This window comes from Rosa chinensis, chromosome 2 (assembly GCF_002994745.2).
Source record: "Rosa chinensis cultivar Old Blush chromosome 2, RchiOBHm-V2, whole genome shotgun sequence".
Classification (NCBI taxonomy): Eukaryota; Viridiplantae; Streptophyta; class Magnoliopsida; order Rosales; family Rosaceae; genus Rosa; species Rosa chinensis.
In genome coordinates, this window is record NC_037089.1 from 44,926,802 (window position 1) to 44,996,725 (window position 69,924).

Here is a 69,924-nt window from a genome sequence, read left to right on the forward strand (position 1 = left end):
AATTACCTGCAAAGTCTGAATCTGTAAAACTAGTTAATTCTAAATGTTTTACTTTTATGTGGACCAACTTGTGATTTTTAGTTCTTTGAAGATATCTAAGCACCTTCTTACCAGCAATCAGGTGTTCATGGCTAGGATTAGACTGAAATCTGGATAAAATACCTACTGCAAATGATAAATCAGGTCTAGTGCAGACCTGTGCATACATGAGACTGCCTACTAGCTTAGCATAAGGCTTGCTCTCTATTTCAGAATCACTCTTCCCCCCTATTTTAGAACCTTTGGTAAGTTTATCTCCTTTGGACATGGGAACTTCACCAGAAGCACAAGTTTCCATTCCAAATATCTTTTCAACACTTTGGAAATGTAATTGTGTTGAGACAAGCCTAGCACACCTTGTGTTCTGTCCCAAGGATAATTTCCCAAGGAACATAAACACAACCAAATGATCAATGCAATATGAAATATGACACATTAAGTAAAGATGCATCACTTGCTTCATTGACCACATCCATCTCTTCAAAAGCAGTAGTAACAACACAGCTATTCAACACAATTAATCTGAGCTCTAAAACCTCAAATAGCCACACGCCAAAAAGTCTTCTACTCAACTGTGTGTTTTACTCCACACTATGGGGCGGGACTGAATGTATTTTTCACACAGTGAATAGGGATTTCAACCACCTATATATACAAGCTATATAGGTCTTCCCATAAAATAATCCTATTCAAGCCTATGCGTTATCTATAAAGATGCTATGGTTATCATATCATAAACAATAGACGTTTATCTTTATCAAAAATGGATTCCTAACCAAAGAGTGACATACCTAAACTCATTTGGTAACTAGATAGAAAATTCATATATTTCCTATTTATTGTAATAAGTTTAATCAATTTGTTATTCACCTAATGTAGACAATATTGGTCCAAGGGGGAGATTGTAAAATATTATTTGGACCAATATTGTCTACATAACAACTGAACCAAAACTCATTTCAGAAAATAGCCAAAGTGTGCACTGAAATATATGGTTTCTCAAAATCCATTTAGTTCTGTCAAGTATACAGTAGCTAAAACAGAACTTGGAAATGAACATACTTGTTCCAAATCACTTATAGTAACCTCCGCATCTCACATGAACTACAAAACCGATATGATGAAATCAAGTGATAATGTATGTCATTCTACAGTAAACACTTGATCATAGTCCAACTAAAATTTTGAATATCAAAATCACAATGCAAACATTATTTACTTAAGCACCAGTGGATTACATGTTTGCTTCTTACTGAATATATGCATATTTGATCCACCTGATAATCAACAAACTAAAGTAACAGCAATCAATATATCTGAAAATACCTCAAGTTTTATTCATTCATCAAAACATGAATACATATTGTTTCTAACAAGAACTGCAAACTGAAATAAAATTGAAACTTTCAAACTAAGAAACTGAAAAACATGATCTTTACAACTTTTGCTCTTACTGAACTCAAGAATCTAAACTGGACAAAATTCCCATATCCTCAACATGTTTCTTGAAAGCTGAAACTGTTAATGCCTTGGTAAAAGGGTCTGCAAACTTTGCATTTGTACTAATGGCAGCTATATCAATCTCTCCATGTTTTACCCTCTTTCTCACACTGTAGAACTTCAAGTCTATATGTTTTGAATTATTAGACCTTTTGCTATTCTTGCTGAAGATCACAATAGCTTCATTGTCACAATAAACTTTCAACTTTCCTTCAACAAGATTACTTAAAATCTTTGTTTCCAAAAGAAAGTTTCTGATCCAGATGCCTTCACATACACCTTCATATATGGTAATTATTTCTGCTTGCATGGTGGATGTGGCTATCAATGACTATTTCATTGTTTTCCAAGCCACTGCACCACCTGCCAACATATATACATAGCCACAAGTAGACTTCATTGATGCAGGATAATTGCCTGCAAAATCTGAGTCTGTGAAGCCTACAAGTTTAAACTTCTTTACACGCTTATACACAAGCATGTGACTCTTAGTCCTCTGTAGGTATCACAATACCTTTTGCCAGCAATCCAATGCTTATGTCCAAGATCAGATTGAAACCTGGATAACATACCAACTGTAAAGGATAAATCTGGCCTAATGCACACTTGTGCATACAAGAGACTACCAACTAATCTAGCATATGGTACAGACTCCATTTCCCTTTTCTCAACACATGTTTTAGGGCATTGATCCCTATTTAATTTATCTCCCTTAAATATTGGAACCTCCCCATGAGTACAAGTAGCCATATCAAACCTCTGAAGTATTTTTGATATGTAGGCTTGTTGAGATAATCCCAATAGCCCTTGTGTTCTGTCTCTCTTTATCTCAATTCCTAATACATAAAAAGCTTCTCCTAGATCCTTCATATCAAAAAATTTCGATAGAAATATTTTGGTATCTTTCAGCAATTTAATGTTACTGCTAACAAGGAAAATGTCATCTAAATATAGGATAAGAAAAACAAACTAGTTTCCAACAACTTTAAGATAAACACATTCATCTACCAAATTTTATGTAAAATAAAAATATGCAACCACAGAATCAAATTTTCTATACCATTGCCTAGATGCCTATTTAAGTCCATAAATAGATTTCTTAAGTTTACCGACTAGTTTTCTTTTCCAGTTTCAATATAGCCTTCTGGTTGTGACATGTATATCACTTCTTTCAGTTCACCATTTAAGAATGCTGTTTTTACATCCATTTGATGTAACTCCATATCATAGTGAGCTACAAGAGCCATTATGATTCTAAAAGAGTCCTTAGTTGAAACTGGTGAAAATGTTTCTGTAAAATCCATACCTTCCTTTTGTGTGAACCCTTCAGCTACAATGTGAGCCCCGGTAATTTTGTTTAATTACTTTGAATTTTCTCAGGCTTTGGTTTTGAATTTTTTTTTCTCCTAGAGTTGGAGAGTGAGTTAGTTCCGGTTAGGTAGAACAATTTTCAGTTATGTACGGAATTAAAGGTTCTTGTAGGCCTTTAGTATGGTCTGGTACAAGTTGAGTTTATAAAGATTTTGAGTTAGGCCACGTTATTAAACATAGTGAAGGGATTTAGTTAGAACAGTTGCTCACTTAAGAGTGCATGAGCTGCTAGAGGTGTGTATCTGGGAATGAAACACGTTAGTCTGGGTAAGTCACGTGTCTATACCTCTTGCCTACACCACTCACCACCTCACTGACAGCCTTCTCCACCTATATCTCTAGATTTTTCCGTCACTTGCATGCCAACCATACTCCTTTAGTTCTCAGAACCAGAGATTACATCCACTAATCTCATCTGCATCCACCTAAAACCCAAATCACCTTTCTTACCCAACCTTCCCAAGAACGAAGAAACCAGCCATGGCAACGGGTTAGAAGCCACTGAAGTCCCTATCTTCTTCCGTTGCCGAGTGTAGAAGCTTGGGCTTTGGAAATTAGACTGAGATCAGTTCACTCCTAAGGTAATCCCAATCCAACTCATCCCTGGTGTTCACTTAGTATTTCGATTTGATTATAAGACTGGGAAATTTATAGTTCTTCTTAAATCAAGGTTTGGAATTGGGGAAGAGTAGAGAATTGGAGCTGGAGGTCGATCGAGGGCTCTTGCCAGTTAAAAGGTGGGATTGTGCAGTACATAAATCGAAGAAGAAGGATTTTGGGGTGAAGGCTACTTGACTGGGTATTGATCAAATTGAGGTAAGAAGCATTCTTGGGTATAAATCTGGTCAGCTTTTGGTAGTGGTGTAGGTTACTATAATTGTTTAATAAAGGATCTTTGGAATATGTTTTATGAATGGTGACGTCCAGCATGACTAGTCAATGGTTTGGTCTTGGTATATGTATATTTATATACATAATTGTGTGTTGTGGGAGCCAAAAGTGTTGGACGTGATTGTTGGGTACAACTGTCTCATTGTAGAGTAAGTTGCAGATTTGGTTGAGTTTGGCAGAAACTAGATTACAGTTAAAGGTTTGGTTTGGCCTTGTGGAAATTAGTTGTTCGCTTGAACTATTTACGTGACTTAGAATTGGTCGAAAATGATATATAGGTGAAGGATAAATTATTTGTTCTAAGGAAGTTACTAACTTAGAATTGTTGGGTTTAGGATTCCAGTGACCAAGGCTTACCCAACGACGGTGATAGCTCGGAGATTGTCTAAGCACGGATTCCAGGTAGGGGGGACTCACCTACGCCTCGCTAGAGTTTTCTTTACATATTCGTTTTAAGTGTTGCATGACGTATGCAAGGTTTCGGTATGTTTTATTTATATTTATATTTCTACTTTATTTTATTTCGTTTTATTGACACGTAAATAACTATTAACGTGTCAGGCCGTGCTATACGGTCAAGTGAGATGACTTGAGAGCGAAGGGTGGCTCTGACTTCCTTGGGTTCGATCCCCTTAACCTCCGGAGGGTTAGTTACGCCGTCGTTCGGGTATTTCCGATCGTAATGACGGGCCCGGTACGTGTGTGTAGCAAGGTAGTGGACGCTCTCGCTACGCTTACCTGGTAAAATTCTATTTGAGGTAAGGCCGTGTAGTTGGTCTATGGGACCGGTCATCTGGTTTGTGAGCTATTGGGATCCCGTCTACGAGTCGTGTACTTAATGATTTTCTTTATGTTATTTTTATGTCTTACGCATTTCTAAGTTCGTGATAATCCTTTACTGCATGCTATTTATAAAACCTAGTGGGGTTGAGCTCCTCTACTGGGCGATGAACGTATGTGATGCTCACCCCTACTTTCCCTCCAGGAACTGAGCAGGAGCTAGCTGAGGACAAGACTTAGACACTTGGGTGTTGGCATCGTCAAGTTGTGAATAGCTTCTTTTGGACTTGACTGTTGGTTTGGCAGGTGTTGATCAGTCTCCCTCCTTTTGAAATTGTGAATGTGACTTTGTCTTTTTGTGGGAACCTTTGTAAATTTGTTAGTATCCGCCTGCCTATCTTTTGGTGTGTGTTACTTAGCGTGAATCTGAAACCCGAATCTTGGACTCATGGCTTTTGTGGAATGTAAATAAAGTACTCTTTTGTTGTAAAATCTTTACGCTTCCGAATCGTACTCTCAACCTCAATCGTAAACGTTTTTCTCACCACAATTTTAAAAGGCCTTGCAAGCTTTGGTGGCATGGGTTTGTGGCACAAGCTGCAGACTCATGTTCAGAGGCTTGCGGCGCTATAACATAATCCTTTCGGGGCGTTACATACAAGCCTTACTTTATGCTCTCAAGTACAGATAGATATGAGTTCATATATGGTCCAGGTACCCTTTAGTGCATTGTAGCTAGTTCTAAGTCCACTGAAGGAAATGGCAGGGAATGCAGTACAACATGCACCACTTGTCTATCATTCACTCCCGTCAATAACTCCCTGAGACTAGCATTAATGTTGATCAGCTTCATTATGTGCTCTCTAACTCCCCCAGATCCATCATACTTCAGGTCATAAAAAGCCTTAGACAATCTTGCAGCCTCTACCTTCTCACTCTCTTTAAATTTTCTCTCAATGGCCTCCATGTAGTCAGTAGCCAAATCAAGTTCTTCTACACTACCTCTTACAGTGTCAGACATAGTGTTCCTAATGCTGTTCTTACCCATTCTATTTGACATGTGCCAGGCTTTAAAAGCCTTAACCTCCTCAGCTGAACTCTCATCAGTTAGTGCCTCAGGTTCATCCTCATGAAAAACTAAGTCTATGTTCTCATGCATCATCATGTAACGTTCTCCTGAGTTTCTCCAGGCTCTAAAGTTTGTTCCAGTACTGAGCATCAAAACATTGTTGAGGTTCATGTAAATACTCCCTAATGAGCAAAAGTAAAAGAAAAATTCTATAAGTTCTAGTTTCAAAAACCTTAAAAAGCATGAAGTTTCAACATGGTGACATTTCTGTAGATATATGTGTTAGCTTTCAAAACAGTTCATAAACACACATAAATCACCAAAACGAATATCACACAAAATAGCAATAAGCATATTAAGATACTATGCCAATAGAATTACCCCAAGACTGAATTTTACATCGGGCAACACTTTTGTAGCAGCAGACATAATGTACTTAATTTTCTGAATCTTCACTCCATAAGTAGAGAATTTAAGCTATCCAAAAAGACAATCAACATCTTATGACAGTAGAAGAGTCTTCAAGTATCGAAATATGAATTCAAAATTATGTGTGGAAAGTGTGGTAGGAAGAGCGTGGAAGCATCGGGAGAGACTTATGGAGAAGCACTATAGTTGTTTAATAAATGGATCCGTAGCTAGTTTCTCACTAGTATTATTACAAACAAGTTTATCATAATATATACACCTACGTCCAGTTGTGGTAGGCATTTATTCCAAAGGTAAAATCATCTACACAGTAGCGTAAGAGGCTGACGTAGCAATGCCACACATTCCTTCCACAGCCTCTATATTTCTTTGTATCCTAACGTAGCCTTCTTCACCCCATTCTGTGCCCCATGAGTTTTTCAGCAACCAATAATCGATCCCCTCATCAGTTGTTCCGTAACCAATAGCAGTAACACAATGGTCGAGGTCCGTTCCACAATATCCTGTCAACACACCAGATGAATAGTATTCGAATGCTCCCTCAGCTTGAATGCAAACGGATACAGGTTGATTAGCAACAGCCTTGAGAAGGTCCTGTTCACTGTTTACAGGCACATCTTCGTAGCCGGTTATGCTACCTGAAGGGCTGTCTGCCTCTGTAGTATTGCACACATTATCAGTAGCAGTATAGGGATAATTAGCCTCGTTTGTAAGCCCGTGCTTTTCTATGATGTACAGAAAGGCAACGTCGGGGTAGCCACCCATACAGCCTTCATTCTCACCTCCGACGTCACAGTCAACCAACTCTTGCTCAGACATAGAGACTAGTTCACCAGTAGCAAGCTGAAGAGCTCCTTCCAAGGCTCCCACTGTTGCGAAAGCCCAACAGCTTCCTGCATAGTAATTCCAATTACAGATATAGTAGTTAGAACATTATTGAAATCAAATGAAACAGAATTCCATTAGTACAATAGTGCATGCATTATCCCTAAATAACAATCAGAAGCAATTGACTACGTACCACATTGGCCTTGGTCTTTGACAGGCATTACAGCTCCTTTCGTTCTCCAGTCTAGTGAAGATGGCACTACGCTAACATTTTCGTACTTGAAAGAAGTAGTCGGCCGAGGGGTATCCCGAAGACCCTTGAATCCAGTCCTTTGGGATTTGAATTCTTCAGTTGTAAGGTCTGCAAATTGATTGACGCTCAATTTGTATGGTTTGTTTACATCGCTATTCGAAGAATCAATCATTGCCACATTTTTCTTGAATACATTGAAGCGAGTCTCCTTCTCATTCATGCTGCTGTATTGGCGTCCATAACGAGTCATCCATTGCTCGTATCTCTCATACATGGCTGCATCTTCAAGATTCCGAGAGGTGGCTTCAGAAGACCAAGCCCCGAATATGAGGATCAAGCACAGGCAAATACATTTAGAGTACATCTGGTTTATGAACTCCATGCTTGCTAGCTAGGATATGATTTGATGGAGTAAATGAACTAAAGAGAAGCTGGTTTTATACAGAAAATGACCTTGATATCTCCGGGTACGCGTCCCCGAAAAATCAAAGTTTTGATATGATCGAATTGAACCAGCTGTGTAACATCAATATAATATAATGACACGTACAAGAACAAAGCACTTTTTTTTTGGAAATTGTTATTGTTTCTTCTTCTGTGCTTTCACAAATTCCTCCGTCACTCTTTGGCAACTAATTTGTCCAGACTTTGCAGGTCAAACTTGATTGGAATATGCAGCATTGGTACCAAGTCATCTTCAAAGTACTCCATCCAATGAAGCTTTCTGTCCACCCGAAAGCATTAATTCGCCATTCCTTCTCTATATAAGTACCAGAAAATCAGGCTTAACTAGATCTCATTGGCTTTTTACAGGAACAAAGACAGTTAAGATTCAAAATCTATTGGACGAGGAGAGAAGAACAAGACTCATCCTAAAGAAAGACAACTACCAGCTGAACGGCAAGCAGAACACAACAAGAAGCAAAAGATACATAAAGAACGGCAGGCATATTGACATTTTTTGTCAAAACCATTTAGAACAAGTTATCACATTTTCCTTACATATGCATGAATATTTTAACCTGCATATACCCATTAGTGTCCTTATGTTTCCTAGACAGGATCATACATGATTAGAAAGTTGGTTTTAGGATTAGTAATGGTGCATGGTCCTAATATTCAACTGCATGATCTAGAAAGTGGTTCTCCATCTAAAATTTTCAATTGTAGGCCAATAAGCAGAGGCGGAACTAAATTTGAGTTAACATAAACCCACTTACGCCAATAATAAATTGGTGTGCTCACTTATCCGATTTAAATCTCATACTTAATTAATAAATTACAAATCTACCATTCTGCCACTAAAACCACATCTCTCTATCCCTGATCCAAATCACAGATCCCCCTCTCTTCCCTCTCTCTTTCTCCTCCCCTCTCCGATCTCTTCTTCTCCCCTCTTGATTTGGCGGTAGTCGTCGTCCGGTGAAATTCCAACCGGCGTCAGAGAATCAGACATCACCGTTTTTAACTAAGGAGCTCGACGACTTCCCACGCGCCTCCCACGGCGCGGCGACGCTGTCGAAGCCAGTCGGAGGGGAGAGCCTGTTCACGAGGACGTCCAAGACGCTGCTGAACGACATCTCTGCGGGGCTCGCGAGGAAGAAGTGCTGGCGGTGCTCGGCGCTAGCCGTTCCGGCAAGTCGATGCTTATCGACGCCTTGGCCGGAACGCCAATGCCACCGCCTCCTTTGAACAGCAACTATGCCCGGCATGATAATTCAATGCCTCTGTAAATACTCTATTGAATCAGATCTTACCTTTCGGCTTTGATTTCTGTGATAAAGTATGTGATTGTAGGTGAAATAGTTTCATCTCAAGAGGATGACAAGTTGATTTGAGCCACCGGTGAGAAACTATGTTTCAACTCTGGAAAGGGGACCAGGTGTCTGAGCTTTGCTCGAGCTGATGACGAATGGCAACCAAATTATGCAAAACCATTTTTGGAAATTTGATATTTCACGTGGTACGTACTGTGGATTTCCCCATTTCCACCTGCACCTCAACATGGTGTGCATATTGAGTTGATTGACTTGAACTTGTAATTTCTTATTCCAAGCTCTCATGCTTATTAAACCATCATGTGCAAGCTGATTGATGTTTTAGCTTTACAATGGGCCCCATTGAAAGGGGTGTAGTGTGGTGCTCTTCTTCTTATTCTTTAATGTATCAAACTGTACAGCTTTTTCTTCCTCTGATTTCTTGTAATTAATATAGAGAAATTTATTATTGGGAGGGGGAAGGGAGAATAAAAGGTTTATTAGGGGGTAATAAGTTTATTATTTAGGGGGGGCAATAAACTTTTTATTGGGGGTAATAAATATTTTATTGGGGGGCATTAAATTTTCTATTGGGTTTTTTTTAGAGGCTATAATATTCTCCGGTGACCTATGCGATCTCCGATAACATCTTTAGGGACATCCGGCGAGGTTCCCAGTGACTGATGACTAAATTTCGGCGATCTTGACCAAAGTCCGGCGGCCTTTGATAGAAGTCTCCAATGACTTCTCTCTTTAGACAAAATAAAAATAAATAAAAAATATTTAATTAGGTATTATGGCAAAAAATATGTAATTTGTTAGGTAAATAGGTAATTTTATAATATATTTAGGTAAGTGAGGCTAATGTAGGTCAAATTTAGGTAAATGGACAAATTTTTTTTTTTAAATTATAAACTTCCTTATGTATATGTTACGAATGGTACACATATATTTCGGGCATGGACCACGCAGTTACACTTAATAGTAGATTGTTAATTATTGTATTTATATAAAGATCCGGTTGGTCTATACTGGAATCACCGGCGGTGGTCCGTACCCGAAATTTACGTACTTACTTTCGTGCCTGATAAATGTCCTGAGAAACTTTATTATTGATAGAGTTCCATACATCTGTCGCTCCATGGCCGTCATTTCAACTTTTGTCTCCAATGCCAGAAGAGAGTTCATCTCATGCTTCACTGTTACATCTGGACATTAGTCACATTACCCAGCACTGTTACATATGAATAATACTGTTCCTCCTTTCCCCCCTTACAGATAAACGGTATTTTTCTTTATTACCTCAAAAAGAATATTCTCTACTTTGGCGGAGTACGTACGTCCCTTGTAGATAAAACTGTCACATATGCAAGATCACTACTCAGTAGTTAGCAAGATTAAATGAACAAAATCTTTGATAAATAATAGCGTGAGGAGGTATCAATCTTTATCAAAGAAGATAATACAGTGGCAGTGATGTGTAACAATTCAAACAATTAAAATAGAGATTGGATTAGGACTATCAACATTTCGAGCTCTTCAGGGAATGAACAAAAACGGTTTGTTAGGATAGTGATGATTGATCATTTAATAGCAAGACGGTGTTATCCCACGAACAATTCATCCATTGGTAGAGAGGATGCCTCCTCTAGAATGCTCTCATTCTACTTGGAATAGGGATGATGTGTGCAGGGTTTTTTTATTCTTTTTTTTTTAAATTTCCTAGCCTAATGGATATTTTTGGAAAGTAGTGATCGGATACTTCAACCCTAGATTTAATAGGAATCGGAAGCTCGGGATGATAGGCAAATAGCCATTGACTACTTAAATCAGAGGATTGCTTATTACTACTAAGCAATCCCTTTTATCACATGCGGCTAATGTTAAGGCTAGGTTTGTGATACAAGGGTTATACACGGATGAGGCTCTTCCGATCATGAGGCCAATGTGTCTCCTTTGCTCAATCGGTTTTCCTTTCCTTTCAGAAGCGCTAATCGAATAAGATAACCACTAAAATTAACATAAAGAATTTCAGCTGGAAAAAATCTCGTTACCAATTACTCTCCCAGCTAGTAAAAAATTGTTGAAACTTCAAAAATTGAAGGTTCCAACTAAGCTGGCAATGAAAAACTAATAGTCAAAATATGAAATAGAAAGGAATAAATTTTTGTGAGTGATGAATTTTTGAATAGAATGATGTAAATGGTGGTATATATACAAGCCCTACACTACTACATTACACATCTTGTTCTCTAAGTGTACTTGTCCTCCAAGTTTCCTTCTTCTACAAGATCCTTCTCCTACAAGTTTACTTTATATGCAAGCAAACTTATTCTACACAAAATGACTCACAAGTCAACACTAATTAGATATTTACTTAGATCTTATAACGTAATTAGGACAACTTTCTAATTTAATGTCATAGAATTATCAAACTCTTTGGATAATATTTAGAATTTGAGCGTATCCATAGCTGTTGTTAAAACAGAACCTGCTTGATCAGACGTTGATCATTATTTTGACAATCTGTGAAACATAATTTTAATCCTAGTTAGCTTTTTTTTTTCTTTTTTCTTTTTTGTGAGAATGAATCCTAATTAGTTTTTATTTGAAAGAAAAGGAAATTTCCCGATTTGCATGGTCCAAAATTTTAGACCGAAAGAAACGGGGCAAGTAGCGCAAATAAAAGTGAACGCCCCTAATTAGGAAAGTATCTTCCTGCATGCCATCGTGACGTCGTTGACTTGTATGTATGGTCTTTCCTAATTGAGTATACATCGTCTATATATATGCACTGCACGACTTGACAAAGTTGTCAACTCAATAGCTCTAGATCGACACGACTGATTAAGGTGATCAATTGAAGAAGAAATCATGGGACGCAGGAAGATAGAAATCGAGAAAATCAGTAACAAGAACTACCTAATGGCCACATTCTCTAAGCGGCGAAAGGGTCTGTTTCACAAAGCCAGTGAGTTTTGCAGGTTATCCGGTGCCGAAATCGCCATCGTTGTCTTTTCGCCAGGTGACCGTGTTTACCGGTTTGGTCACCCTTCAGCAGACTCCATCATTGACCGGTATGATGATCCGCGAACCAAAAATAACAATAATAAGGGCACACGAGAGTTTCCGTATACACTTGACGACGAAGGCAATGAAGCTCATGATGATGATTTGGCCGGCAGCAAGCTTGGAAAAGAGGCAGCTGATGGTAAGGATGAGCTTGGAAAGGCCAGGTTTTGGTGGGATAATCTGCCTATTGAAGATATGGGACTAAAACAACTTGAGCAATATAAAAGTTGCTTAGAAGTTATAAGAAACGAGCTGGCATATGAATTACATGAGACGAAGAGAAGAGAATCACACACCAAAGATTTTTTGAGTTTGATTGGCTTCAGTACTAGTACTTCTACTTCTGATCCAGTAAGAGAACGCAACTGTGATATTGTAGAAGAACACCAAGCACAGCTTTCATGGAGCAGCATGACGAGCGCAATTAACCCAAATTTTACTATTTAAAGAGTTGAACAAGTTAATAGTAGTATTTGGACATATATATGCCCTATATTTTCGACTATGTATATGTGCCAACAAATTATGTATTCGATAGCTTGAGACTTAATGTTCTCAGTTTGCGTGTTTTGATCTAATGCTTCACATGAACCTTTGACACGTTAAATTAATCTGTGAATTTGTGATTTATGTAAAAGTGAGAGTTCATATTTCCAAAAACTTAAGCTCTAGGCTGTGTCTGGATAAATAAATTGTAATTCTTATAGAAATTTAAAATAATGAGATTACATCAATTTTTGATGTGTTCACGTACATTCCACACAAGAATTGACAATTTTATATTTATAACATGGGAAAAACATATATATCAGTTAATTAGATAAAGAAAAAAAACAACGCGCATGTAGTCACCTCCTTTCAGTAGTTCAGTATCAAATCACTCTTTTTATTCTAATGAAATTTTAATCTCATGTAAACATCAAATATATTGATTGATCAATTCTTGATTCTAAGCTCTCAAGCAATAATGGAGTTTTATTCGTATATTGGCGGTGGAGATGGCTTCAAAGACAATCTCTGACATCTCTTTTGCACATAAACCTTCTTCAAAGAGAACCTTATGCCTCATCCTTTGCGGTGGACAAAAGAGAGATGATGAAGGTGGCTTGTTCTCTGGTGTTGGTGCACGATTAGAAAAGAACAAAGAAAATTTCCAACTTAGAATTTTGGTAAGAACTTTATAATTTCTTTATTAAAAATCCCAAATGAGGCAATTCAAGTATTGGATTTATAAAATCAAATCCTGATTTTTAGTAAAATCTCACATTTTTCCCTCCATTCAAACAATTCCTTGGCGAAAGTTGAATACTCATACGCTTAGTGGCAGTAACATAAAAGAGTTTTGGTTTGCGTGAGAGAGTTATTTTTCTTCTGTGCACCGACAGTACAAGTGACTCAGCACCTATTAGGTGATCTCAATTCTTGATATTTGTAGTCAACATTTTTTTTAATAACCAAAAAGTGCACTTGATGTTATTCAGACGTACATTTCTGTTGGTACAAGTGCACGCCAGTTCTCTAAATCTCTTCCTAGATAAGGTAGCTTTTTGTACCGAGAGCTTTTCTATCAACGTCCTCCATCGTTGTGATGGACATATATGAATGTCATGGCTAGATCTCGAACTTTGTCATATTTTTGATCCACCAACAAGTCTCATGATACATTATCGAGTTTATGGTTCATTAATTGGTCCGCTATCTAAATAACTTGCTTGCAATCTACAATCACTTATGGTTGATGGCGGTTAGTTGTGATATTGGTGGGAACGACTAAGGTAACAGTGATCGGGTTGCTGCTTTGGCTCGTCATTGCTCCCGGGTTTGGTGCCGTTGTGGTGTTTACCTCATGTGGCATACAGTCAAGGGAAACTTTTTAACACTGATCATTCTATAGTTGTGTCGGCGCGCCGGAGTATTCAACCTAGTTGGTTAATTATTTGCTCAGACCCTCATCATTTAGGTGTATGTTTAATCATTACTAAACATTTCAAGATTCTATCAATTTCATTTTTCTTTTCTTTTTCAGAAAGCTATTATGCGTCTTGAATTGACATTACACTATTTTTCGTTTTAATTTTATTTTAATCAATTATTAAAAAAAACTATTACTTTAATTAATTACTATTTTTTTATGAACAAAGAAATTACTAAAAGAATCTCCGTGAGATCTTGATACATATGATCAAATAACAATTTGAGAAATACATGATAGACAATTTTAACATACATTATTATATACAAAAGAAAATGCAAGGGAAACTGATTTGGGAAAAGTGACAAATATATATCTTAAGATTAGTAGGAAATAATTTTCAAGTATTTAACCGAAACAATTTGTTTGAATTTTATGAGGCAGACATTGTGCACTGCACTTCACAACAAAAGAAATTATGGTTGCCACTGCATTGCGGGTTGTAATGCTCAAGTCAAAGGGCATATCGGTAATCTGCTCCGCCGAAGGGTTGATATCAGGCTCTTCCCTAAAGTAGAGAAATCCCGGGGGTACGACATTGCATTGAAAAAAAGGTCAGTTTGGGTAAATCCACGTCGGACCCATAATGAAAGAAGGTCCAACGGATTTCTGGGCTTTACTAACATTAGAAAAGCTTTCATTTTTTTTTTGGGATAACAAGTTAGCAATTTTTATGAATGAAGAACGAGTTCATGGGAACAACGAAGGTTTAGCTCATTTTTTTAGTATACCCCTTCTGATTTTGGATGTCTACAAGCGGAGTATATGATGTCATGTAGCTATTTTTATTTTTTAATAATATATATATATATATATAGAAAATAACAAATTTGGACACAAGTTTAATTTGTTGCAGAAAAATAATGGGCTTTTTAGGAATATTTCTTAAATTTAAATTTGGGACAACTTGGAAAGAAACTCACCTTACCACATTTGGAATTGTAAGAATTCAAAACCAAGTTTATCCACATTCAGAGAATCATTCTCAAAATAGTAACAATAATAGTAATTATTATTATTTAGTTTCATTAATGGTTATGTCCCCATGTATTCTTTGGTTTCATTAATGGTTAAGGCTTAAGGACAGCCGTAATGACCCTATTTTCAAAAAAAAATTATTATAATTATAATTATAATAACTCAAATGACCATTTTAAAGGGGAAAACACAATTTATTAATTCCAATTTGATGTAATTTTTATTTTCTTAGGCCTATGGGTTAAAAACTTAAAATAGAAATACTAGCAAATTAAATCAAATAACAACGTATAAATGATACTAAGAAGTCAAAGTGACCTATATGCTAACTTGTGTTGACGGAATACATCAAAATAGGGGTATTTCTAAGTTCAAGTCAACTGCTAATAGGGGTATTTGTCTCATTGAGTTTCATCGCATCCGTCATCTTCTTAGCAATGTCTCTTGGAATTGGATCTCCCGTGAAGCTAACCGTATTGCCAATGCAGCAGCAAAGTTAGCCAAATCGAGGTTGTGCACATAATTGTGGGTTAATAACCCCCAACCTCTCTTGTCTTTGTTTTAACTAGTGATGGGCTTCCTTGTCCTCACTAAGTTTTTATTATTTCTTGGGTTATTATCACAAATGGTATATGAACTTATCATTTATCTTATCAATGGTACCTGAACTTTAATTTTGATCACAACCAGTACCTGAACTTTTCAACTTCATTTCAAGTGGTACCTATCACTAACTTACGTTAATGTTCCGTTAAAAACTAACATGTGCAAAACACATGACCTATATTCAATAGTAGTTTGACTAAAATACGTACCCATTAAAATAATTTTGTTTACTAGATATTTTGATCAATTAATATGTTCATAAAAATATAAGTTCAATTAAAAATAAAATTTAAAAACAAGATCTCAACAAATTGTTTTATAGATATTGACAAAACATTTCAAATAAAACTATAAAAAAATTTTTTTGACAAACTATAAAATATTTAAAATCAAAAGCTTATCAAAACTTTCGTAATTTTTTTTCCTGTCATTCATATATATTTTTAATTGAAGTTGAAAGTTTTTCCTTTTCATAGTCTCATTTTTTATAGCCATATTACCACAATATAAGTGAAAATAAGTGATATTACAAAAAGAAAAGGGGTAATTTTACAAATTTATCCTTGAAAAATGAGTTTGGCACATGTCAGTTTTTAACAGAACATTAACGGAAGTTATTGATAGGTACCATTTGAAATAAAATCGAAAAGTTCAGGTACTGGTTGTGATCAAAATTAAAGTTCAGGTACTATCGACAAGATAGATGATAAGTTCAGATACCATTTGTGATAATTACCCTTTTATTTATTTGCTGTAGTTTTGCTTGGTATTCCTACCAGATGTTTCAGTTGTATTTAGTTTATGTACTTGTTTGTGCCTTCTTTTCAATTGAAGTATTTTCAGATATACAAAAAAAAAAAAAAAATCAATGCTAACTAGTAATTAGGTCAAGTCAAATAATAAGAGAAATCTATGCAGGAACCATAAAGATAAAATATGGTCGTAAAATTTGATATCGTCCAACTCTTATCCTAGGAAATCTCATGATGGAGAAAAGCCTCAAATAAAAGGACAGAGTATCACACATCATTGCAATGACTAGTCCTTAATGGTTACATCCATATCACTCAAGATAACAGAAGAAGCCAAGTGTCAATACCGGTAAAATGAATAAGTTGTGCTACCTTATGAGCTGATATATTTCACGCTCTTGGAATGTACTTACATTTCACAACACTAAAACAATTTAGTTTCCTCCATACTTACAACCATATGGAGCTGGGCTTTGCTTTTACCCAATAGACCCTACACAACTCATTGAGCATAAGACTCAATTTTAATAGAGAAAAAACATGCATAGTTCAAAACTAAGCGTAAACTGAATGAAATCTTAAAGATCTTTGTATTTCTTGGGGATAAAACACTAGCAAGAATGACTAAAACCTTGAGCAAGAGACACAAGCGAGAACTAAGTCCGATCACTATGCTAATAAAATAAATAAATTAGGAGTTGTAATGTGGATCAGAAGTTGCAACTAATCATTTGTTGATCAATTGATCCTACAAAAAAAAAAAAACCAAAGCATCCACTAAAGTTTTATTGAAAAATTAGGTAAGTGGCACGATTTTTCCTTTTGTCTATTTAGGAGAAGTCCACTTAACGACATCCAAAATTGAAACATTAACTTCGGTTTCCTTAGTTCTATAAGAAAATATTATTTTGCTTGCTAGGAGGCACCACTTAACTAAAATATATTTAAAAAATGAATTGTTAATCAAAATCAAATTAAGATATTTTTGTTCCTTTAATTATAAACACACATTTAAAATATGCATAAAATGATTGCTGGTTTGTACTCTTTCAGGTGGAGTATGTTCAAGATCGCAGAGAAGTAGGCTTTTGGTGGGTGCTTGGCCTATCAATTTTTGATTGATGGAGGACTCACGCCTGTTTTCAATCAATCTGATGTTGGTGTTATGGTTTAGGCTGTGAAATCTACATACTATGTGCTTTATTCGCTTGGACCTATCTTGAGGATGTGCATGCATCGGCTTCTTGGCTTGTTATATGCGGAGTTGCGGACTTTGTTCTAATTATAGTCTCTCTGACTTAAGACCTCTTAGGTTCTGTAACCCCCCATGTCGGCTATCATTAAGGTTTTGTTTGATTTATGGAAATGAAAGTAATTTTTTTATCTTTCTCATGGGAAGGGAAATAAAATTTCTCAAGAACTTTATATTCCGATGTTTGGTAGTGTAAGAAAACCTATCCGGAAAGTTGTTAAAAAATTTGTAAATAGTGTAATAAAATAATATATTGTGAATAATAAATGCAAGAAAAGAATGAGGGAAAATGATTTCTCTGAAGTTTGGAATGAACCATTTCTCTTCTTAAAAACATTTCATTTCATTTCATTTCATATTTTAAACATAAAAAATGAACAAGTTTTCTTTGCTAATGCTTACTATCCACGAATCAAACATGACATCTAAACAAGAACCCGGCTTACTTACTTGAGTAATAATTCGACAATCTTAAAAAGAGATTTTGATAATATCGTGATATCAGAGAACTTTACATATTTCTTTTAGATGACAATTCAAAATTTATTTTTTATCTGTTATATTTAAAGGAGGGAATACAGATTTAAATAATGGTAGAGGTTACGCATAAAAAATTAGGCGGTGATTGAGTCAAGTGGATAATCAGAATTAAAAACGCAATGATGGTTAATCATAATTTTTGTTAATCACAATAAAAATTAGAGAGAAAAAACGCAGGTAGGTACCGGTAAAGACAACTCAGACAAAGATGGTAAGGAAAATACAATAGTCTCGTGACGTCTGAACCAACAGCACCCAAAAAAAAAAAAAAAAAATTCCTTTCTTTTTATGCCAAAACAAGAAAAGGAAGAAGAAAGAAAAAAAAAAAAATCTTTCTCTCATTCCAGTCATTCTTTGCTTGCTCCTTTTACATCACGGGATCCCCATCCCCTCCTTTTCTTCTTCTTCTTCTTCTTCTTCTTCTTCCTCCTCCTCACTACTCTCTGTACTTTCCCATCTCTCTCTCTCTCTTTCTGGGTTCGTCTCTTTGCTCTTGTTTTACCTTAGGCCACTCACATTCTCGGACTGGCAGCGAGTGAGCATTCAACCAAGGACTAAAAGCTAGCTAGACCCGAATCATCAAGTCTCTTCTTGAGTTAAATTTACAATGCCCCAGACAGGCAAATCCACCCAAGAACCGGGTTTCGACTCGCTCCCGACTCGCTTCCGTGACTCAGTCACTTGCAATGACGACCATAATAAGAACAAGCCCGATTTCAAAGAGCTCGATCTGGGCGGCTCACCCGTCTCGCCCTTGATGACCAGGACCTCAGTGAACGGCGTTAACAACAATGGAGGTGGCGCCGCCACTACTTCCAGCTCCAGTTCGAGCTCTTCCGGTTCGGTTTCCAGCAAAACCCAGCTGGGGAGAAGATCCGACGGCAGTAGACCCAACAACCACTCCGGCGAGCTAACTGTCTCCTCCGAAATGAGCCCCAGAGCTTCCGAGAGCGCCCGATCCGGTACCACGCCGCGTAATTGGAAGCCGGAGCATCGGAGATCGGTCTCCGCCGGACCGCCGTTGATCTACTCCGGCAAAACGTTCGCCGGCGGTAGTAACGTTAGTGCCGGGGGTAGCGTTGGTAATGCTTGTGGAAATGTAGCAACCAATAATTCATCTTCAACCTCCACAACTGTGTTCCCCAGCGGCAACATATGCCCTTCCGGGAAAATTACGAAGTCTGGAATTGTGTGGAGAGCCAGCAGTAAGACTGATGTTTTGGGTTCGGGGTGCGGCAACTACGGCCACGGTAGCATAGTTCGAGGGGTTTCGAAATCGGATGCTACTGGTTCGAATGTGGGTGGCAACTTACAGATTGGTGGGGAGTCTGTGGCGGTTAAGAGGGCAATGGGGAACTCTGATCCAGAGGAGGTGAAGAAGGCTGGGAATGAGATGTATAAGAAAGGCCATTTTGCGGAGGCATTGACAATGTATGATCGCGCTGTGTCTTTATCTCCGGACAATGCTGCTTACCGGAGTAACAGAGCGGCGGCATTGACCGCGCTGGGGCGGCTGGCCGAGGCTGTGAGGGAGTGTGAGGAGGCTGTCAGGTTGGACCCTGGTTATGGGAGGGCGCATCAACGGCTTGGTTCGCTTTATCTTCGGTGAGTCTGGGAAGTTGGGATTGGAATTGTTTGAATGATGATGCTTTTTCGGAAATGTATTTGTTTTATGTATCATTCTTAATTTGGATGAATGTGATTGGTGTGTTTAGTTTTCATATACTTCATTTGTGCTTAACCTTTGTTTTGATATTGGTGTTGGTGCATTGGATTTGGGAACTTGCCTCTGGTGTGTGTTTGGGGTTCGATAACTCTGGGTTTTGCTTTAGTTTTATGTTGTTTTAGGTTGATCTTGGACTTAGGTGCATTTGAGTGGAGAAAACTGTTGGCTTCTTTTTGTTCTGCTGTGCTGTAGAGTTAAGCTTCTTATGTCTCTGTTGCATCATGCTTTGTATTTCTAGAATGTTGATCTTTTGAATGCTTGTTTTGCAATGTAGAGCTTGCTATTTAATTGTTGCCTTTTCAGTTTCAAGTCTGATAATTTCAAAGGTTATTCCTTGATGGATTCAAGACCAGTAACATTCATGGGTAATTTGTTTGTAAAGTTTTTAGCTTTGTTGTCCTTCCATTTGCTTCCGGGGATCGTATAAATTTTCTCCGGTTTATGTGTGTCTTTCCATTCTCTGCTTTGAATCATACTCTCAGTTGATCAAATTCAGAGTCATCTCAGTCAATCTCTAACTTGGACATTTTACAGTTTTGGGCTAGCGGAAAATGCCTCCCACCACCTCTCATTTCCTGGACAAAGGCCAGAACAGTCTGAGTTGCAGAAGTTGAAGTCACTGGAGAAGCATCTGAAACAATGTTCAGATGCCCGTAAGCTTGGTGATTGGAAGAATGTGCTAAGGGAATCAGATGCAGCCATAGAAATGGGACTGGAATCCTCCCCTCAGGTAGAACCTCGTCTGAAGTCACTGAGTCTTCCAAATTGCTGTAGACAAAGTTTTCAAGTTTCTTGAACTGACTAAAATCAAATTACAGCTTGTGGCGTCCAAGGCAGAAGCTCTATTGAAGCTCCATAAACTCGAAGATGCAGAATCCATCCTATCAAACATACCTAAGTTTGAAAATTACCCTTCTTCCTGCTTGCAAACCAAGTTATTTGGCATGCTCGTTGAAGCTTATGTACTCTATGTAAGGGCCCAGGTTGAAATGGCATTCGGAAGGTAAGCTCCATATCAGAAACGTATAAAGCATAGCAACTGTGACTTTTAGAGTTAGTGATAAAGGATAGTAGATTTCTCGCAGGTTTGAGAATGCAGTAGCAGCTGTAGAGAAGGCTGGTGTAATCGATTACAGCAATGTTGAAGTTACAAGGGTATCAAATATTGTGAAAATGGTTGCGAAAGCTCGTTCTCAAGGTAACGATCTTTTTAGCTCTGGAAGGTTTGCTGAAGCCTGCGCTGCTTATGGGGAGGGCCTCAAGTATGATAGTTCCAATTCTGTTCTATACTGCAATAGAGCAGTTTGCTGGTCTAAGCTTGGACAATGGGAACAGTCTGTTGAAGACTGCAACCAAGCCCTCAAGATTCAGCCTCATTACACCAAAGCCCTTCTAAGAAGGGCTGTGTCGAATGCAAAGGTAATTTTTCCCTCATACATGCATGTGAGTAGGTAACTCTATTCCTTTTAATTTGTTGTTTGTTGATTTATGTGATCATTAGCTTCTCTCTTGCGTAATTTTATAGTTAGAACGATGGGCAGAGGCAGTGAGAGATTATGAGGTCTTGAGGAGGGAACTCCCCGGAGACAATGAGGTTGTTGAATCTCTTCACCAGGCTCGAGTGGCATTGAAGAAGTTCCGTGGAGAGGAACTTCATCATGTAAAGTCTGGCGGTGAAGTGGAAGAAGTTTCTAATTTAAATAAGTTCAAAGCTGCAATATCATCACCTGGTGAGTTTGAACAACTTTTACTGGTTTGTTATTCATCCAATTCCAACTATCTCGTCTAACCGAAGATTTGAAATTTCAGGTGTTTCTGTCATTCATTTCAAAGTTGAATCCAATGAGCAATGTGAAGAACTATCCCCATTCATAAATATGCTTTGCGTTAGATATCCATCTGTTAAATTTTTTAAGGTAGGTGATTTATTTGTTTATATTCACCCATGTTTAGATTGCCCTGCATTCCTACAATCTCAGCTGAGATTTTTGTTATTATGGATCGTTTCAAAAGATAGTAGGGTCTTTGCCTGTTATTTCTCTTGCATGACGAACCCAACCTTTTTTGTTGTTTTCAAAAGGATATCATCTTGCGCCTTATAGTCACATCATCTGTGTTCCTTGGAAGGATTTATATAATAAATGTTGTTTTGTTTGAAGGTGGATGTGGAGGAGAGCTTAGCCATAGCAAAAGCTGAGAGCATAAGATCTGTTCCAACATTTAAAATTTACAAGAATGGTGAAAAGGTCAAGGAGATGGTCCGCCCAAGCCACCAGTTCTTAGAGGACTCCGTGAGAACCAGTTTCTAGCAGACACCCATTTTTGGTCTGTCCTCATATTTTTTTGGTAACTCTCCTAGTATTTACCATCATTTATTTCATACTGGGATTACCATATTTCACCTGTGACATAATCAGCTACTCAATTGTTTCATACAGTTTTAAGGCAGAAAAATCCTGCAGAGAGAAATATTCAAATAGCTTGTTAGTCCACATTTGTGGAATTTTATATATGATCATTATTCATTTAATTTCATATCTAGTTTAATCACTGCCTTTGGATTCCATTGGTTGTCCTTTTCAAACTAATTTGTTTCATTTGCCAGCCTCATATTAAGTGTCCTTTTGAGTAAAAGGAGCTGGGAAAGTGTATAGCTCAATTATAATGTTTCTCTGTCAGAGAATTTTGGACAGAGAGAAAAGGGTAAAATGTCTGCTGGTTAGTGGCAATATTCTGTAAGGCTTGTCATATGAGTTTTCAAATATAAACATTTTTTTGCTTCTCAGCTTGGTTTTTTGAGTTTCCAAATTTTGTGAAGGATTATTCCTTAACCTTAACCTTAACCTTTAACCCTAACCCTAGCCCTAACCCTAAAGCTATATAGTTAGGTTGACCTTACCTACTATTCAAAGGTCCTAGCATGAGAAAACAAAATATTTAGGACTTTAATATAAAAAGAGATATAGTTAGACTTAAAAAAAAGGTTAACTAAACCAATATATACTTCCTCCAGATAATGATTTATTCTCTCTATATATCCAGAGATATATACAAGATAATTCCAATTGATATATCATCTCACTTCAGCTAAATAGCCACATATGTAGTAGGGACTTGAACAAGAACAGCAATTTGGGCATAACTTATATATGTATATGCATACATACATATTAAGCAAATGCCTCAACAGGGAAGGTCTTAGTGATCCCAGCAAGGCTCTTAAAGTGAATCTTCCCAGTGGGTGGCTCATCAACTGTGATCTCACTCACTGGAGGCCACAGCATGAGCTCCTTGGCCTTCACTCCCTTGAGTTTCTTGATCCTCTTCTTCTCGACGTAGCCCGTTATTTCAGTGTCATAGCTCACAAGCTTGCTAATCATCTTGAACTCATGCTCGACCTTCTTCGCTTGCACAATCCACACGTACCCGGTGCTCTCCACGAATCCAACTTCAATGACTTCGGCCAGTGGAAGAATTCCTTGAGGAAGTTGGAATTGTTGGAGGATTGAGGTGGCTAATTTTTGGCCTTCCTCGTGGCCTTTCTTCACAATGCCTCCTACTTTCTCTGCTGCCATGTTTGATTGTATAGGTATGGAGCTACGAGCAGAGTTCTTGTTTCAGAGGGAGATGAGGCCTTATCTATTTATATAGCTGATTATGCGTTCAAATGGTTCAATACTAAATGCATGGACAAAGTATATGGTGGAAACCAAAGTATCTGTTTCGTGCTAGTCGTCACAAGCTTTGTTTCACTTTGATCACTACACCTAACTCACTTTGTCCATCATTAAGGCACGATTATAGATGCCACGTAATAATATACAAGAAAATTGAATGATTTATAGAGTTTTTTTAGTGATGTCTTACGCGTTCTTGTTAATCCGAGAATCTATAATATATCTAGTGTAATTTCAAACACACGTTGTTACAGGTATATACATTCTTATTTTATAAATATCATAATTTTAAGGTTTATCTAGTAATTTGCTACTCATCGTTCTCATTGGGTAGCTAAACTCGAGTTTAAAGGTGCAGCTTTAGTATAACTTCACTAGATAAACAAATCTAGCCAACCAGGCACGGCCCCCCACTTAGCAAGATTACACTTATACAACACCTTATTGTTATGCTATTAAAGAAAGGGAAGTGCAAATTGGGAGTGAAATTTGCACTCTCATTTTGATTTGTTTAATATTTTTTACTTCCATTTCTATCTTTTTATTATCCTATTCTACATTTGCCCTTATTATTTTACTCGATCTCATCTCTTCTTCTTTCAGTTTTCTCTCATCTCTCTTCTATCGCTGAAATGCAAGAAGCAAAACCATATTGACAATACCTTTTGTATCAATAATTGGTTTAGATATATGAATCTGCTATATTAAGTTATTGATCATCATCCTCTCCAAAACAGAAGAAAATATTAAACTGCCCATATTCATTGCCAAATGAATACAATGAAGAAGGATTGATACCAAAATTGATGCCCGATTTTAAAACACAAATCTTCTAAATTGATACCAAAATTCTACACTTAATTGAAACACAAATCTTTCAAACTTGATTTTGTTTTCTGGGTTATGCTTTCTCAAGAATGACCATATGTCTTAGATGTTTTATTGAGCTTCTTTTTACTCTAGAAGGCAGAAGAGAAAACCCTGCAAATATATCATCTTCCTACATCCCACGACTTGGATCAGCTGATGCTCATCCCTTCCAAACGTGTGGCAAGTTTTTTTTTATTTTTTGGTTCAATGCAAACACAATTAGTTCACTCACAAATACACAGATCAATTAGTTCAATCTCCGCATAAATCCACACTACACCCACCCAATTAAACCTTCTCAATCAATCATTCACCGTCAACACTACTCTACCATTTCTCCAATGGTCGTCGTCGCCGATCACTCCGACGGTCTAACACGAGTTCCTCTTCTTCCATCCACAAAGACGGCACCATCCACCGAACCCATCCCTCCTCGACAAAGTCCCACCGGAGTCTAATCCAAACACGTCACCATCTCAACCGACCCATCCAACTCGGCTGTCATAATCCTACCCATATCCGCCGACCGGAAGCTCCCCCTCCTCCTCTACCTCCACGGCAGCGGCTATTGCTTTGAGTCACCCTCCTCCTCCAGTCCTCCACCTACCACAACTACATCTCCGTCGTTGCCGCTTCCGCCAAACGTGTGGCAAGTTGTATAAATTCCTATCTCTAGCTTAACCAAGATTCTTTGCTCTGAAAGCAGAGTATCGAGAGAGAGAGAGAGAGAGAGGGAGACTGTGAAGAAAAATGTTGTAATATGTAAGGGCAATATCGAAAAGACATGTGAAGAGAACATATAAAAATATTAAAATTGATAGTGAGAGTGCATATTGTAGTTTGAGGAGTGCAAATTTCACTCCCCATAAACATATTGAAATACCGTCTGTCCATAGTCTAAATTAATTATTCACGTCGTAATGTGTTATCAATTTATCATGTTTTGTTTTTTGCCTTTTGTAATGAATAAGCCCAATTGTCAATTGTGTATTGGGATGAAACCATCACTTGGCACACTTCATACCTCAAGTCAACTAATTATAATAGGAAACAAAATTTTAATTAATTATGGAATATTGAGTCCTAATTAATTTACACATCAAAAGGTGTAAATTGTTAGAGCATGTTTAGCAAACTCTTTATTTTTTCTCCTTAGCTATTTTGGAGAGCATGTTTAGCTTTTTATATATTTTAGCTCCTGCACCAGACTCTTAAGTAAGTGGCTATCTATTATAACTTTTAGCTATCTCGCTCCTAAATATAGAGAGCGAGATAAACCTCTCTATAATTTAAAACATTCCTATTGAGTTATTTTATATAACATATAAATATATTTAAACTATTTAAATCTTCATTTAAAAAAAAAAATCAGAACTAGCTATAATAGAGAGCACTGATGCAGACGTATTTCTAAAATGGCTAGCCAAAATGACTTTTTAGTTACTTTAGCTAAAATTTAACTCAAAAATAGCTAGCATTGCTAAAGATGCTTTAATGGTTCACTGGCCACATACTGTAAGAAAGACTCATGTTTTCATACCAATTACGGATTAGATGCATCAATTGTAAGGCCTAAACTACATTTTGTGACTCTCCTACAAAGTTGGGATACATCTTATCAAATTCCTTCCATGCAATGGAGTTTGGCGAATGCCTTATAGTACCCGCTACATCCTTCCATTTATCACTATGTTACCTCATATTAGCTGTATGTTTCAACAAAAACAACCTGTATAATATGAGCTTCAATATAAAATAGCATAGCATTTTATGTGGGATCTTTAAAAAAAAAAAAAATTCTCATCATTTGAGTTGGCACTAGGTTTATATCTTGGCTCATTACACATGAGACATTTTTTCTTATCTTCATGCTCCTTGTAATAATTCACAATCATGCTTACAAGCATCGACTTTCTTATATCACATACCCAAACTTTTTAGCATCTTATTTGCAGCATAGAAAGATGTGTTTGGTGGACAATAAATTGGTCCGTCCCGAAAAAATTTGCCCCAAATGGGTTTTCTCTAGTAGTATAAGGCTCAGTTTGGGATTGATTTTGGAGCTGCTTTTCAGACTGCTTCTGCTTTTGGGTCTATGGTATGGTGTTTGGTAAAGTTGTCTAGAAGCTGCTTTTGGTCCAAATAGCTTTTCCCCGAAGCTGATATTGAGAAGCTATGATTTGGTTGCTTTTGGAGCTGCTTCTGAGAAAAACACGGAGGAACAGTGCATCTTTAATGAATTATACCAAATTACCTATTATGTCCTCATCCTTTTCTAAAATTTACGTTGAGCCAGAGAAGGTTGGCTTCGCGTATCCATTCTCAGCCTCCTCTATTTGCCGTCAAAAACAAATCGCAGCCGCAGCACCCCTTCTTCCTTCTCCATGATCATTGAATGGTTCAAGCATCAATTATCCTCATAAAGTTGATAGAGCAGCGTCGTCTCCCAGCAGCATCGAGCATCTCCTCTAGATTCTAGAGGTAAAACCTTAATCTATTTGGTAGATTTTGGGCAAGATTCACAAATGGGTTCCATTGATTAGTAATGATTTGGTTTGCATATTGAGATTGTGTCTACTATCTTTCTCAAACCATCCGTCTCGCTTTTCTCTCTCTTTTCTCTGTCTCTGTCTCCCACATCTTCAAAGCACGAAGAGACAGGTAAGTGAGACTGTCACTCTATTTCAATTCAATTTAAGTCCCTCCAATTATTTCACCTTTAATTTCATCTCTTTGATTATGCTGCTATGTGGGTTTTTGCTCAAATTTCCGTTCTGAAGCTTGCTTTCATGGGTTTTTCTGATTTTTGGGGTGCATTTAAACTGAATGTAAGCTTTCACTTATAACATAAAATCTCTTGGTTGTATTCTTGGTGTTCTCTCTACTATTCTCTACTCTTGGTTGCTTTCTGAGACATGTCGTGTGTATATCAATTAGAACTGGATTTTGTTCTTCCTCTTATGTAAACATTATGGGAAAAGAAAAGAAAAAGTAAGGTCTACTTGTGTTCATTGGGTTATTAGAGATTTGTTTACAGTGGATTGCGCAATTTGAATAGCTCCGGTCTACTTGTGTGAATCACATGTTATTTTAAGCGAAAACACTTTAAAATAGCATATCTTAGTATGTATGACTATTTTAGTAATTATACCCAGTCAAAGCACTTTTGCTTTACAACTTACCAAACACCTAGAAATTGCTTTTCGTTCTCACAACACTTTTAAAAACAGTTTACCAAACACCTCAGCTGCTTCATCTCACAGCAGGTTCGTAAGTGCTTCATCTCACAGCAGGTTCGGAAGTGCTTCCTCTCACAGCAGGTTCGGAAGTGCTTCTTCTCACAGCACAGCAATCCCAAACTAAGTCTAAGTTAACAGCTAAGTTAACTCTAGTAGGAAAGGAAATCATCATCTTCTTAGATGAAGAAATTGAAAAAAATTCTCTAAGATGTTGAGGTACTCATAAGTTAAAAGTTTAATTTTTTCATAAACCTGTAATTTTCATAAAAAATTCCATGATTTGACTTTATCGATATTTGAGCAGCATCTCAAATATCTTTAAAACGAAATTTATCAAAATTTCCGTCTACACTTAAAAGTTTTCAATTTTTCAGAAATCCAAAATACCAAAATTTCAAACCTTGCAATAAATGGTGTGGGATAAAAAAATGTAACAGTAGAAAACTAGAAATACTGAGTTTTACGCGGAAAACCATTTTACTAGATAGAAACACAAAAGCGTCAAAAAATTTATAAATAAATAGACCAACTCGAGCCGAGCCGAGCCGGAAGTTGAAAAGTGGATCCCATATATAAAGCAGGACGGAAGGTCGGTCAGTTAAAGCAGCAGCAGTGAGCCAGTGAGAAAGTGAAGAAGATGATGGATATGGTGAATGTAAGCCAACGCAAGACGAAAAGGCAAAGCGAGAAGATGTCTCTGGAAGACTACCTCCTTCTCATTCAGTCTCGCTCCAACCTCCACCTCACCGTCACTCACCTCAATCAGGTTCGTCGATCTTCTTCTTCTTCTTGAATTCAAATCAATTCGTTACAGTTTTCCCAATTTTCTTTCAAATTTCAACTGTGAATTTTGGTTGCGCAGATCATCAGCATGCACGGATTCAAAAAACTTCACAGACTTCACAAGGTAAAAATTCCTCCTCACTCTCTGTGGCGTCCTCGATCTGTTTGTTCGTTTGGTTTTTTTTTTCACCATTTTCGGCTCTGTAGAAAGTTCTGAGCGACGCCGTGAGCACACTTGACCTGGTGGAACCGAGCCGCTCTACGCTCCGGGACTACATCTCGCCGCCGGTCAACACTTTTCTGAACGACGTCGTCGCGGACATGAACGACCTGAGCTGGCAGGAGTGCTGCGTCACCGCCATCAAAACGCTGAGCTCGTGTCAACTAAACGACGCCGTCGAGTGCTCGAAGAGCCACCAATCGCCTCCCACGGCTCTGGATTCCCACGGCGGCGGCGTTTCCGGTACTACATTTCAGGGAAGGGCTGAGCCGTTGAGGAAACTGGTGCAGTGGAAGAAGAGACGGGCTCAGGAGAGCGCTGATCCGGTGGTGAAGAGGCAGAGGATGAGATCGGAAAGCGACGGTGGTGGTGGCGCCGCCGCTCTTGCTTGTGATTGTGTCTCGTTGGATTCGTGTTGAATTCTTTTCAGGTAATGAAACGCTCAAACGACGTCGTTTCGTTTCGGTTTTTGGTTTCTCACCATTTGTATCTATTTTCGTTTGAGTTGATTTCCTGCAAACAGAGAAAGCATTTACAGTCGTTTTGGATGGAGTTTGGTAACGCAGCCTCTCAAAGTTGTTGGTTAGTGGTAGATCTGCGATATTCGTAAAAACTAAGGGTTGTTTCTGTAATTTAGTTCATACAGTGGCAGGGAGTCTTTTGGTATCTGTTGAGATAATAATCTGAGAGCTCAACAGAAATTTTTTGGATTGCAAATTACACTTTCATCACTAATTGATGATATTAGTGGTAGTATTGTTTGAGTTGTTAATGACTACTAGTATCTTAGTATAATAGTTTCTGCTGACATTGTTCATAAAATTTTGGGTTCCTTTTACATGAATCTTTTTGGGGACATTATCCTAATGTAGTATCAGCTGCAATGACTACAAATTAAAAATGAACTAATGAAGTAAGTTATCCAAGAGCTCAGTTACCTTTTCATCAAATAAAAGAGCTCAGGTACTTAAAAAGATATGGAAATTGAACGTCTCTTGAAAAGTGAAGATTTTGCTTGGTTTTGTGACATAATTGTGATAAGAGCTTGTTTTGGAAAAAAAGTGTTTTTGAACTTTAATTGAAAAAATAACCAATGTGCGGAGGAGTTGACTATGAAGATATTGACCGTCTCTTCATGAAGTGTTCCTTTGCTCGTAAATGAGTACCTCACTTCTAATAGTTGTAATGGTTCTTTTTTTCGATTTTTTTTCAAAAAATACAAATGTAAAATTTGTTGTGACAAATTTGCAGATTTGGGAGTCTAGAAATCAGTGAGTTTATTGACAAGTCGGACCCTAGATTCTAGGATTCTATGTATTGTTGTTCATTGGACCCAAAATCCCTATGCTTTTTCAACATGCACGTACTCATTTTAAATGTTGAAGGGCAATCTCATTGAAGCTAAAATTTAATGGATGTCACATGAGATGAATTTGAAGCCTCTAAAATTCATCAAAGATGTTAATATGCATCACCTTTATCATTGGTGGCTTGGTGCTAAAAATTTAGACTTAGACTAAAGTTCTCTAACCCGAGATTAAGTTTTTATTTTAATATATCTAAAAATTTGATTGACAATAAGTTTATCGATTATATATTTAGACAAAATGATATTCAAAATATTCGAACTATTATTAAAAATATTCATTATGTTCTCAACATAACCAAATTTCGTGACGGACGAACGCGTGTGACTATTGATCATTCATAAGAACAAATTTATACAAGTTCATTCGCAAAAAATTTTTTTGTTACTCTCAGGGAAATTCGGTTGCACCCATTTCCATGTGTAAATCATATTCCCTATTTACTGTTGGAATGCCAATATGCATTTCCAAGCATGAGACGACACGTGGCATCCATCTGCACACACCTGTGGGCAATTATATACAGGAGAAGTTAGCAGACGCTGATGGAGATGGCGAGCAAGGCTAAGAATAACGCGAATGCGAAGATGTCTCTGGATGATTACCTCCTTCTCCTCCAGTCTGGCTCCCACCTCCACCTCACCGTCAGCCATCTCAATCAGGTCCTTCCTCTATCGAGCTCCTCAATTCCATTTTCATCATAATTAATCGAATTTCATTTTGATTTCCGGAGTTTCGTTTTCCCGATCAGATCATCAGCATGCACGGCTACAAGAAGATCCACAAAGTTCACAAGGTTGAATTCATCCCTCATCAACTTTATTTTCTCTAATTTCGTCGAAATCGATCTACTGGAAATTTAATTACGATCGATATACATTTTTCGCCATTTTTGGACTGTGTAGAAGCTTCTGAGCGACGCCGTGAACTCACTGCAGCTGTTGAACCCGTGCCGCTCCACGCTTAGGGACTACATCTCGCCGTTTGTGACGACGAAGATGGATGACGTCTTCGCCGACCTCAGCGATCTCAACTGGCAAGACTGTTGCATCACCTCCATCCATACCCTCAGTTCGTGGGAGGACCAGTCCCCTCCTCCCCCAAACGGCGCCGTCCAGTTCCAACACTACTCGCCGTCCACCGCAGCCCACAGCGTGATCGTTTCTGCTCCCGGACCGACCAAGAAGAGATCGGCGCGGAAGAGGAAGCGGACTGCTAAAGTGGCCGATCTGGTAAATTTCGCCTAAGCCTAGGGGTATTTCCGTCTATTAGTTTTTTCACGACTAGTGCGTGTCGAGGGTATTCGGTCCTCTCGCCATTAGCAACGAGTTCGTGGCGTGACAACTGGAATCTTTGTAGTTTTTGGGCACTGGATTTTCATTACAAAATTGATTTGGTATTTTACTTTTTTTGTAAGAATTTTAAGCACTATGGTGTTCTTACAAGACCAACAAATAAGCACAAAGTTGAAATTGACTAGTAATATTTTTGATGATTGATGAGGAATCAACCCAAAAGTCACACCAAGAACAAGTTCATTACCCCCAATTCGAAAGAAACAACAATAATGTAAAGCAATTACAGGTAAATTATCTGAAACCCATCCTGAGAGACTTGGATTTGGAGTTGGTGACTTGGATGGTGGTACTGTTAGCCTCCTGAATTGATTTCCTTTTTCTAGGATTTGAGGCAGAGGAGGGAGTAGTTACTCTTGGATTTGGTTGGAGTGCATTGGTGTTTAATTGGTATTGCCAGAGGTAGAGGTTGGTAATGTCAGCAAGAGGCTTCCTCCTCGACCTTAGTTTCTTACAGTTCTTCTTCCAAGACCCAGACGATGACAACGACCCAGTTTGAGGAAATGGGCTGGTCGACTTTGCATCGGCAGAAAACAATGGGGGGATGTTCTCTTTGTTGCTGTGGACCTGGTCACAGCAAGCATTGGCCTCCATTAGCAATGGTTAGTGTTTGAGATTTGTGAGAGATGCTTTTGGAGATGGAGGAGTTGGGTAGGGAAGGAAGGAGTGAGAGAGCTATTTGTAAAGTCTGCAATTCAGAGATTTTATTTTGGAGGGATGTTCGAAAGTTTTCATTGTTTTCTAACTTTTCTGTATTTTCAGGTAAAAGGCGGGTAAAAGTGTTGGGTTTCGAATTTTAGTTTCAAGGAGGGAATAGTTTCAAGGAGGGATTAGGGAGGGAAGGACAAGAGGGAGGGAGGGAGTATTTTATTTATAAAATATTGATCTGGTTTTTACCAAATTTGGCCAAAAATACAAAACTAGAGGCTCGGGCGGGGAAGTGGAAGGAGCCAAATCCCAAAAACAGATCTGAAGTTTCAAATGGCAGCGTTATTAACTTCTAGTCAAATGATCAGCCGTCTAAAACTCTAAATCAAGCAAACTTCAAAAGATTTTTTCTTTTCTTTTCTTTTCTTTTGGAACATAAATTTTATAAGATGTTAAATCTCAATACATGTTCGATTATATGTGTTATCACTAAATTGTACATTTTATATTTTATATATAGATGTCAATTCCTCTTGAACCTACTATACTGTTTCAAACCGTGGGAGAATGGTAGAACGAATTTATTACGTGCAACACAACGATGAGCAATTCTATTGCTGTGACACTACATAATCCTGTGTAATGGAAGCCTCCGGTTCAGGGCATACTGAAAGTGAACTTTGATGGTGCATCACCAGTAAATTGGGGGTGAGTTTTAGAGACGATCAAGGTGCGATGAAGAAGAATTTGTTAGTACATTATTGGTGTGGTATTCTAATTAATTATGGAATATTGATAGCTCATTCCAACAATATGTCATCACTAGACAACTCTTTTGGGGGCCTCTAGGTCTCAATTTCATTATTGAGCAATTTTGGAAGTTTGCGCCATGGATGATTTTTTCTCAACTAGAAAAAATACTTCGTATAACAAATTTTAGCTGAGATCTAGTATCCATAATTATTACACACAAGACATGCCAAGAAACCCTTGATTGTGAGACCTTGAATTTTTTGATATGGTTGTAATTTTTTTTTTTCCGTTGTAGTTAAGATATGACTTGAACAACTTAATAGCTAGAATGGTGACATTATCTATTTGGATGATTACAAGTTTATAGCTACTTATCATTCAACTTAGTAAACGTGTCAATCTTTCATAATCTTCTCGCTCCCTTCACCTTGGTACACAACCCTTCCATCTGACTTCAAGTTCCTCTAAAACCCAGCAAAAATTCCATGATTTATGTAGCCTAAAAGAACCTTCAACATTTCTGGATATCACGTCTATTGAATACTCAATTGAGGAATCTACAAGAACCTCTTACTACTATTTCCGTCAGCCAACTTCGAGGCTTAGAGACTACATCTTTTGATATTCATTTCATCATGACTTCTTCGTGAAACTTGTTTGAAATTGTGTCTTCTCTGCTGTTCTTGAAAATCATGATAATCCAACGGTTAAATCATTCCCAATCAAGGTACGATTTCTTATTGTTCATCGAATATCCTATTATGAGATACCATTGTTATTTGATTCTAATTCGAGGTTTTATGCCATATTTCCTTTAAGATTCAGTTTTTCCTTGCAAGGTTGTGTTCCTATACCGCTGATGAGTTCAATTCATGAAGGATTCTCTTCCATCTTGAGCCAAATTCCAGAAATTTGATGATTGATAAGTGTTGACTTGTTTCATGCAATTTCACATTTCCTTTGTTCATTCGCCATTTACAGCTTTGAGTTCATCAATCTTGTGAATCATGATGTCCTCTGAACTCAAGCTAGCTCATAATCTTATCTGTTTTTTCTCTAGTGGAACACATATTCTTGTATTGTTGATGTCATTAATAAATTTCATGATTCTGACCTTGTGAATCTGTTTAGACAAATTATCTACGGTATTGTTTTCTATTTAATTTTTGTTGATCCCATTTCATATTACACATTCAAAGAAAATTTGATAATACTCTATAATGATTAACATAGTTGCTGATGCAATGCATGCATTTGAAAAAAAATCCAACCGCTCAAATGATTTAACCGTTGCAATCCAACGATAGAAAATCAAGCAGCTGATCGGGGATTGAGGGTACACCTGTAATTGTAAAAACAAATAAAGAATTCAAATAAGTATAAAATATTATTTACAAAAATAAAACAAAGAAAAAAAAATATACAAGTAAACACAAAAAGGGGGGGGGGTTTAGGATTATAAAATAAAAAATTAAAATAAATAAAATAAAGAAAATGTAATAACATATATACAAGGGTGGAACGCAAGGAACAATGATCAAAACCACATCCATATGAATGAAATCCAATCACAAATACTATAGTTGATTTTCTATGTCATGAGAAAGAAGTTGACCATGTGAAACGTTAGAAAGCAAACGACTTCCCATTTTTTACTTCCTTTGAATAATTAATCTAAGTGAAAGCACCTAAATTAATCATATTGAACATGCAATCATAGTCTAGAAAGCTAGCTACTCAAGAACATATTCAATGCATGAAGAACAAAGAAAGGATGTCAGCCAAAGTGCACAACCTAGTATGAAAAAGTTTATCTATTTGCAATCCTCCTTAATTGATTTCGACTTTCGTCCAAAGCCTTTACTACTTAAATCTAGCTCCAATTACATGCATATATTCTAAGTTGGCCACCAAAGAACACATACATGCAAAAGTTTTCTGTAATCCAAAATCAATCAAGCAATCTCACATAAGCAACATATAAATCAACATATAGAAATCACAACTTTATTTCAAAACATAAAAAAGGGGTTTAAACTTTGCCCTTAACGTCATGTTAACTAGAATCCGTAACTCTAAGAATCAGACAAAGGAAAACGAAAAGAAAGTATGAAATACACCGTGAAAGATGGATGACAAGCCTTGAGACAAAGAACTTGAAGATCCTTGAAAGCAAGCAATCTTCTAGGGACGGCACAAGGATGGATGGTGGGTAGGATCTTGATGTATTGCATGACTTCTTCTCCTCCTTAGTTGAGACGCAGAGCTTCTGAAGACTAGAAAATGGAGAGAATTTTTCTGATGTGTAGAATTGTGGGGGAGAGAGGTGTGTTGTGGTGTAGCATAGGGGGGTTTATATAGGGGGACGGCCAAGCTTCATGATCCTTCTTTTAATTTCCCAAGGAATTAATCTAATTATGCCACACAGCTTCAACCAATCACGTAGAGCCTCGTTAGCTCTGTTGTGTTATCCAACTAATCAAAAAGCTCCAAAATCAATCCCTAATATATTGTTGCCGAATTTCCCATTATTTAATTTGATTTTATTCACAATTTTTGGCCAAATATCTAGGCATGAACCTAGACAATGTATCCGGACGCATTTTGAACATTTTCTCCCTTAAATTTCTCCATGGATTTATCCTTAACATCCTCCCCTTGATTTTCCCTTGATTTTCACATTAAAACTGCATATTTTAATTCCTTAATTTCGGCCAACATATCTTGAGGGAATTGAGGGATGAATCTGGACTTGTTTTGAGCCTTATCTTGTTGCACAATCCCATGAAACTCTCCCAATATTTTCTCAACGTAATCTCGTTCATTTCCCATAGCAAAAAATAGATTTAATCTCCCAAAATATCTCCAAGATCATCTTCAAGCCATGTGGTCTCCTAATGCCTTCAGGTTTCCTAGCCTCATCAGGATTCCTGTGTTGACTGGGATTCCTAGTCGGACCAATAAAACTTCATTTCTTCATTTAAGCTCATTTCCTTGTCATTTATTCCAATGTACCTAGAAAATAGAAACTAAATTAAAAATGATAAAGTAAAGGAAATAACTAAAAAAAATATGAGAAAATAATTATTAAAACATCGCATAAAAATGCTCCTATCAGCAGCTCAATTAAACATAATTTGCGGCTAGTAGCTGTTGTTAATTTTTTTTTTTTACAATGTATTACAGTATTACTAATGTATAGATTTGTGTTATCGATAAAAAAATGGTCATTTTTTCACTGTACGTATATATACATACATTTTGTCTTCTTAATTTCTCACACTTTCTACCTTCTTTTTTACCACCTCTAATTTGAAATATGTCCACTCCTTCTCTCAAAGGTGTGAATTAGACAAGAAAAGAAGATGAAGCTCTTTGTGTTGCATATATAAAAGTCTTCGAAAATTCTACAAAGGGTATATCACTATAGCAACATTCAGAATGTTAGCAATGCTTGTAACATGTTTTTAGATGACCTTGGAAGGGACAATATTCCGTTTAACTTAACATTGATGGTTTTAGGTTATCAGTATGGGATTACTTGTGTGTATTCGACAGATGCTAGAAGGTGTTTACTGCAGAAACCTGGTGCTATTGTGGGATGTGGTTCTGGCTTTGAGGAGGCTGTTGAATACCTTAGAAAAAAGTCATTTACAAGGCGGACCACAAGGGAAGAGCTTGTGAACTACCTCAGAAAGGGGATCGCTGTTGCGGCTATTGTGGAAAGATATACTGGGGGTTTTGTAACTTCAGTAGTTATACCAAATAAACGGAAGCTACCAGAGATTCATCAAGGTAATCATGTGCTTCAGATTTGTCATTCAATTTTTTTTAGCCTACAAAGGAAGTTGTCCATGTGTTTTATCGTGACAAGTATTGGGTTGCAATATACATTTGAGAATGAAACAGTAGCGAATGTAGTGGCCAGAAGGGAGACAACATTAAGTGGAGTGAAAATTCATTGACGGCTTCAATGACAATTCTACAAATGCAAGATCGGATGAAAGTTGTAAGTCTTGATGGCAAATATTTCTCTTTCCATACATGAATAAGTGGAATTTTTGTGTCACGCGTTCCTAGAGGAGGCTTCAAATGGATCAAATCACATATATCAAGTGCGTTTTCTTTCATATTTTTTTTATGTATTATACATCAATATCGTTTCATGAATTATTATTCTCATTTCTTATTGTTATATGGTTGAAAAATATTGTTTTAGTAGCAACACCTCGCTGAGGATTTGTTAGAGAAGACATGAACTGAAAATCGTTCAATTTTCATAGTTGCTACGTTTTGTGCAAAGATCAGTTTTTAATTCCCAGCAAAAGACCTTTTTTTTTTGTCTCTGTTGTTCCGTTCACCCTCTCACACAAACAAGCTAAAATAAACAGTCCCAATAACACCCTCCATCATCACAATCATAGCAAATAGATAAAACACAAAAAATAAATGAAATCAACGCTAATGATCACAGTAACAAGAACATGCTTGAAATCAACGCTGAAAACATCCTACAAATTAAAACTAGTAACTTAGTCGATGGAAACGGTCAAAAAGGAAACCTCAAATCAGTCATCAGCATGAAGAATGCTGATATGTATATCGGCTGTGGGTTGAACGGGGATGATGGTGTTGTTTTGTGGTGGTGTTGCAGGTGAACCCTTCTTTGCTGCCAGTTGAAGAAATATGGCAGCCATCAGTCTCATCGCCATTCCCCCTACGAACAGAGTTTCCCACTCCTCATCTTCCTAAAAAATGGCTGAAACGGGTCGTCGGCGATGCGTGCGTATGACCTTTTCGACTTTGTTACCGTTTGCGTACTTGATGACTACTCGCCCCTCTTTAGCCATCTCGAGGCTTACTTTGCTGTTAGAATGGGCAGGGCGTGAGAAGCTGACATTCAAAGTGGGTGAGGACTGCTCGGTGATCGCTGGCAGCACAGCGACGGCAACCAGCTTCCCCAAGACACCGACCGTATTAGAGAAAGATTTTCTGGATGTGCTCCCGACGGATTCAAAAAACTTAGAAAAAACAAAGCCCACTGCATTTCCTGCGTTCTGCTCCATTTGATTCACAGAGAAAGTTTGGGTCTTGAAACTTTCTCTGGATGTATAGCAGGGCACTTTAAATAGGCCAAGAGTGTGGGTAGGTAGGCCCCGAGTGAGTTTGTCCGATTTGCCTCTATATAATATCCATCATTTTCAAAACTTTGTTTATTGACTGATTTTGTTCGATCCTCTTCCAATGCTTTTTTGTTTCCTTCCCAAAGAGTAAAATGTGACATCTTATGCGGGAGCAAGACGTTGATTTTATGTCAAAGTTATATCTTGGTTTTAGTCGAACCTCCACATTTATAGTAAATCTTCCTAAATTTTTATAAATTTCTTTTTCTATTATGCCCTTTGATAGAATTGAGGCCACACTCTTCCATATTCTCCTCCCTCACTCACTCTCTCCTTCTCTTTCATACTAGATGTACTGCCCGAGCGCTGCGGCGGGACTTATGGTACCACAATTGTTTGACCGTCTCATGCGTTGATGTTAGACCTATGGGTAGCATGATAACTTGTTTCAACTTTCTTGAATACCATAATGCAGAATTGCAAGTATGATACCCCAGAAATGTGTAATTAATTTTCGATGAGATTTTCCGGAATTAATTTTATGGTTATTGCAAGTGTTTTGGATGAATTTTCATTCGTAAATTGTGGATTTAGGGGGAATGCCGATGAATTTTCACGAAAGTTGTAGAGAGCGTCGATACGAGGTCGTAGACAAGTGGAACGTGAAAATCGGAGTTCTTATGAAGAAGTTTCTATTTTGGTATAAATAAGGAATTTCCGAAATTCATTTCATAATTTCATATTTCCATTTCCGGAAGGTTCCTTCTCTTCGTTCTCTCTCCTCCGCGCAACCTTGACCTGACGGAAACCCGCCGATCTGACCCGACTGGTTCTCTCACCTCCGGCCATGGGACAAGCGGAAAACGACTCAGACCAGCCTCATGCTTTGCTCTGTGGTGTTGGTTTGCACGATCGTTCACCGAAAAGTGGAGATTGCAAAAGTGAACAATGGCGCACGGACTGACCCGACCGGAAATCCACTTTTCCGGTGACTTCTCGGTCGATCCTTCATGGTTTTGGAATCTCATCCTCCTCTTGATCATCCCTATATCCGCCTTGAAGGACGATTTTGTGTGTGGAGTGAAAGATCAAGGTTTGAAAATCAGTGGTGCACAACGAATTTGGGACTTGATCAGACGGCAGCGATTGACGGATCTTGCAAGCTTGATCTAGGACGATCTAGGCCGAACTAGACTTAGCTCCAGGTATGAAAGTTGCTCTACTCTTCGTGATGAACATTTCTAGATGGCTTGATTGTTGTGGTTCTGAGTTTTGGCCGGTGGTGGTTGCACCGCCGACTGTGGTGGTGTTATGGTGACCTTCCACCCATGGAATGGTTATTTTCTGATATTGTATATTATCTACTCGTTGATACGAGCGTTTTGATATATAATAAGCAATTTTTGGAGTTCGTATGAATATCTTGTGATTTTTACGGTTTCGGACAGTTTGATGCTTCGATCCATGAGGATCCGAGCGTCCGATCGACTTTTGGTTTGAACATATCGATCGTAGAAGTATTCCAGAGACATTGGGTGGTCTCGGATGTGGTTTCGGCTCGATTGGCGTCACTTTGGGGATTTTAGTTCAAAACAGGGGTTTCAGACTTAAATCGTTTGTGAATTGTTTCTAAGTGGAAACCGATTGTGATTAGGTACTTGACGAAGTATTCTTGGACGGTCGTTTTGTGGGTTGGCTGCTTTGTTCTGTATTGAAGACGCAGCGGGAGTTTCAAGGTGAGTAATCTCACAACGTTCATTTACGAACGGAGTTACTATTATTGTTTTGAGAGTTATTTAGTTAACTGCAACTATAGTTGGTATTAGTGGCATTCCTGAGCGAATGACCACTTAAATATATATATATATATATATATATATTTATTTACGTGGAATATGTATATTCTTGTGGGTTGATGAGTGAATTGAAGCAATAGGTATTGATGGGTTTCATTATATTGTTTTGGGGCTTGACTTTTCGGAAACATTGTTTTAGGAATTGGGAATTTCTATTGTTGAAAACTGTCAAGATTTGGTGTGAGTTGCTTAATGTTTTGATCTAATGGCCAGGGGTCAGAAGATCTGAGGGTCACAAGTGGTGGTTTCTCCTTTTGATTTGATTTAACATTTTGGGTCCAGAGCGACATGCTTAATGTTTTGATTTGACGACCGGGGAGGTCTAATTGGAGGTCACGGGGTGACATCTCCTTTTTTGAGTTGAGTAACTTTTGGTCCTGAGTGACTGTTTTGAAAGGTTTTGATCTGATGACCGGGGAGGTCCGAGGATTCGGGGTTGCTGGGAGTGACTTCAGGCATATATATCGGGACTCCACGCCTTTGGCTGGGTGAGTGGATACGATCAGTTAGAGCTCTAGTCTGTTGCCATTGTACATCATGGGGGGTAGCGGGGAACTATCTGATGCTCATGAGTATGTGTTTTAAAAGAGAGTTTCGGGGATTCTTTCTTTTAAATGTCCTGGGAGGACTTGTGTATCATATTTAATTGTCAGAGTTTCAATTATTATGATTTTGTCACGAGGTAACTTGTGTTGATTTGAGTATGTGTTTTAAAAGGGAGTTTCGGGGATTCTTTCTTTTAAATGTCCTGGGAGGACTTGTGTATCATATTTAATTGTCAGAGTTTCAATTATTATGATTTTGTCACGGGGTGACTTGTGTTGATTTGAGTATGTGTTTTAAAAGGGAGTTTCGGGGATTCTTTCTTTTAAATGTCCTGGGAGGACTTGTGTATCATATTTAATTGTCAGAGTTTCAATTATTATGATTTTGTCACGGGGTGACTTGTGTTGATTTGTGAATGTGTTTTAAAAGGGAGTTTCGGGGATTCTTTCTTTTAAATGTCCTGGGAGGACTTGTGTATCATATTTAATTGTCAAAGTTTCAATTAATACGATTTTGTCACGGGGGTGACTTGTATTTGTTTCTTTTGGGAAAAAAATGTGTTGTTTTGGAAAAACAGGGTGTGTGTCCCTTTTTACGAGTTGATGGGTTTCCTCGTTGGGCGATTTGTGCATGTGTGGTTTTGAGTTACTCATACGGGCTTGCAAAAGCTTACCGGGTTTGTTGTGTGGCAACCCGGTACACCATTCAAACTGTGTAAGCGTTAATCCTGCAGGTCAGGGTAATCGTGGCTGAACCTGAGGTGGCGTGCTGGTAGCATTACGGTAGGAAGTCAATTTTGTGACTTTACTGTTATAAAGACTTCCGTTGTAGTAAGCTCTGAGGAGCATTTACTTTTTATTTTGTTGTTGACAATTTAATTCGTGAGCTTGTATAATAAATAACTCTGTGGAGTGAGTGTATATTAACTTTGAAGGTTCAGGGCATCAGTATGTACTTGGTTTAAAGGGGAAAAAGTTTACAGGTATTTTGTATTGATAGCTGAACGATCACGCATGTATAATTATGAGATTATATATCGTTTTTTATTTATGTTAAAAATCAGGGGTGTGACAGCGAGAACCTTAATATATTACATCATCTAAAACTACTTAATTGTTGCAACAAAAAATATTAGTTGATATTTTAAAGGAGAATTTTAACAACAGTCCTCGACAAATGGCCCACTCCGAAATTTTGTACATTAAGTTTCAAAATATTCAAATTAGTACATGACTTTCAAAACACAACACAGTTTTAGTACATGGTGTCCATAACACTGTTAACTCTATGCCATTATTCATTTTCGAAGGGTAATTTAGTATTTTCCTCAGGCTAAAATTTGGGAGGATCTCATGCTACTTTGTGAGGAGCTCAACACCCTATGTTGTTGCATTTTATTAGTTTGTGAGGACCTTAGGCTACTTTGTGTAAGAAGCTCAGATTTATGAAAAATTGAAAACTATGAGTTCAGTACATGGTGCCAATAACACCAAAATTTTGTATTGTTGCATTTTTAATCCACATCATTTGGTAGTTTCATAAAAATTAAACTCTTAATTTGTAAGGACCTTAGGCTACTTTGTGAGGAGCTCAATACCCTATACTGTTGTATTTTATAAGTTTGTGTGTACGTCAGCCTACTTCATGAGGAGCTGAGATTTATGAAAAATTGAAAATTATGAGTTTAGGATATGGTGTCAAACACCAAAATTTTCTAATGTTGCGTTTTTAATCCACACCATTTGATAGTTTAAAAAAAATAAAACCCCTAATTTGTGAAGACCTCAGGCTACTTTTAAGGAGCTCAACACCCTATACTGTTGCATTTTATGAGTTTGTGAGGACCTCAAGCTACTTTGTGAGGAGCTTAGATTTATGAAAACTTGAAAATTCTAAGTTTAGTACATGTTGTCAATAACACCAAAATTTTCTAATGTTGCATTTTTAGTCCACACCATTTGGTATTAAAAAAAAAATTAAACCTTTAATTTTTGAGGACCTCGATCAGGCTACTTTGTGAGGAGCTCAACAGCCTAGTGTCCCTAGTGTCTCTTTGCTCGAGTCCAATTTCCTACACAAGTAGTTGTGATGGCAAGAAAAATTCTCAGTCTCTCAATCTCAATGAGAAACAATATTACAAGATATTAAGCCATATTAAAAGAAGAGGAAATGTCAATCTCTCGATTCTCAAGAAATATTTAAAAAATCAAAACCCTGTACTGAAATTAAACACTATGAATACTGTAATAAAACAATAATATCTTAGTGAGAAATAGAAGTGTCTTTGTCAATTTCTTCATCTAAGAAGACAATGATTTTCTTTCCTACAAGAGTTAACTTTTAGCTCTTGGATTACTAAAGAAAACCCATTTGGGGACAGATTTTTTCAGGACAGACCAATTTCTAGGGGCGGGCAGAGACTGAACCGGACATCAAAAACCGGCCGAACCGGTCCGGAAAACCAGTTTGGGGACCGAACTGGATGAAACAAGACTGCAAAAAAAAAAAACCGGACCGGACTGAATTTAACGGTTCGGGACCGAGTTTAGCTTCAGAACCGACCGGTAATAACAGAACCGGTCGGCATATATAATATTTATTTAAATTAATATTATTTTACTTATTTTAATATTTTGTATATATTTTTAAATGTGCTGTCGAATTATAATTGGTGGAAATCCAGGTACAGCTACTCCCTGATGCACTGGATTACTGTCAATGAGAGAAAAGTCGAAAACCCTAGCATCAACCTCTCATTTCGACTTTGCCTCCTCCCTACCTCATCTCTCTCGACTCAATGAGTCAACGCCGACCTCTCCCAGTCTCCCCAGTTTCTCAGTTGAGTGAAGACGCCTCGACTCGAAGCCAATCGAAGACTGACGACGCTGATGCCGACTGACGCTTAGGCCGACTGACGCTGACGACAATGGTCTTCTCAGCTCTCATCTGATTTGAGGATGGAATCGGTATGGAGAGTTAGTTCGATTTCGATTTCGAATTGATTTTGAGTTGGATTTTGGGTTCAACTTGTTTGGGAGCATCAGTTTCAGATGGATCTTACTTGGGTTAACGGGTTCAACTTGTTTCGATTTGATCTTAAAACTCCATGACTGGTTCTTGGAGATTGTTTAATCTTTTGATGAAGAAACTCGATTCTCAGTTTATTGGATGTTTGTCTTTGTATATGAACTATTACCCTGCATCATTTTCCATTTCTTGGGTTTGTTTGTGTCAAAAATGTACCTTGTTGTTCATAAATTTGGCCATGTTTCTTGGATTTGTTAGTTTTTGTGGAATGAACTTGATCTTAATTACTCTGCATTCTTTGAAAATGGGCGTTGTTCTTAGCAGCTCGATTTTGGGTTCATCAGTTTCTTGCTCAGTGGTTTGAGAATTGTGGTTTGATTGGGAATGTTTCGATTTACAAGTCTGAAATCATTATTGAGCTGCTCTGTTGTTTCTATTTGTATCTTGTTTCTGTTTGTATCTGATTCTTTACTGATGCTAATGATTGTTTGAGAATTGTGGTTTGATGCTAAATTATCATGCTAATTCTGTTTTTTATTTTACTGTTAGGGAAGTGGAGCATCACAAACTCCCAATGCGACACCAACTGGGTCAAGCACCGGAACAACACCAACTGCTACAAGTGCAGCTTGAACTTGATGTTTGTGCTGCTGGAACTTTGATTTACTGCTGGAACTTGGAAGTTGGAACTTTGATTTATGTTTGTGCTGCATGTTAGCTATTTGGTTTGGAAACTGATTGTTAGATTGTTGGAAATTTGATTTAGATTTGGAAATTGATTTTTGGTTTGAAATGTTGAACAGATGGAGCAAATTGTTGATGTTTGAAACTTTGAATGTTTGATAGTTGATCTGCAGGTTTGAGTGTTTGTTAATGTTATTTGTCTAGTCGAACACAACCGAAACCGATCCGCACCGCACCGCAAAACGGTATAACCGAAGTAAGCGGTGTAGGTTTTAAAAATGCGGTTGCGGTTTTAAATATAGCACAACCGAATGAAGCGGTTCGGTTGCGGTTTTGGCCTAACACAGATCCGCACCGAACCGCGCCCACCCCTACCAATTTCGTTCCCCCAAACACATCCTTCTATGCTACAAATAAGATGTTGAAAAGTTTTGTATCGCAATTGTTTGAACATCTCATGTGTTGATGCTAGACCTATGGGTAGCATGATAATTTGTTTCAACTTTCTTGATACCATAGTGCAGAATTGCAAGAACCTTAGTATATAGCAATTAGGGGTTTTTCTACTAAAATTTTGACCTAGAATTTTTCAGTTTCTTTAACTTTTCTCATTGTTCCTGCAATTCTTTACTAGTTTCTTTGCATATAGTAAGTAATCCAACTCTGCTACTGATAGAAATTATGAATAATTAAAATTAAGGGGCCGTGACCACTTACCCAATTTTAGACAAAAAATTGCCCACTTACTCCACCAAGAGTTATTTAACCCCATTTACCCAATCTAACATCTATGGACAATATTGCCCTCATACTCTCTCTCTCTCTCTCTCTCGACTCCCATCAACCTCTCTCCTCCCCTTGCTTCTGGAAAGCCCTCGCCGGAATTCGAATCGGACCCACCGGCCACTGTCGTCGGCGATCTCTGAGTCTGCGACCTCCACTTCTTCTTCCTCGCCTTCCTCCTACTCCAACTCACTGCTTCTTCCTCTTCACCAACTCGTTCTCCCCAGCCAGATTCCGATTCACCATCTCCGTCCTTCGATTCACCTTCACCCTCCAAGATCCGCGACCTCGCCCGCCACGTCAGCGCCAAGGTCTTAGAAGCTAGATCAAAGGCTGGGAGGCTCCGGTGAGGAGGCTGGATCGGAAGCCGGAATGCAGGCGGTTGGGATCGGTGCTGCAGATGACTCCGGTGAAGGGGAGGCGGTGCTGCAGTTACTTATGGGCTGGCGGAGACGAAGGACGGTCTGGTGGGTAGGACGTCGGGATTTTTTTTTTTTTTTTTTAATTTTGATGGTCTACTGGGGGGCAGTAGACACATTATTGGCCCCCAGTAGACTTTGATACGAGGGACAGGGATCACTATAGTGTGGTGTTTTGATAAGTTACATGTTGTTTTCTGTGTATTAAAGTCAAATTATCTGTGAATCCTACAAAAATGTGCATTTTTTGTGGTCTATTGGGAGGCAGTAGAGACATTGGACTTTGTATTGGGGGGCAATAATATGATTATAAATTAATCAATTGTGCCTGTAGTGTATTCATTTTGGTTTTGGGAGTTCATACAATTCACTGGAGGACAATAATATGATTTTTGGGAGGCAATAGTATGATTACTGGGGGGCAGTAATATGATTACTGGGGGGCAATAATATGGTTACTGGATATTATTAGGGGCCGGTCGCCGGATTCTGGTCACCGGTCATCGGATTTCGTTCACCGGTCGCCGGATTCCCGTCACCGTTCGCCGGATTCCGGTCGCCGGTCGCCGGCGTCCTGCCACTGGTCACCGGAGGCCGGCAAGGTGGAGGATGACTCCTCCCTCTAAGTGAAAAAGAAAGAGAGGGCAAAAAAGTCTCAACAAAAAATAAAAAAGAATTAATTGGGTAAAGGGGAAATAATCCCTTAGAGTGTTTTGGGTAAATGGGGTTAAAAAACAGTTGGTGGAGCAAGTGGGCAATTTTTAGCCTAAAATCGGGTAAATGATCATTTCCCCTAAAATTAATTGTTTACCTTCGAATATAGAAGATGAATTCTAGTAGTAATAAATGCTTAAAATCATAAATTCAAGATATTGACCCACCATGTTTCGTCAGAAAGAATTTTTTTTTAAATTATTTTTTATTATTATTTTTACAGTGACAGCAAAAGTAAAACGGTAAAACTAAAATAATAAAAATAAAATGATAAAAATTAAAAAAGACAGATATGGGTAAAAGGGCAGAAGTGGAAGTATGAAAATATGGTGGAGTTTTTTTTATCATTACCTACTTCATTTTGACTTTTTTGTTCTTTCCCTAACAAAAAGCGTCAAAAAATTTAGAACTAAATCGACGAACTCAAACCGAGCCGATCCGAGACAGAAGATAGAGAAGGAGCCGAGCCAAAAGTTGAAAAGTGGAATCCCATATATAAAGCAGGACAGAAGGTCAGTAAAAGCAGCAGCAAAGAAAGTGAAGAAGATCGTGTTAGATTAAATGTGGACCTATCATCATCTATAATGCAGTATACATGTTGAATTAGAACTCTGTTCATTAATAGGAGATAAATGTTAAGTGCAATGCCTAAAAACCTATTGAGTTAATTATATCAGCTCATAGGTTAGGACTCCATTAGTTCAATTACGTTGTAATTTGAATTAGTGATGCGTTAGGTTTCTTATTGTGGTGACTTGTTTTCTAAGGAACACCTTTATAGGAGGACTCTTAGGTTCATTAACCAATATAAATAAGGTGAGTTGGTCCCTGCTCTCTCTATAACAAAGCCTTAAGTCTTGCCCCACAAAAAGGTGCTTGAATCCAGAGCTAAGGAGAAGATCAACTTGTGCTTGCTGTCAAGGTCGTCTAATTGCTGCTGCAATGGCGCTCAACTCGCAAGAAGGTAGGGCTCAAAGTCATGTAGTTTGGTTCATGTTGCTTTGATTAATATTCAGTGTGTTTATGTTCATGTGGATTGATCTTGGATTGGTTGCTCATTCAGTTTAACAAATCAATAATGGAGATGGTGAATGTAAGCCAACGCAAGATGAAAAGGCAGTGAGAAGATGTCTCTGGAAGACTACTTCCTTCTCATTCAGTCTCGTCTTCTTCTTCAATTTGTTACAGTTTTTCTTTTACTTCCAAATTTCAACTATGAATTGTCGTTGTGCAGACCATCAGCATGCACAAATTCAAGAAGCTTCACAGACTTCACAAGGTAAAAATTCCTTCTCGCTCTCTGTTTAATATTTAATCAAGATTTGGCTTCCTCTGTTTGTTTGTATTTTCACCAGAAAGTTCTGAGCAACGCCGTGAGCACACTGGACTTGGTGGAACTGAGTCGCTCTACGCTCCGGGACTACATCTCCCCGCTGGTCAACACTTGTCTGAATGACGTCGTCGCGGATATTAACAACCTGAGCTGGTAAGAGTGCCGCATCACTGCCATCAAAACGCTGAGCTTGTGTCAACTAAACGACGTCGTCGAGTGCTCCAAGGATCAAGGATCACCTCCTACGGCTCTGGATTCCCACGGCGGTGGCGTTTTCAATACTACATTTCAGGGAAGGGCTGAGCCTTTGAAGAAATTGGTAACACTGCCTCTTAAAGTTGTTGGTTAGTGGTAGATCTGTGATATTCATAAAAACAAAGGGTTATTTCTGTAATTTAATTCATACAGTGGCAGAGAGTCTTCTGGTATCTGCTGAGATAGTCTGAGCTCAACAGAAATTTTATGGATTGCAAATTACATTTTCATCACTAATTGATATTAGTGGTAGTATTGTTCGAGTTGTTAATGACTTAGTGTATCTTAGTATAATGAAGTAGAGTTTTGCTGATATTGTTCATAAAATTTTGTCATATGGCTATCCCAAGTGTTCCTTTTACATGAATTTTTTTTGGGGACATTATCCTAATGTAGTATCAGCTACAATGACTACAAATATCACCAATGGTCACTGAGTTATGACTTATTCGACACTTAACTCACTGTATTTTCAACAATATCACTTAACTCACTCAGTTTTACATCCGTCTTTCACTTAACTCACTGCCATTAATTCTACCGTTAGAAAACGTTAAAATTGAATGTATATTTGTCAAAACACTTAAAAATCATTTTTAACTTTAAAAAAAAAAACTACATTTATTAGACTTTTTTTTCATTTTTTTTAAATTTCTGAAATTTCTAATAAAATATGATTTTTTTAACTTAAATATAATTTGAAAAAAAAAATTGACTTTTTTTTAAAAAAAAAAAAGTTAGAAATGTATTTTTTTTAGTGTTTAGACAAATATACCTTCAATTTACATTTATTAGACTTTTTTCAATTTTTTAAATTTCTGAGATTTCTAATAAAAAATAAATTTTTTAACTTAAATATAATTTGAAAAAAATTGTGTTTTTTTTAAGAAATGCATTTTTTTAGTGTTTAGACATATATACCCTCAATTTTAATAGCTTTTAACAGCAGAATTAACGACAGTGAGTTAAGTGTCGAATAAGTCATAACTCAGTGACCATTGGTGATGTTTTCCTAATTAAAAATGAACTAACGAAGTAAGTTATCCAAGAGCTCAGTTACTTTTTCATCAAATAAAAGAGCTTAAGTACTTAAAAAGATATGGAAATTGAACATCTCTTGAAAAGTGAAGATTTTGCTTAGTTTTGTGACATAATTGTGATAGAGCTTGATTTGGAAAAAAAGTGTATTCGAACTTCAATCCAAAAAAATAATCAATGTGTGGTGCTGACTTTGAAGATATTGACTATCTCTTCATGAAGTGTTCCTTTGTTTGTAAATGAGTACCTCACTTCGAATAGTTGTACTGATTCTTTTTAGTTTGAAATGTAAACTTTGTCGTGACAAATTTAGGAGTCTAGAAATTAGTGAGTTTATCGGCAATTTAGGCCTCAACTTCTAAGATTCTATGTATTGCTGCTCATTGGACCCAAATCGTATGTCTTTTCAACATGAACATATACTCATTTAAATGTTGAAGGGCAATCTCATTGAAGCTAAACAATAATGGATGTGACATGAGATGCATTTGAAGCCCCTAAAGTTCATCAAAGATGATAATATCCATCACCTTTATCATTGGTGCTAAGAATTTAGGCTTGACTAAAGTTTTCCAACTCGAGATCCTGTTTTTATTTTAGTATATTCAAAAATTTAGTTGACAGTAAGTTTATCAATTATAATAAGTCTGTTGATTATGTACTCGAACGAAGTGATATTGAAAAGATTCGAACCACTATCAAAAAAATTCATTATGTTCTTATCGTAAACAAATTTTGTGACGGACGGACGCTTTTGTGACTATCGACAAATTTGTATGTAGCTTTTCATTAAAAAAAAAAAAAACTGTAACCCGAGGAAAATTCGGTCCACGTGTAAATCATATTTTCTGTTGGAATGCCAATACGCAACTCCAAGCATGAGACGACACTCATATTTTATGAGTGTTTCTATTTGGACCTCCAAATTTGCTTACTTGACCTCACTCTATTATGAATTATTAAATGACATTTATAACCTCCTATAAAATGACTATTAAGGACAATAATTATACCAAAAAGATATTATGTTTATTTTCTCTAGAGTTTCCAATTTAATAATATTATATTACATTCTTTATTATTTTCCTTATATATTTTCATTTTCCAATTTCACTACAGACTCATTAAAGCATTTATATATATATTTAATAAGAATTAAAACTAATAGATCATATGACATAAAAATTTCTATCATTTGTTGAACGCATATTGGTGAGAGAGAACAAACGAATTCTATTATGACCTAAATCTAAGTCTATCCATTATATTTGCAAAAAAAAAAAATGCTAGGAATTAAAAAAATTATGAAATATTTAATCATGAGGTACAAAAAATAGAGAAAAAAGGTTAAACAATAAGTATAAATGATTACTCTTTTTTTTTTTTGCACAGTTAAAACAGAAATAGTTAAAAAAAAAAAATAGTTCATGCTAAAACATTTTCTCGTTAGTTAGAAATTAATTTTTGAAACCCAACACCTTATGTTTGATTTTTTTATTGAATAAGATACTTATGTTGTCTGATTAAGGAATGAACATTTAATTAAGATTTATAGAGTAATTATATCATTGAAATAGCTAAGTTTTTTATTTTAAAGATGAAATTCTTTTGCAAATTATATGATTGAGGTTATTTGAGGAAGTTTAGTGAGGTTTAGTGAGTAAATTTAGTATGTGAAAATTTAATAGGAGGTGCAAAGAGTACGGAGGTCAAGTGAGTAAATTTGGAGGTTCCAATAGAAAAATTCTTTTATATATATTTAATTCTTATTAAATATATATGAATGCTATAATGAGTATGTAGTGAAATTGGAAAATGAAAATAGATAAGGAAAAAAATAATGAATACAATCTAATATTATTGAATTGAAAAGTTTACATAAAATAAATGTAATATTTTTTTGATATAATTATTGTCCTTAATAGTCATTTTATAGTAGGTTATATATGTCATTTAACAATTCATAATGGAGTGAGGTCAAGTGAGCAGATTTGGAGGTCCCAATAGAAACTCTCTTTCAGCTTTTATCATCATCGTTTGGGTCTCGATCTACTATGTCAACCCTAAACCCCAAATAACGCATAACACTAATATGCTCATAACTGATCATTCGCAATTTATTTTTTCGATCTGTTAGCCCTCACACTCTCGTTGGTAGGGGGTCTAGTAACCTATGTCAAAATTTATCGATTTTTACCTCCTCGTGCTATAGCTCCCCTTAGGGAAGTTTACGTCTACAAACGGTTGACTAAATGAATTGAAATCAAAACAATAAGTGATGATATGAGAAATCTGAAATTTAAATATTTGAAATTACATTACGTGATGTAATGAGTTCGTGAAAATTTTCAGAAAACTTTTCGGATGCCTGACCTATTTATAATTAATGTATGAAGTTTTGAATTATAGAAATTCATTTTTAAAAAAATTAAAAAGGCAATAGAACTCGGAACATATTTTTCGGAACTTTGTTAAATGAGAATGTACAATTTAAAAACTTGATAATCAAGTATGCGTTACACCAAGTCCCGTAGTAAATTTCGTGACATTTTTCGGCCAGCTCTTTAATATGAATTTTGGAAGTTTGAATTTTGAAAGGCCACAACTTCATGTCACTCCTAACAGAGGCGTCGCTGAATCTTCTACCAATCAACCGCTTTGCATCTGAATTGTAATGTCAATAGAGCATAAGTAATTATACAGTGGTACAAAAGCATTAAAAAAAAAATCAGTTTATGGAGACTAAAAATAAACTCACCAAATATAGTGTTAGTAGGGTTCGTAGAGACTTGATCGATTCTTAGCGGCATCGCCAATCAAACGACCATTGTTGGTAAAAGCAATATAAGATGGTGTCGTTCTATTGCCCTGGTCATTAGCTATGATCTCAACGCAACCATGTTGCCAAATTCCAACACATGAGTAAGTTGTTCCGAGATCAATACCAATCGCTGGACACACATCTTTTGCGGCCATAGCCGTTGTAGGTATGGATATTCTTTTTTCTTGATCCAAAATATGAAGAAACCTTAAACAAAGAGAAAAGTGTTTATGATGGATGTGATACAAGACTATTTATAGTGATTTGAGTGATGGATAATGTGGGAATAATACATAATCCTAAAACATTAATTAGGATAGTAGCAAATCTATTCCTTCTTTTTGCTGGAATAAACGATCCTAATTGACACTAGGAGTCCTAAGGTAATTGGTCAACGTAGAATCAAATAATTTGTGGAACCATGTTAGCTATTTTAATTTTAATTTTATTTATTTATTTATTTTTGCTGAATGATCGAGAACTGGAGAGGAATAAACCTATCACTTCATTTTATTAATCAAAGAAGAAGAACAAAAGGAGGAGAACCAAAACCAATACCTCCTAAAATAACTAACAGATCGACTAATTAAAACGAAATTGAGAAACCTTATAATGTCACTATTACAATACGATACTATAAAATACCACACCAAATAAAGGTCGTACGTGGAACCATGTCAGCTGACAATAACAAATGAATTGTTTCGACAACTAGTTAATGTACATCCCAAAAAAAACAAATAACAAGATTAAACCCAAACATCTAGCACCAAAATTGAAGGTACCCTAGCGCAAGATAACCCTTTTCATTTCTAGTCATAGCAAGAGAACTGTTACAAAAAAAAAAGCACAGAATTTCTTCTAATCAAGCTGTTGATGGTGTTGATAATTATAGTGCTTCTTCAAATAGCTTTACTAAGAGGGATTTAGCTCCAGGTTTTATTGTGAGTCATTGTAATAGGGATTTGTTGGGTCTTTCTAATTTTTTGTTTCATTAATTTGGGTGCTTTTTGTTATGAGAATGGTGTTATGAGAATGGCTACGTTACTCTTTATCCCTTCCCTACCGCTATTCACTTCTAACTCTCTTTTTTTTATATATTTTTTTATAATTTTTGTTTGCTTTGTTCTGTTATAATGATTCTTATATATTGACTAGCCAAATTTTAAAGATTGACTGACCGAATTTCTGTACAACGTAAATATGATTGAAGAATGTACATATCATTATCAAAATCCATAGCCACTCATATTGAGCAAATTGTATTTTCACTTTTCTGGTTCGAACATATATAACTTTTGTGCAACGTACTGTAATGTCTTAGATTTACATGCTCAGCAGTATTATTTACTAAAAAGAATGCAACTTTGAATTCAATCATGCACTTAGAAGATTAAAACCGAACTCAGCATGCATACTCATCGAGACGAACTAGTCTAGATCAATGTTAATTAAAAGCAGTTGACATGGAAGCTATTGCTACTACCTATATCAGGAGTACCGGGACACCAGGCCAGGCAATATGGAATTGCAAAAGATTTCAAGCTTTCTGAGAAATTTTCTATAATGTTTTCTTTCTTCAACATACTTGGGTGATGGATGTGACAGAGGTTTGAGTGAAAAGTTATGCGACAATATATAAACTTAGAAGATTATTAAGTGATTTCAGCTAGCTCAACTGGTGAGCAGAGATTGAAGATTGAATTAGGACTAAACTGTCTACTATTTTTACATATGTATGTGTGGCAAATCTAGTATAAGTCTAACTGGATAAACAAATTAATTTCAGCACATAGGGATCCAAGTAGTGAAAGACAATGTACGGATAAATTAGAGTTTGCAAATGTGTATTGAACAATGGGGCATTCAAACCAAATAATTTGCGTCCATGAACAGTATGCATTAAACTAAACAAAGACCGTAGCTGGTCTAAGATCAGAGAGAGAGAGAGAGAGGGAGAGGGAGTGATCCTAGTACAAATTTATACACGAGGTGTTACCACACTTGCAAATCATTCACTTTTGCCATAGGAGAAAAGTGATATTTCTTAGTAAAAAATACCAAACACCGCACACAGAGAAAAGAAGAATTCAAATATAAAGCAAAAACCAAGTCTATTGCATTATTATCAATATTGGAAGATAAAACTGACTAACTGAGTGATTCATTATACAAAGCGCACACAATCAATATAAGGATAGCATAGGTTAATTTAAACAAGAAGCTTAAAATATCTAGGCATCTAGCTAGCCCCCGGTGTAATCTGCAGACCCAAAAAAAGTAAGATATTTTCTGTCGTGATCAATACTACGTTGCATGTACAAGTTCTTTGATTTATCTTTTGGCGGCCTCTTTCTTCATATTCCCCTCCGTATAATTTTCATCTCCTTTACCTTATATGAATATCAGATGTAACATGTTCAGATAACTCTCATTCACAGCAGAAAAATAGGATGTACCATGTTCATTAATTCTTCTTTCTCCACCATTTCTCTTCTTACCCTTCTTCTCTTCACTCCTTCCTCCGCTCCTCATTTTCTTCTACTCAAATCTCCTTTACCGTTACTCTTCTTACCGCTCCTCTCTTTCCTCTCTCCACCCTTCCTTTTATTGATCTGATCCTCATCATATCCTTTTTCTGCACTACAATCAGGTTTGGATTCCTTCATATTATTTGAACCATCACGCTCGTCAGTTCTAGTACTCTTGGCTCTTCTTCTCCTCGGTTTCCTTTCTCCTTCATTCTTATTGGCGTTCTTTAGCTTGTCATGCTCCATAGCCACCTCGTCAGCATTCTTCACCTCTTGACTACTACTCGCCATGGGTTCAACCAATATTGATTCAAGAATATCTTCACCAACCTCTTCCATTGTCTTTCGCCTCGCCACCATTGCTTCAAGAACACCCATCTCATCCTCCTCCACTTCCTCATCATCAACTTCACCTGTTTCACTAAGCTTTTCCCTCTGATTATCATTAACACCATCAAGAAACTCCTCTTCGCCATCACTCCCTCCAACCACCTCATTCCTTTTTGCTTCCTCCAAAACCTTTTCTTCATCTGGTTTTTCCTCCAAAACCTCCAACAACTCCATTAACTTTGCAACCATGCGGAGATGCTTTTTTGATTGCTCATGATTCCTGCACTGCCGCTCACTCCTGTACACCTTCCTGCAAACTACACACTCCCATTCGTCTCTCTCTTTTTCCTCCTCCTCCTCCTCCTTGTTACTATATTTTCTCTTCCTCTCAACTGGTTTCGTCCACTCCTGCTCCTCATACTCTATAGCCTTCACCAACTTCTCTTTCTTCAACCGCTTCCTCCTCTCCCTCTCCTCCTCTATCTCCCTCTTTCTCTCCACCTCCCTCTTCGCTACCATCTGCATGACCCTCCTGTCGAGCCTTTTCGCAGTTTGTGCCAAACTCCTCACCTTATTGTTGTATTCCTTCTTTGCTTTCTTCCTCGCCTTCATATTTTATGCGGGACCAAAGCTTCACCCCTCTCCGGGACACCTGACTTAGATCATACTCATCATGTGGATCCTCCCAGCAGAAATCCATTATGGAACTAAAGTTGAGCCAGTAGTTGAAAAATTGAACAACCTCAGGATAAGGGGTGTCGAGATTGCCCATGTCTGGAGGCTTGTGAACCGAATTCCACGGCAGGTCGTTCTTCTTTTGAAAAGCGCGCTCGTTGGCGTAAATCCTTTGAAAAATGTCAGAGTAGGCATTGTAGAAGCTGCGGCTGGAGCTGGAGTAGCCGTTGAAGACGATGTTGTCAAAGGGTACTTCGAGGTCGGGGTTGAAAACTTCAGGGACAGCGTATGTCTGGCGGTAGGCGTTATAGGTTTCTCGCTTTATGGGATCCATAAGGATTTCGTAGGCTTGTTGGACCTCTAAAAATTTGGCAGTGGCTTCTTCTTGGGACAAGCCGCATTGGGATGATCTACATTTGTCCCAATGGTACGTGAGGATTAGTTTCCTGTGAGCAGCCTTGATTTCTTTTTCTCAGCAATTTGGTTCGAGGCCTAAGGTCTCGTAGTGGCAGACGCGCTCTGTGCTCTTCACCATTGTAGTTTGGTCGCTTGAATAAATTATGAATAGACCTAAGAGCAGTATGGTTTATATAGAGCAATGAAACCCTGTTTCATTTAATAAAAAATAATAAAAAAACAATGAATCAACACCCTAATTCTAATTGGAGAAGCAAGCGTGATTTCTACTTGACAAAGGTTACCTACTCAAACCATTAAAGGAAAATAATAAAGGAAAAGACGAACTTTCCTAAATTTTATTTAAACTTCTAAACTTTCCTAAAACCTTTGAACTGTGGTACACTTTACGCTGAGTTCTCGTATATCCTTATGTTTGCACTGTTGATGATCAATGCTAATCTATATACAATGCTCGGTTGTTTTTATATTGCTTCCAACCCCATGGATAGAATATGAACGAAGGTCATATATTTGAAACAAATCAGTCGAACTCATGTAGTATAATGATGCGGGTGTGTGTGTGTTGGTGGGGTGGTAAGGCTCTGAACTCTCATTTGGGAGGTCAGGAGTTCGAGCCCCATCATGGGTGGGGAGGGGTGGGGATTAAAAAAAAAAAAAAAAAAAAAAAAAAAAAAAAAAAAAAAAAAAATGTAGTATAATGATGCGGTGATGCCACCACAACAGTGTTTTTCGAGGCATATCCCAATAACATGTAGCACTGTCAGTGGTTTCTATGTTTGTTAATTACTCACTACTTACCCACTGGTGTTTCAAATCTAAAGAAGCAGATCCCAATAAGATGTAGCATAGAACCATGATCTTCTCACACGAACTCCACTTATTATAGCCTTCATCTTGCCGGTCTTATCACTCTTATGCCAACGAACAGTCTGTGCTTCGAGCCATGCTTTCTGTCTATCCTGCAATGCTTCTGCTGACCTGCAGAATATGCATTACATGTTTTATGGAATAAATGGAAGCTACTTTCATCTTTCTTTGCACCTGAAACAAAACCAAGTAAAATGATCATAATATTAGCTCTATGAAATAAAAAGAATCACACTGTACACAACTATTCATCCTTGTACACAAAAAGATTGGCTCATTAGCAGACAGTAAGACACCATTACTCTCAAGCCTTAAATTTCCTCCAATCCTAATATCACTGTCAATGAAATCCACAGCCACTGATACAAAAAGATATACAAAACCAACACAAATATTTTCCCAGACCATAGCAGAAAATGATCGAATTCTTCAATGAAAGAGCTTAGACTCTGACAGAAACACAGGATGAAAGCAGAAACTCAGTTAAACTCTAGTAGTATAAAAATTAGAGAACAAAAGGGTAGTAGAAGACATTTTTGAGTATGAAGTCACAACATTTGCCTATTTGGCCCAACCTTCTAAAGTTCTAATACACATTTAGTTAATCCAACCAAACTGATGCAACAGCTTTCTTTCAATTTTCAGGTTTCTTATAAGGGAAAATATATAAATCAAGGTCTCAAGTGTCTACCTAAATCACAACATCAGAGAATAAAAAGTCCTCAGAAAACCCAGTGCATGATCCAAAGAAACGGCTTAGCTGAAAAATACCAGAAATTCCTTTTGTTGAGCTTGAAGTTTCATTTCAACCATTTTGTACTGTTGAAATCTGCAAGCAGCGAATTGCCAAAAACAGTGCAACCCCATAAAATTTCATCTTCCATGTCTTTTTTTAAGGACAATAGCAATGTATGAGAAGACCAACTCATTTGAATAACCTTCAAGTATGATTCAGCCAGGATTGGAAAGAAAAAAAAGTGTCTTAGCAAGTCAGCTGTTCAAGGTCTCTGACTTGGGAAATTGATTAGAACTATATGAGTCAAAACCCAGATGATCAACATCAAAGTAGGACTCTGTTTCCACCTGCAGACTCCACTCAGATTCTAATCCTCTCAATTTCAAACAAAAACCTCAACTTCGTCTTCATCCAAAAAAAAAAAAAACAAACAAACCTCACAAATATTAGCAGAAAAAACTCAAATCACAACCACCACATTAACTACACAATTATCCAAGTCATTAAGGTATCAAAGTTCATGATCTCGACACCCGGTAACAACTACTTAGGCATCCACCTTCATAATTCCTGATTCTGCTGTTACCTTGGATGATAAAACCCGTCTCTTTGACAAGGTTCCAAACCAGGACAGTATCATTGTACATCTAGTGTGGAATCCTGGATCAAAATTTCCCCTTGTGACTGGGTGTGGTTGATGCAACGACACATTTGCAAGCATGTCATCAAAGTCAATATGATCTATGAATCTCATCAAAGTTATAAACCTTCCATGTCTTATCAATCATTCAAAGAGTTGCTCATCAGCTTATGAAAGAAACCAATAGAGGATATAGTAGATGGGATGATTAAAGCAATCAAAGAGAGTGGAATGGTTTCTGCAGAAATCTTCTGGACTCATTTCCCTATTACATGTTTAAGCCCTCCAGACATGTCTTTATCTAAGGGGTGAAGAATGTTAGGACTAGTGTTATAATGATTTTGGGCTCTAAAATTATTTGGTATGTGGACTTGGTTTGGGTTATCTTGAAAACGAGTATTTAGGGTTGGTTAGCAGATAAAGCTATATAAGGCAATCTGCCTCCATTGTAAGAATCTATCGATGAATATAACCTTGCTTAAATTATTTCCTTTTAGTTTCCTATAATTCACTTGTTCCAATTCCTTTTTGGGTTCAGATTCCAACACTATGGTGACTTCCTCAAGAACAAGATGGTAGAATTCCAGTTGCAAGCATTTCTTTTTGTTTGTGTTACAAGAATCATACCTCATGCTTGAAATTACTCCAGGCTAATACTTGCTTTGCATCTTCCACACCTTCACATCAGTTCCGTTATTCCACAACTCTTCAATTATCTATCCGCAGCCGCCTTAGTTCACCTCGGAAGGTGGGGCTAGAAGTTAGTGTTCGATATGCAGGATTTCTTATGTCTTGGTATGAACAGTCTTGGGAATGCGACCAAGCTCCCACAAGGCTCCACCACTGATCATGTTTTTTGCATTTGTTTCTGAAAGATAGTGAACTCTACATTTTTCAGCAAACTTTCTACAGAGAATTAACTTGTTCATGGTGGGATAATAAAAAAGAGGAAGGAAAGCTTACCATGTCGCGCTAAGTGGCCTAGTGCTAACTCAATGAGGCGCTTGATTGGTGAGGATCATTAGCATTATGTACAATCTAAAAGTGCACTGTCCCCAATCAAAAGAGACCTTCCATTTTTGGTCCCCCTATAATTAAATAACCAGATTAGCTCAGTCCAAAGGATGATTAAACCGTATATGTTTCAATGCAATAATTCTTTAATAGTATTTGATAAGCACAGAATACAATTGAAGTCTTGAAGACAACCACAGGAAGACCTTTTTAATAGGCTTTTACCTTGTATAGATGCCCTAGACTCGAATTTTGTGAAATTTCCAATCCCACAGGCAACTTGTGCAAGAACATCTGGAAGCCCACATCTGACCATTCCTAGCAATGCCTTAATGCCACCTTCTGTCCTTAGCTTGCTCTGTAATTTATCTGAACAATGCAATTTCATTGGTGTTAGTGACAGCAGAATATATGACATAAAATTAGTCTTTATCTGGAAAGTAGATAAAGAAACACCCTGCTTATTATTATTATTTTTTTAGGAGAACACCCTGCTGAAGAATGATGTAGATCCTACTTTTAGCATTTGATGTGATTAAGAATATCATTAGGAAATTGACTACGGATTTGAATCATTTGATAAAGAGCTTTACAGAAATTCATGAAAGTACTCGTAAGTGAACTAGCAAGGATTTTATTATGTTTGACAGGCCTCATAATTAGGTCATGATGTAATTTTCTTCAGACTGGAGCATAGAAGTTTAAAATGAAACCCCAGCTTCTCTCTAGTTCTTCTTCACTATCCGTTCCCTCTTTCTCTTCTTTTCTCCCTCTTCTATTATCTCTAGAGAAATAGTTCTTCGTTTTTAGTGAACCAGACACAGTATAGAGCAAAACGACAATAGACACAAGCGCGAAGAAAGTTTCTCACAATAGAAATATGAATAACAAATCTAATTCTGGTGCAGCCTGTACTGTAACTTCTCTGTTGCTAAAAGTCTGCTTGCTACATTCTCATGTAATTCTAAGTAGGAGTAAGGTTTCATAAGATTTACTTGAACTCATTTAGAACTTCTTGCAAGTTGCAACTTGGTGTAATCTAGAATTAAAAATGTTGAAGAAATGAACTTCAAAGAGGTCAGAAAGTTTACTGTTTCCGCAAAGATTAGCAATGGCTCCAGCAACCATTCGAAGGGTTTCTGGATCTTCACCATTAGCTGCTGTGATAGATAACAAACTGATTACCCCTTGATTCATTATCAGCTCCTGGTTGGTTTCAGAGTTCAAAGCCAAATTAAAGACCAGATTTTATTAGCCAATATTTGCAATATCTACGAAGAATCATGAACTAGGGACCAATATTTTTACCATTCATTGCTAAATTTGCAATGGCACCTGCCGCAACTCTATGTATGGTTTCTCAGAGGTTTTGAGTCAACAAAGATGTGAGAACGCCAGCTTCTACAATTTCTCCTGATTTGCTTCTGCAAATTATGGGGGAGCAGTTATTATTGCTTGCTATGCAGTAGCATTTATTATAGTGATGCAATGAAGTGATCACATCAGATCTGGAGATCGAACTTTATTCAACATGGAAACTAATAAGAAACCTACATATAGAACCGGTTCAACAGCAAAATATTATGACCCAAAATGTATTACAAGGGAAGAGGGACCCAATTTTTGTACACAGCATTAGAAGCTAATATAGATAACAGATGAACTCAGTTTCACCACACAAAATAATTTATCAATCTTTACCTATCTTTTCATCCAACCATACTTGCCCTTTTACCAAGGAGTAGTAACTGCTAGTTGGACCACGAAACAGAACATACATCTTTAACTTTCACATAGCCAAGCTATTGATGTTCGCTACATGAATCTTTTTATTCCAAAACAATTAGCATCAATCATTCTCAGGCCAATTGATCATTACTTGAAGCCAAATTCCCTCTAGCATCTTCAATAGTCGCTCTGTTTAACAACATATTTGGAAAAGGAAAAAGATCTTAAGAAATCAATTGTGCTAGTTTTTTTATCTTCTTTTCTCCCAGATAACTCGCACAGATCTTCTGGTATTGAGTGGTCCTTTGAAACTAAATGCTGTTCTACTTCAAGCATAAAACACATACTTCTGCTTATGCAATTACTCTGTAGTCTCCACATCTGAAGAGATGTTCTTAAAAGAAATTAAGCATTATGCCACAGGTAATATCAGTGACATGCTGGTGCATTGATTTTGAGAATTCAGAATATAAGCATGTAATATGGCAGTAGCAAGGCAAGGAAGATGAACGATAAAGAATTGAAATCACCTTCAGCAGCAAGATTTGCTACAACTTAGAAGGCATGAATTTGCACATCAAGATTTGCAGCAAGATATTTTTCTTCTTCCTACAAGCAAGAAAAAGCAACGAAGATATGGAAAGAACAAAGCATATGAAGTTGTCGGATACTCAAAGTGGGGAGATTGCCTCCACCTATATGGCAATCTTTTGTACTGAAATCGCATCTACCATTTTGTGATAAGATATACATATATTGTATATGGAATGCAGCTCCTAGAACTGAGTAGACACAACATAACCTAACTCATAAATAATTTCAGAGAGGTCGGTATATATCATTTTAGTTGAACCAGCAACAGGAATTTTGTCAACATATCTTCTGCTTCGGCCACCTAGTTAGTAAAGACTAAAGATGAGTGAGCTGTGATTTAGTTTTTCCTCCTGCACAACAAAAATAGTCAGATGACTATAGAAATATGACCACAGTATGTTCACTTGGGGCTAGGCAACAACAAACCTACACTTAAAATAGTTTGGAGGTATATTTAAATTAAAGAACTAGCTTTGAACACGTGAAAAGGGTTTACAAGAACAAAACACAGCAACGAAAAGTTATTAAGAGGAGAACTCATAATCTCTAAATCTTTGGCTCCAAGTAAGTGAATACAAGGTATCAACTCCCTGATACATCTTCGCCAAATATAGGATTGCAGACGTTTTGTAGCTTTTTCATCTTATTCTCAATTTCTTCAAGAGTCCAAGGTTGGTTATCATTCTCAAGCCAGTGAATTACTTTTCCAACCTCATCCGCAATTTTCTTCATGACTTCTGGTTCGATATTTGAGTGATTATAAATTCTTCGCCTCTGGTCATATGCATAGTTTTCCAACGCAGTCTTAGCCTCCATTTTCTTCTTATACTCATTGTCTTCTAATTTGTACTTCTCTGCCTCCTTGACCATCCTCTCGATTTCCTCCTTAGATAACCTGTTTCTGTAGTTTGTCGTGATTATGATCTTGCTCTTATTTCCCGTTAGCTTTTCCTCCGCAGAGACAACCAAAATTCCATTATTATCAATCTCAAAACAAATGCTGATATCCGGCACTCCCCTTAATGCAGGACGGATGCCTGAGAGCTTAAATGTACCCAACAATGTGTTATCTCTGGGTGTTGGTCTTTCACCCTCGTACACAGAAATCGTCATATATGTTTGTCCACTATAAGAAGTTGTGTAAAATCCTTCTTTCTTGGCGGGGATGGCAGTGTTTCTTGGGATAAAAACATCCATAACTCCTGTATAATTTCTTATACCAAGAGAAAGTGGAGTGACATCCAATAGCAGTAAATCCTGAACCTTCTCAATATTACCTTCACCGCTCATAATTGCAGCTTGTACAGCTGCACCATATGCAACTGCCTCATCAGGATTGATGCTTTTGCAAAGCTCCTTACCATTGAAAAAATCCTCCAACAATTGTTGTACTTTGGGAATTCTAGTAGATCCACCAACAAGTACAACATCATGAACGATGGTCTTGTCCATTTTAGCATCTCTCAAACACTTTTCGACTGGCTCCATGCATTTTGTAAAAAGATCCATGTTGAGCTCCTCAAATTTTGCCCTGGTTATTTTGGAGTGAAAGTCAATACCTTCAAATAAAGAATCAATTTCAATGATAGTTTCGGTGGTGGAAGAAAGAGTTCTCTTTGCTCTCTCACAAGATGTTCTCAGCCTTCTTAGTGTTTTAGGATTGTTACTGATGTCCTTTCCGTGCTTCCTCTTAAACTCTTGTATGAAATAGGTCACCATTCTATTGTCAAAATCTTCACCCCCAAGATGAGTATCTCCTGCAGTAGCTTTCACCTCAAAAATTCCTTCATCAATCTTGAGAAGAGAAACATCAAAAGTACCACCACCAAGATCAAATATAAGAACATTTTTTCCACGAACAATTGTGCCTTTTTTGTTAAGACCATAGGCAATGGCAGCTGCCGTTGGCTCATTGATAATACGTATGACATTCATACCGGCAATCAAACCAGCATCTTTTGTAGCCTGTCGCTGAAAGTCATTAAAATATGCTGGCACAGTTATAACAACATCTTTTACTGTTGATCCGATGTAGGCCTCTGCTATTTCACGCATTTTAAAGAGAATCATGGAAGATATTTCCTCAGCAGCAAACTTCTTCTCCATATTATTGTAGTTAACCACAATTACGGGTTTGTCCCTGACACCACGAACCTTGAAAGGCCACAACTTCATGTCACTCCTAACAGAGGGATCGCTAAATCTCCTACCAATCAACCGCTTTGCATCTGAATTATAATATAGATAAAGCATAAGTAATTATATAGTGCTACAAAAGCATTAAAAAAAAAAGTTGTTTATGGAGGCTAAGAATAAACTCACCAAATACAGTGTTAGTAGGGTTCGTAGAGACTTGATTCTTAGCGGCATCACCAATGAAACGACCATTGTTGGTAAAAGCAACATAAGACGGTGTCGTTCTGTTGCCTTGGTCATTAGCTATGATCTCAACGTGACCGTGTTGCCATATTCCAACACATGAGTAAGTTGTTCCGAGATCAATACCAATCGCTGGACACACATCTTTTGCAGCCATAGCCGTTGTAGGTATGAATATTATTTTTTTCTTGATAAACCTTAAACAAAGAGAAAAGCGTTAATGTTGTTTTGTGTGAATGTGTGATGGATTATTTATAGAGATTTGAGTGATAATACAAAATCCTAAAACATTTAGGATAGTAGCAAATCTATTCCTTGTGTTTACCGGAAGAAACTATCCTAATTGATACTAGGAGTCCCAAGGTAATTGGTAAACGTAGCTAGCTGAATTGATGAAACACTTCTCCACAGCTAGCATTTGCCCAGCTCACAGAAAGCATTGCATTCACTCAAACCCATCTCGGAAATGTACAGAAAGCATTTGCCCAGCTCACAGAAAAAAGTCATCTCCTTTAGTCCTTTTTCCTTTCCTTTGCTACCGAAACCCAGTAACAACTCCAACTTTTATTATTTTCCATCTTCATGCAAAGAAGAAATTGACAGAAACTCATTTCGAGTCCGAAGAAGCTGCAATCCAATCTTGAATTTGATTGACAATCTGCAGCAGCTCTCTAAGAACCCGGTGATGAACTGGCAATCCAAGCCTCAACGTCCACAGCTCAAAGTTTCTGAATTTATAACTCCACCAAAATAACAACCCGTCAAGTCAACAACAATCACAACTCAACTAACCTTATTTTGATCCTCAACGTTTTCCGGAAACTCGACCAAGCTCAACTACTGATGATCTGACAGTCACCAACTCGAAATTTCCAGACTTTAACTTCAATCAAGGTTAGTCCTCGCCTATAGATGCAGTCTAACCAGAAACCCAGCCAACAAGTGCCGGAAAACGGAGAACCGTGCCGGAGCCGAGAGTAACCCATAAATGAAAATCATCAGAACTTCATCTAATTCGAAAACAAAGTACACCAACGTGTAGAGCATGATGAGAGGAGTGATTTTCATACCACATGCACCCCAAACGGTGGCCGGAGTCGCCGGAGGTTCTTCAAGCTTTGGATCATTGATTCTCCGTTCACAGTCGCTGCCTGTATCATCCGAGGCCACAGGAGCGTAGGCGACAGCGAGACGAAGAAGGTGGTGCTCATTCGCCGGCCGGAGGTGGCCTGACGGTGGAGCGCCGGTCGGGTTAGGATCGGGTCGCTGCTCTCGGTTTCGAGTCGGAGACCTCGAAGCCTCTGGACGTGATCTCGATCCTTGATCTGATCATGCGTATTTATATCCCCAAGTTCAATCTATTTCAATGGCTAGGATGAAGCGGTGGTGGAATTGAAGGCCACGATCGCACCGTTGATTTTCTATTATTTTCTAAAACCTCATAACTTCGAAAAATCACGATAAATAGCTCGGGTATCCTAAAAATTCTCCAAAAATTTTCACGAACTTGTCGTGTCGTATACTTTATTATTCAATCCTTAAATCGATGACTTCACTTTATGAAAATTTCTGAAAATATTCTCAAGTACTTTGACATTTATCGAGATCGTTAAATTTTCTCGTAGGATCTCCACTAAGCTCGATACGTTTTTCCGGAGCTCACATCCGCCGTCATATCGACATGAAATAAACCGGTCAACCCTTTAAAAGCTTCTACTTTCCTAAGGGGAGCCGACCCTTAAGGAGATAAAATTCCCGAAATTTTCACATTGGTTGATATAGCTCCAACCCACGAGAGCGTGAGAGCTGACAGATCGAAAAAAATAAGTTGTGAGTGAGCGGTTATGAACATATTAGTTTTATATGGTATTTAAGGTTTAGGGTTGACCTACTAGATCGAGACCCAAACGACGACGAAAATAGCTGAAATTTTGACCATAATTATATCTTCTTATCATGATATATAACATCCTACGGTCTATTTTAATAAAGTCTATTTCCTCCACATTGTTCCTCATGGAAGGTTTGGTATTTGATACAACTAATAAACAAGTTATATTACATTAGTAGACATATAAGGATTTTGTGCGATCTAAATAATCGAAATTGGAAATTGATAAATTTTAAATTACCCTTCTATTTATAGCATAATATGTATAAAAAAAAAAAATTAACCCCATCCGCCGTCATTTCGACATGAAATAAACCAGTCAACCCTTTAAAAACTTCTACTTCCCTAAGGGGAGCCGACTCTTGATGAGATAAAATTCCTGAAATTTTTACATTATTGATATAGCTCCTACCCACGAGAGTGTGAGAGCTACAGATCGGAAAAAATAAGTTCCGAGTGAGAAGTTATGACCATATTAGTTTTATGTGGTATTTAAGGTTGACCTACTAGATCGAGACTCAAACGACGACGAAAATAGCTGAAATTTTAACCATAACCATTTGTAACATCCTACGGTTGATTTTGATAAAGTCTATTTCTTACGCATTGTTGCTCATGGAAGGTATACTTTTCATTCCAACTAACAAGCTAGTTATACCACATTAGTGGAGATATAAGAATTTTGTGCGATCCAAAAAAATTGAAATTAAAAATAGATAAATTTGATATTACCCATCTATTTATAATGTATTAGTAGGTATTGTGTAAAAAAATTAACCCAATCTGCTGTCATTTTGACATAAAATAAACCGGTCAACCCTTTAAAAACTTTTACTTCCCCAAGGGGAGCCGACCATTAAGGAGATAAAATTTCTAAAATTTTTACATTATTTGATATAGCTCCTACACACCAGAGCGTGAGAGCTGACAGATAGAAAAAATAAGTTACGAGTGAGCGGTTATGAGCATATTAGTTTTATGTGGTATTTAAGGTCTAGGGTTGACCTACTAGATCGAGACCCAAATGACAACGAAAATAGTTGAAATTTTGACCATAACAATTTTTTCTTATCATGATAACATCCTACGGTTGATTTTGATAAAGTTTATTTCCTACACATTGTTGCTCATGGAAGGTATATTTTTCATTACATGCAACTAATTAGTTATACCACAACTAATTAGTTATACCACATTAGTAGACTTTTCATCACTCATGGAAGGTATACTTTTTAATACAGCTAAAAAACAAGTTAGACCACATTTGTAGGCATATATGGATTTTGTGCGATCAAAAAAATGGAAACTTGAAATCGATAAATTTGATATTACTCATCTATTTATAGTGTATTAATAGGTATTGTACAAAAAAAAAATTAACCCAATTCGTCGTAATTTCTACATCAAATAAAGTGGTCAACCCTCAACATACTTACACGTCCCTAAGGGGAGCTGAACCACGAGGAGATAAAATTCCTGAAATTTGTACATTAGTTGATATAAGTCATACCTATGAGAGCGTGAGAGCTGACAGATCGAAAAAATAAGTTACGAGTGAGTGGTTATGTGCATATTAACTTTATGTGGTATTTAAGGTTTAGAGTTGACCTACTAGATCGAGACCCAAATGATGATCAAAATAGTTGAAATTTTGACCATAACAATTTCTTCTTATCATGATAACATCCTACGGTTGATTTTGATAAAGTTTATTTCCTACACATTGTTGCTCATGGAAGGTATATTTTTCATTACATGCAACTAATTAGTTATACCACAACTAATTAGTTATACCACATTAGTAGACTTTTCATCACTCATGGAAGGTATACTTTTTAATACAGCTAAAAAACAAGTTAGACCACATTTGTAGGCATATATGGATTTTGTGCGATCAAAAAAATGGAAACTTGAAATCGATAAATTTGATATTACTCATCTATTTATAGTGTATTAATAGGTATTGTACAAAAAAAAAATTAACCCAATTCGTCGTAATTTCTACATCAAATAAAGTGGTCAACCCTCAACATACTTACACGTCCCTAAGGGGAGCTGAACCACGAGGAGATAAAATTCCTGAAATTTGTACATTAGTTGATATAAGTCATACCTATGAGAGCGTGAGAGCTGACAGATCGAAAAAATAAGTTACGAGTGAGTGGTTATGTGCATATTAACTTTATGTGGTATTTAAGGTTTAGAGTTGACCTACTAGATCGAGACCCAAATGACGATCAAAATAGTTGAAATTTTGACCATAACCATTTCTTCTTATCATGATAACATTCTACAGTCGATTTTGATAAATTATATTTCCTCCACCTTATTGCTTATGGAAGTATACTTTTTAATACAGCTAATAAACAAGTTAGACCACATTAATAGACAGAAAGATTTTGTGCGATAAAAAAATGGAAACTTGAAATCTATAAATTTGACATTACTCATCTATTTATAGCGTATTAATTGGTACTGTGCAAAAAAATTAACCTAATCCATCGTCGTTTCTACACCAAAAAAAGGGGTCAACCCTTAACATACTTACACGTCCCTAAGGAGAGCTGAACCACGAGGAGATAAAATTCCTGAAATTTTTACATTAGTTGATATAGGTCATACTCACGAGAGTGTGAGAGCTGACAGATAAAATAAAAAGTTGCGAGTGAGCGGTTATGAGCATATTAGTTCTATGTGGTATTTAGGGTTTAGGGTTGACCTAGAAGATTGAGACCCAAACAACATAGCTGAAATTTTGATCATAATTATATATTCTTATCATGATGACATCCAACGGCCGATTTTGATAAAGTCTATTTTCTCCACATTGATTCTCATGGAAGGTATAATATTTGTTACAACTAATAAACAAGTTAGACCACATTAGTAGGCACATTAGTCAGCCCTCACACTCTCGTGGGTAGGGGGTCTAGTAACCTATGTCAAAATTTCTAAATTTTTATCTCCTCGTGCTATTGCTCCCCTTAGGGTTGACCTCTTTGACCACTGTCGAATTGACGTCGGATCGGCCTATTTTTTTTACACAGTACATACTTATATGTTATAAATAGATGGGTAATATCAAATTTATCGATTTCTATTTTAGAATTTTTAGATCGCACCAATTCTTTATATGTCTAGTAATGTAGTATAACTTGTTTATTAGGGGTATTAAAAACTTAAACCCTCCAACACCATCATGGTTGAGGAAATGGAATTTATGAAAATCCACTGTTGGATGTTGGTCAAAATTTCAGCTTTTATCGTCGTCATTTGGGTCTCGATCTATTAGGTCAACCCTAAACCCTAAATACCGCATAACACTAATATGCTCATAATTGATCATCCCTCACACTCTCATGGGTAGAGGGTCTAGTAACCTATGTCAAAATTTCTAGATTTTTATCTCCTCATGCTATAGCTCCCCTTTGAGAAGTTTACGTCTACAAAGGGTTGACCGCTTTGACCACTGTCGAATTGACGTTAGATCAGCCTCATTTTTTTACACAGTACATACTTATATGCTATAAATAGATGAGTAATGTCAAATTTATCGATTTCCATTTCATAATTTTTGGATCACACCAATTCCTTATATGTCTAGTAATGTAGTATAACTTGTTTATTATGGGTATTAAAAACTTAAACCCTCCAACACCATCATGATGGAGGAAATTGAATTTATGAAAATCCACCGTTGGATGTTATTACCATAACAATATATGGTTATGGTCAAAATTTCAGCTTGAGTTTTTCTATTGGAACCTCCAAATTTACTCACTTGACATCTATGCTTTTTACACCTCTTATCAAATTTTCAAATACTAAATTTACTTACTAAACCTCACTAAACTTCCTCAAATAACCTCACTCATATAATTTGCAAACAAATTATTATCTTTAAAATAAAAAAATTTAGTCATTTCAATGATTTAATCACTCTATAAATCTTAACTAAATATACATTTCTTAATCAAACATGAGTTTCAAAAATTAATGTCTAATCAATAAGAAAATCCCATGAACTATTATTAAAAAAAAAAAATCTATTTTAGATGTGCAAAAAAAAATGAAGAAATTATTATTTTTTATTCTAAAAAAAATCATTCATTTTTTTAATGTTTATTTTTATTTTTTCAGTATTTTTTGTACCACATGATTAATTATTTAAATATTTTTATTTTTTATTTTTTTCAAATATAATGGATGGACTTAGATTTAGGTAATAAATCATAAGAGGAATAATTTTGTTTTCCCTCACCAATATGCGTTCAACATATATATCATACATTTTTATGTCACATGATCTTAATACATTTTTATATAGAGTGTTTCTATTTGGACCTTCAAATTTGCTTACTTGACCTCACTCTATTATGAATTATTAAATGACATTTATAACCTCCTATAAAATGACTATTAAGGACAATAATTATACCAAAAAGATATTATGTTTATTTTCTCTAGAGTTTCCAATTTAATAATATTATATTACATTCTTTATTATTTTCCTTATATATTTTCATTTTCCAATTTCACTACAGACTCATTAAAGCATTTATATATATATTTAATAAGAATTAAAACTAATAGATCATATGACATAAAAATTTCTATCATTTGTTGAACGCATATTGGTGAGAGAGAACAAACAAAATTCTATTATGACCTAAATCTAAGTCTATCCATTATATTTGCAAAAAAAAAAAATGCTAGGAATTAAAAAAATTATGAAATATTTAATCATGAGGTACAAAAAATAGAGAAAAAAGGTTAAACAATAAGTATAAATG

At 36.9% G+C, this 69,924-nt stretch overlaps 8 protein-coding genes and 1 pseudogene across 9 annotated transcripts; 4 read left to right on the top strand and 5 right to left on the bottom strand.

The window, feature by feature from the left end:
* Positions 1 to 5,302: 5,302 nt before the first annotated feature.
* On the bottom strand, positions 5,303 to 5,821 carry LOC112184355. Its single transcript, XM_024322613.1, has one exon. It carries the CDS (start codon positions 5,819 to 5,821, stop codon positions 5,303 to 5,305), a length of 519 nt encoding a protein of 172 aa, XP_024178381.1.
* A 561-nt stretch (positions 5,822 to 6,382) lies between these two features.
* On the bottom strand, positions 6,383 to 7,542 carry LOC112185924 (senescence-specific cysteine protease SAG39). Its single transcript, XM_024324257.2, has 2 exons — positions 7,101 to 7,542; positions 6,383 to 6,972 (listed from the first exon to the last, which is right to left on the bottom strand). Exons 1-2 carry the CDS (start codon positions 7,540 to 7,542, stop codon positions 6,383 to 6,385), a joined length of 1,032 nt encoding a protein of 343 aa, XP_024180025.1.
* Positions 7,543 to 11,749: 4,207 nt separating this feature from the next.
* LOC112184356 (agamous-like MADS-box protein AGL62) lies at positions 11,750 to 12,500 on the top strand. Its single transcript, XM_024322615.2, has one exon. The coding sequence runs from the start codon at positions 11,792 to 11,794 to the stop codon at positions 12,434 to 12,436; it is 645 nt and encodes a 214-aa protein (XP_024178383.1). The 5' UTR covers positions 11,750 to 11,791; the 3' UTR covers positions 12,437 to 12,500.
* A 5,920-nt stretch (positions 12,501 to 18,420) lies between these two features.
* On the top strand, positions 18,421 to 22,365 carry LOC112190861 (inactive TPR repeat-containing thioredoxin TTL3). Its single transcript, XM_024330365.2, has 7 exons — positions 18,421 to 19,694; positions 20,350 to 20,545; positions 20,634 to 20,818; positions 20,901 to 21,234; positions 21,341 to 21,545; positions 21,625 to 21,731; positions 21,975 to 22,365. Exons 1-7 carry the CDS (start codon positions 18,697 to 18,699, stop codon positions 22,122 to 22,124), a joined length of 2,175 nt encoding a protein of 724 aa, XP_024186133.1. The 5' UTR covers positions 18,421 to 18,696; the 3' UTR covers positions 22,125 to 22,365.
* A 454-nt stretch (positions 22,366 to 22,819) lies between these two features.
* Positions 22,820 to 23,416, bottom strand: LOC112190846. Its single transcript, XM_024330347.2, has one exon. It carries the CDS (start codon positions 23,388 to 23,390, stop codon positions 22,986 to 22,988), a length of 405 nt encoding a protein of 134 aa, XP_024186115.1. The 5' UTR covers positions 23,391 to 23,416; the 3' UTR covers positions 22,820 to 22,985.
* Positions 23,417 to 28,198: 4,782 nt separating this feature from the next.
* LOC112190180 lies at positions 28,199 to 29,705 on the top strand. Of its 2 annotated transcripts, XM_024329605.2 has the most exons (4): positions 28,199 to 28,367; positions 28,464 to 28,508; positions 28,592 to 29,034; positions 29,128 to 29,705. In XM_024329605.2, exons 1-3 carry the CDS (start codon positions 28,239 to 28,241, stop codon positions 29,021 to 29,023), a joined length of 606 nt encoding a protein of 201 aa, XP_024185373.1. In that variant the 5' UTR covers positions 28,199 to 28,238; the 3' UTR covers positions 29,024 to 29,034; positions 29,128 to 29,705. The 2 variants fall into 2 exon arrangements, with proteins under 2 accessions (XP_024185373.1, XP_024185372.1); XM_024329604.2 differs by having other exon boundaries at positions 28,592 to 29,704.
* A 787-nt stretch (positions 29,706 to 30,492) lies between these two features.
* LOC112190610 lies at positions 30,493 to 31,665 on the top strand. The gene is made up of 3 exons (XM_024330061.2): positions 30,493 to 30,633; positions 30,723 to 30,767; positions 30,877 to 31,665. Exons 1-3 carry the CDS (start codon positions 30,517 to 30,519, stop codon positions 31,216 to 31,218), a joined length of 504 nt encoding a protein of 167 aa, XP_024185829.1. The 5' UTR covers positions 30,493 to 30,516; the 3' UTR covers positions 31,219 to 31,665.
* Positions 31,666 to 53,857: 22,192 nt separating this feature from the next.
* Positions 53,858 to 54,436, bottom strand: LOC112184357. The gene has a single exon (XM_024322616.1). The coding sequence runs from the start codon at positions 54,434 to 54,436 to the stop codon at positions 53,858 to 53,860; it is 579 nt and encodes a 192-aa protein (XP_024178384.1).
* Positions 54,437 to 58,488: 4,052 nt separating this feature from the next.
* Positions 58,489 to 64,565, bottom strand: LOC112190900 (annotated as a pseudogene).
* Positions 64,566 to 69,924: the final 5,359 nt, after the last annotated feature.

Excerpts from the sequence above, each read along its gene's own strand:
- LOC112185924 (XM_024324257.2), bottom strand. The coding sequence starts at position 7,542 with ATGGAGTTCATAAACCAGATGTACTCTAAATGTATTTGCCTGTGCTTG. Across the intron at positions 6,973-7,100 it reads CAAAGACCAAGGCCAATGTG|GAAGCTGTTGGGCTTTCGCA; the intron begins GTACGTAGTCAA and ends ATTACTATGCAG.
- LOC112190180 (XM_024329605.2), top strand. The coding sequence starts at position 28,239 with ATGATGGATATGGTGAATGTAAGCCAACGCAAGACGAAAAGGCAAAGC. Across the intron at positions 28,368-28,463 it reads CCGTCACTCACCTCAATCAG|ATCATCAGCATGCACGGATT; the intron begins GTTCGTCGATCT and ends TTGGTTGCGCAG. Across the intron at positions 28,509-28,591 it reads AACTTCACAGACTTCACAAG|AAAGTTCTGAGCGACGCCGT; the intron begins GTAAAAATTCCT and ends TCGGCTCTGTAG.
- LOC112190846 (XM_024330347.2), bottom strand. The coding sequence starts at position 23,390 with ATGGCAGCAGAGAAAGTAGGAGGCATTGTGAAGAAAGGCCACGAGGAA.
- LOC112190861 (XM_024330365.2), top strand. The coding sequence starts at position 18,697 with ATGCCCCAGACAGGCAAATCCACCCAAGAACCGGGTTTCGACTCGCTC. Across the intron at positions 20,546-20,633 it reads GACTGGAATCCTCCCCTCAG|CTTGTGGCGTCCAAGGCAGA; the intron begins GTAGAACCTCGT and ends ATCAAATTACAG. Across the intron at positions 21,235-21,340 it reads GGGCTGTGTCGAATGCAAAG|TTAGAACGATGGGCAGAGGC; the intron begins GTAATTTTTCCC and ends GTAATTTTATAG.
- LOC112184357 (XM_024322616.1), bottom strand. The coding sequence starts at position 54,436 with ATGGTTGCAAAGTTAATGGAGTTGTTGGAGGTTTTGGAGGAAAAACCA.
- LOC112190610 (XM_024330061.2), top strand. The coding sequence starts at position 30,517 with ATGGAGATGGCGAGCAAGGCTAAGAATAACGCGAATGCGAAGATGTCT. Across the intron at positions 30,634-30,722 it reads CCGTCAGCCATCTCAATCAG|ATCATCAGCATGCACGGCTA; the intron begins GTCCTTCCTCTA and ends TTTCCCGATCAG. Across the intron at positions 30,768-30,876 it reads AGATCCACAAAGTTCACAAG|AAGCTTCTGAGCGACGCCGT; the intron begins GTTGAATTCATC and ends TGGACTGTGTAG.
- LOC112184356 (XM_024322615.2), top strand. The coding sequence starts at position 11,792 with ATGGGACGCAGGAAGATAGAAATCGAGAAAATCAGTAACAAGAACTAC.
- LOC112184355 (XM_024322613.1), bottom strand. The coding sequence starts at position 5,821 with ATGAACCTCAACAATGTTTTGATGCTCAGTACTGGAACAAACTTTAGA.